Below are 70,190 nucleotides of genomic sequence, written 5' to 3'. Positions count from 1 at the left end.
AAGTCCAGATGGGTCAAGGTTGACCGGACATCTGGTGGAAGTCAAGTAGGTCAATGGAGTGACCGGATACTTGGCACGACGAGTAAAAGTCCAAGTGGGTCAAAGGGATTGACCGGACACTTGGTGGGGAGTCCTGGCAGGTCAAGGGAGTGACCAGATGCGAGGCATGATGTACCAACAGGTCAAGGTTGACCGGATGTTGGTTAGGGAGGTTTGGGACTTGGTTTTGGGCAAAAACCAAGTGCTGGATCGATCCGTGGATCGATCCGTGGATCGATCCAGGATGTGGATCGATCAGTGGATCGGAAAGCTTCTGGATCGATCCGTGGATCGATCCAGAGGTCCCGATCGATCAGCCGATCGATCAGGACGATGCTGCTTCGCGCGATAAGCGCTGGATCGATCCGTGGATCGATCCAAAGCCTCCCCGATCGATTCAGAACATTCGAATCGATCGGGATCCGACCGTTGCGTCGGGTTTAAAGCCGCAGGCGAGCGTGGTCTTCGGAAATCTCTTCACGAGCTCTTCTCAGATTCATTCCAGCTCCTCCACAGCTCTCTACAAGCACGTGATCGCCAGTTCTTGAAGGTTCTTGGAGGCTTTCCAAGTCAAGAGGCGGATCTATTGCAAGAGGAAGAAGTTAGGGTTAGGGTTTTTACGGCACATCTTGTAAGCTTTTGCTTAACTTGTATTTCCCTTTCTTCTTCTTGTATTGAGAGTGTTGTAGGGCTTCTCCGCCTTTGGTAGTTACCATAAAGGAGTGTTATTCATAGTGGAGGGTGTGTGCGTTGGTGTGGATCCTTGGATTAGTCACCTCTTGTGAGGTGGATACCAAGTAAAATCCTAGTGTTAGCGTGTTTGTGTTTGTTTCTGTATTTTCCGCTGCACATCCAAGAAGAAACAAGCAACGAAGAGCACCGAGCGAACGCGACGAGCTATTCACCCCCCCCCCCCTCTAGCTACTTTTGGTCCTAACAAGTGGTATCAGAGCCAGGCCGCTCTTCACCGGAATCATCGCCGGAAGGGTCAAGCATAACAAAAAAAGCTAGAGGGTGAAGAAGTTGGAGCAAATTCTTCAAGTTCAAGATTTTATCAAGCTCAACTTCAAGATGCAATTCCAAGATGGACTTGGATTTGACACAAGGGTGGCTCCACCATACACATCGGCAAGCTTCGATTCTTGGAGATCAAGAATTGAAAATTTCTTGATGATGGAGATAGAGCAATGGTTTGCTCTAATGGAAGGTTTCAAGGCTCCAAGAAATTCAAAGGGCAAAGTTCTAAAGAAAAGCAAATGGAGCCCGGAGCAAGTCCAAAGGTGCGAGGCAAATGACAATGTGACCAAGCTTTTGGTCAATTTATTGCCAAGCACCATTCTTTGCAAAATTGGAGAATTTGAAGATGCAAAGGAACTTTGGAGCAAATTGGCTAAGCTTCATGAAGAGATCCCCTCCACTGTACAAGATAATGAAGAATCCAGAGAGGGTGACTCTTTGGAGCAAGACCAAGAGGAGGACTCCGAGGTTGAGAGATACTCAACCTCCGAAGAAGAGGAAATCCAAGAAGCTTCATCCTCAAGGGAATGCACCGAAGGGAACAAGGAGGGAGCATACTCCTTGTTTCACATTCAAGATGATGAAGCCTCCACCTCTAGGATTGAGGGGGAGCAATCCTTGGTGACACCGGAGCAAGAAGAAGAAGAAGCTTCTACATCCGGGTCAAGAGAAGAAGAGGAGGAAGAAGCTTCTACCTCCAAAAGTCAAGAAAAATCAAATGGAGGAGAATCAAGGTCCGATCAAGAGGAAGCTTCTACCTACGAATCCAAAGAAAAAGATGCCACCCCTGCAAGCAGAGGTATAAACATTTCAATTAATAATAAAAATCATATAATATGTTTTGAGTGTAGGGAACATGGGCACTATAAGAGCAAGTGTCCTAAATTGGCCAAGAAGAAGGGCCAAGTGGCACAAAGGGCAAGGCGAAGCCCAAGGAGATCATTCCCAACACAAAGAAGAGCAAGGAGCATATTATATGCTTCTCTTGCAATCAAAAGGGGCATTACCGAAGTCAATGCCCCAAGGGGAAGAAGGTGGTCAAGGCTCAAGGAGACACTAGGCAAGGGGGAGCCTCCAAGGTAAAGAAGAAGGTAACATTTATTGAGCCTACCCCTTTACATTATGGTAAAAAGCATGATGGTTCTAACTTTTATCATTTTAATGCGATTTACCATAAGAATAGGAAGCATGAGGGCTTTAAGGAAAAGCATGTGACCTTACATGCCAAAACTACTATCCTTAAGGCTAGGAATGTAGGTAAAAACCTAGGCAATAAATCTAAGAATGTAAGATACAAAACTAGAAACAAAAATGCTCGTGAACTTAATGAAAAACCAAAAACTAAGGACTTAGTGATGGAAAATCAAGTCTTGAGGTCAAGACTTGATAAAATGGAAAAGACCCTAAAAAGGATGGAAAATATCCTATTAGGGCAAAATGAGCATAACCTAGGTTTAGGGGTACAAAAGTCATCCAATGGCCATAGAGGTTTGGGATACAAACCAAAGGCTAAGAAGGATGTGCCCTCTTACCATAGAGTTCCATATAGTTATGGAACAAACCCTAGGTCTAGTGGTCAAGTCAAGAATACTAGGAAGTCATCCCTAAGAGTATTTTTGCAATAATGTGACTAAGACTTCTAAGAAGTCTAAGAAAGTCACAAACAAGGTCACAAGGAGGTTATCCCTAGAGTTGACCTAGAAAATGTGACCAAGGCTTCTAAGAGGCCCAACAAGGTCACTAGGAAGGTATCTAGGGAAGTTATCCCTAGTGAGTACCTAGAGCATCCAAGGAGCACCAATAGGTGTTGGGTTCCTAGGAGCATCTTCTCTACCCCATAGATGGGTTAGAGAGTGTCAACTCCGATTAGAAGGGTAGTTAACCCAACTTTGAGGAAATTGACACTCAAGGAGCATTTTCAAGGTTTTAGTTAACCTTTGAAAATGAAATGGAATTAATGATTACTCCTTTAAAGAGTGAATGTGCCAAATTGGAGAAGTATTGAGTTTATCTTAAATGGCACATATTGGAAAATTAATAAGAACTATCAAGTTGGGTTTGTGGTATGTTCTTAGGCAATTTAAGGCAATCCGGGCCTTAAATTTAAAAGTGCTACTCTTGAGGAAAAATGGAATATGCCAACATTTGAGGACATGTTTATTTTAATTGGCATAAATTAATCAAGGGAATAAGAAATGCAAACTTAGGCTTTGGCATTTTCTTGAAGCACTTTAGGGCAATCTAGGGTTTAAGTTTTAGGATTAGCTAAGATTAATGATACTTAGATAGGTAATCTAGGTATATTTTATTTATGCTAAATCATGCCATGATTGTTTGCTCATAATATACCATGACATCATATTTTATCTTATTTGGATTTTGCATTCATGACTTATCATGAAAAATATAAAAATACCATGTCATGTCATACATACATCATGTAGTTATAGAAATCTTTCTTTTGAAAGCTATTTTATTTTGATGTATGCCATAACATAATCATGCATTAAGTTTAATTCCTTGTAATTAAGGACGAATGGCATTTAACGACACTTATTGACAAGTGACATCCTAGGTGGATGTCTAACATTTCTAAAATGCCTAGATAGATATGCATGATCCCTAGAATAGGGCAAAACCAAAATCTACATCTCACAAAGACTATAAGGTGACTTATATGTGTTTTAGTGCACATTAGATACAAGTGAGATGTTAGGATGATGAACAAAACTCAAGATGTTGATTTAGTGCATTCTTTTGAGTTTTAGGTTCATCAAAACACATAGTTATGTGTTTTCCCATCATTGGGAAAGCTAATGTACAAGTCATGTGCATTATGCCCAAGGAACATGATGGGATATTAGTTTTGAAAATGTTTTTAAAATATTTTTGGAAAACCTTGGTGAAGGCTATCTTTTGATAGTAATCACCATTGAATAGTTAGACACAAACTTGAAGAAAAACACTAAAGTTTTTGCAAGTTTACAAGTTTGTGTCAATCTTTGAAAATATGATGTATTTTCATAGAAAGCTATTTTTTCCATGATTAAGTATGCCCTAAATAATGTCTACACGAAATTTCATAATTTTTGGATTTTTGTAGAATTTTCTAGGGGTTTCTGAAGTTGAATGAAAAAGAATTTCAGAAACTATCGAGTCTCGATCGATCCATGGATCGATTGAGTTCATGAATCGATCCATGGATCGATTCAAGCAGTATTCCGAGCCGAAGCTCGCTGGATCGATCAGCCGATCGATCCGGAGTCTGAATCGATCCGTGGATCGATTCAGAAAGGTTCAATCGATTGGAACCCAACTCCAATCGATCCAAGTTGGTGATTTTGGCTGGGAAGGCCTGATTTCAGCATCTTTGAACCTCTTTGAGTCTAGGTAACCATTCCAAACCCCTTAAATACATTTGCATACATACAAAGGGTGTTTTCATGTTGAAAACAAGGATGGATTGGTTAACGAAGACTAAGTAGAAGTTTAGGTTGAGGTTGTTTCAAATTTTGAATATTTGAACCTCAAAACTTCCACATTTGGGTTTCCTAATGGTTTAGGGATTCCAAGTCATTGTTGGTGCAATGACAGAAGTTACCACCATGTCTTTAGGGGGAGGGACTCTTTAAAGACATGAAAATTATTTTTCATGAACCTTGGAAGGTGGTTAACCTTCTGTTGTGAATTTGCTCAAGGTTGAGCATTTAAACTTGAAATGGGGAGAAATGGGGAGTGGATATTCTCATTATTTCAAGTGGACACTCATGTGGTAGATAATGCTCAAGGTTGGGTAGTTGTCTACATTGAGGGAGAAGTTAAGGATAAATGAAGGGTATGGGACCTTCATTATCGTGTTGATCACAACGAGTGATGTTGTGAACAACGATGAGCAACTCTTCAGGGGGAGAGTCTTCAACAAATGGATTTGTTGGAGTGTGCCCAGAATTGGAGCATCGGTTGATGTGTGTCCAACGATGGGTTGATGTGTGCCAATAGGGGGAGAATGTATGGTTAAGCTTAGTCCTTCATTACCTATGGGAAGGTCATAGGGGGAGAATGAAAGGACTCATGAAAAGGAGTAAGTTAGGCTTTCATTACCTAGAGGGAGTTTGCCCTCTAAGGGGGAGAATGAAGAGCTTAATTTATGCTTTCATTACCTAGTGGCATGAAGAAGGAGGCTATGGGATTAGCCTAACTTACATATGGGATTGTAAGTGTTATTGTCAAACATCAATAAGGGGGAGATTGTTGGTGCAATATCCCTCAGGTCAAGGTTGACCTGGGTAACCAAGCTGAGTCTTGGTTTGGGTTTAGATGTTTGACAATAAGATATTGATTGAAGAAGAGTCAAGTAGGTCAAGGTTGACTGGATACTTGACTGGGAAGTCCTAACTGGAATGTTAGGCAGATGGAAAAGTCCTGGTGAGTGAAGCCAGGCAGAAGAAAAGTCCTGGTGAGTGAAGCCAGGCAGAAGAAAGTCCTAGTGAGTGAAGCTAGGCAGATGGAAAACCCTAGTGAGTGAAGCTAGGTGAAAGTCCTAGTGAGTGAAGCTAGGCAGATGGAAAACCCTAGTGAGTGAAGCTAGGTGAAAGTCCTGGTGAGTGAAGCCAGGCAAGGAAGGAAATCCAGATGGATCAAGAATGATCGGACATCTGGTGTTGGGAAGTCCAAGTAGGTCAAAGGATTGACTGGATACTTGGCAAGGAAGGAAGTCCAGATGGGTCAAGGTTGACGGAACATCTGGTGGGAAGTCCAAGTAGGTCAATGGTGACCGGATACTTGGCACGTGACGAGAAAAGTCCAAGTGGGTCAAAGGATTGACCGGACACTTGGTGAGTCTGGCCGGTCAAGGGAGTGACCAGATGCGAGGCATGATGTACCAACAGGTCAAGGTTGACCGGATGTTGGTTAGGGAGGTTTGGGACTTGGTTTTGGGCAAAACCAAGTCTGGATCGATCCGTGGATCGATCCGGTGGGATCGATCTAGATTCTTCCCAGTGAGCAGAAGTCGGATCGATCCGTGGATCGATCCGAGGTCGATCGATCGGCCGATCGATCGGGACGATCTTCGCGCGATAGCGCCGGATCGATCCGTGGATCGATCAAGCCTCTCGATTGTGAACATTCGAATCGATCGGGATCCGACCGATGGCGTAAAGCCACAGGCGAGCGTGGTCTTGGAAATCTCTTCACGAGCTCTTCTCAGATTCATTCCAGCTCCTCCAGCTCTCTACAAGCACGTGATCGCCAGTTCTTGAAGGTTCTTGGAGGCTTTCCAAGTCAAGAGGCGGATCTATTGCAAGAGGAAGAAGTTAGGGTTAGGGTTTTTACGGCACATCTTGTAAGCTTTTGCTTAACTTGTATTTCCCTTTCTTCTTCTTGTATTGAGAGTGTTGTAGGGCTTCTCCGCCTTTGGTAGTTACCATAAAGGAGTGTTATTCATAGTGGAGGGTGTGTGCGTTGGTGTGGATCCTTGGATTAGTCACCTCTTGTGAGGTGGATACCAAGTAAAATCCTAGTGTTAGCGTGTTTGTGTTTGTTTCTGTATTTTCCGCTGCACATCCAAGAAGAAACAAGCAACGAAGAGCACCGAGCGAACGCGACGAGCTATTCACCCCCCCCTCTAGCTACTTTTGGTCCTAACACGGCGATCTACTAAGACAAAACCACCCTTCTTCTCTTCTTTGTTTCCAAAATCGCCGGCCACAAAAGGAGCTCTAGGATGGGGCACCTTCTCTTCTTCTTCATCTTCTTCTTTACTCTTCTTCCTCTTCTCCAATCCGCCAGCCACCAAGGAGGAGGGGCCGCCGACCCTTAGCAAGGGAGAGGGGGCGCCGACTCTTAGCAAGAGAGAGGGGCGTCGGCCCTTTGCAAGGGAGAGGGTGTTGGGTGCTACTCGGAATTCCGTTCTGTTTCCCTTGTAAAAAAATGTATACAAGCACAAAACTTTTCCTAGCAACCCATGTGCTTTTTAGAAGTTGAACTTGGATTACAAACGAAACTTAACATTATTAATCCAAGTTTAACTCATGTGTTCTTCAAAAGTTAAACCATATTACATAAGTTGATTAACTATCTATTTCAAGGATTGGCTTCCAGGTCGTTGGCGAGGCACTCAGCCTTCTTGGTTACCGGCAGAACTTCATTGCCCGTAAACTCGTAGAGGGGGGTTGTCATGGGCAGCAACTCAGCTCAATCAATTTGCAGTTGGTCGAAAGCCTTTTTAAATATAATGTTGACCGAACTGCCTGTATCGATGAAAATGTGGTGAATAGTATAGTTAGCTATTACCGCTTTGATGAGGAGGGTGTCGTCATGTGGCACTTCGACTCCCTCAAGGTCCCTGGGCCCGAAACTGATTTCGGGTCCGCTCGCCCGTTCTTGACTGCAGTCGACCGCACGGATCTGGAGCTGCCTGACACTCGCCTTCCTTGCTCTGTTGGAGTCACCTCCGGTCGGTCCGCCAGCGATGATGTTGATTTCGCCTCGGGACGTGTTGCTTCTATTTTCTTCCTTCCTTGCGGACGGCCTAGGCAGCTCCTTGGATACCCGGGGATTGTCCTCGTGCCCCTGAGGATGATACCGCTCGGGAGACTTTCTGGATATCCACCGATCGGTTTCATGGTGTCGCTGTCACCTGTCGGATGATGGCGATCGACGACGACCACTTCGGGGAGCGGGGTGGACGATCAGGGGAAGACTTCAGCAATCTCGCGTGTTATGCGTATCGGTCCGGTGGAACGAGCAAAACATGGGGGTCCATACCTTCTTTTTTTGTTTGGGCCGCTCGGCAGCTACCTCTTGGACGGCGTGGGGCCTTGCGTGGTGAGGGCGAACTGCTTCGGTGTGCGGTCCTCTGGGCGGCTGGTGGCCAGTGAGCGGCTTCCGCTCGGCATGGGCTAGCTGCTCGGTTGGAGCTTCTTTTCTTCGGGCCGGCTGTGCTTCCTCCACATTAATGTACTCATTGGCTCGGTGTAACATATGATCATAGTCTCGGGGCAGCTTTCGAATAAGTGAACGGAAGAAGTCACCGTCCACGAGGCCTTGCATGAACGCATTCATCATTGTTTCTGAGGTAGCCATTGGAATATCCATGGCCACCCGGTTGAACCGTTGGATATAAGCTCTGAGCGGCTCTCTAGGCTCTTGCTTGATGGCAAATAAACTAACACTGATCTTCTAGTAACGTCGACTGCTCGCAAAATGATGGAGAAAAGCGATGCGGAACTCTTTAAAGCTGGTGATGGATCCGTCCGGCAGCCTCCGGAACCACCGTTGCGCCGATCCCGAGAGTGTGGTAAGGAACACCCGACATTTCACTCTATCTGTGTATTGATGTAGTGTAGCGGTGTTGTCGAACTTTCCTAGATGGTCGTCCGAGTCGGTGGTTCCGTTGTATTCCCCGATCGCCGGGGGCACATAATGCTTGGGCAGAGGGTCCCGCAGGATGGTCTATGAAAACTGCCGGTTGATCCGCTCGGGGGAGGCGTCCGTTCGGGGAACCTTGCCTTTTCTGTAGTCTCGCCTGGGCGCCTCGTCGGATGAAGATCCTCGATCAAGGTTAGCTGGTGCGGCTTCAGGAGGCGTACGGAATAGGGCCCGATGAAATGGAACCGGGGCATGCGGTGCTTCCGCTCGGCCTCTTTACGCTGACGTCGCTTATTGCTCCATTCGCTCTGCTTGCGCCTTCTGTTTCTGTTGCTCTACGAGCTTAGCTGCTCTTGCCTCGATTAGAGCGTCGAGCTCCTCCTAGGAGAGCATCACGGTGTGCGGTCGTCCAGCTTCGTCCATCTCTTCCGCTCGGATGCAGGTGCGTTCCCACAGACGGCGCCAATTTGATCCTGTCCGAACGGTGAGTCGATGGATGCTGGGGACGTGGCGCTCTCCGCTGTCTTCGACTGGCTGCACGAATCTCTTGCGAACCTGCAAGGAAGTCGGGCCGGGAAGGGGTTCCCGACGACGACCCTCCGACGCTCAAGTCAGGCAAGAGGAAAACGATGAAGTGCCTCCAAAGATGAAGGATTTTGTACCTCTGGCGAAGTCTAAGGGCTCTTATATAGAGCTATGGGGAGGCTTGTGCACACCTACCGAGGTGTACACGTGTCCTGTACCATACCTTAGCATGGGCTTGCCAGAGGAGCATGCCTGACACCATACTGCTACAGTCTGAGCACCTCTCTGATGGGACAACAGAACCTTCCGTCGTACGATTCTGCGTATGGCCTGGTCGTCGAATATGCCTGCTGTCAGAAGATGATGTTCCCTAATGTCCCCTTGTCCTTGCCTTCTTTTTCCCCGAGCCGAGCGTCCATCCGCTCGGCAGGCCTCGGTTCGACCCGAGCGTAGGTATCGGTCCGACCGGGTGCTTGGCTGAGAATGTTCCTTCAGCATTGATGCTTTACGCCTCAGCCGAGCGGGCTACCCGCTCGGCCCGGCAACCCTGATCACCATGAGCGTCGGAAACCCGACTCCCCGTCGAGTTGTCTTTGACTCCGCCTGGACCCATTCGGCCGATCGACCCAAACCTTATCCGATCGGCCGGATCTCATGCTGACCCTTTTGACTTTTGACCTCCACATGATGTTGACTTCCCTTCAGAGGGGGTCCCCCGTCCTTACTACTGGATCATCTACCATCCAAATGATTTTTAATTGAATAAAGAAAAACCTCTTTGACAAATCGGTGTTTGATCTCTCCCCATTTAGTGCCTAAACTTTGACCTTTTTTATTTTACATCAAGGTCAATGTTTCTACAGAATCTCCTAGTGCACAGCGGTTGAAATTACAATTTTAATTGATTGAATGTGACTTGCCCTTATCTCAATGAAATTTCGAACTATCATACTATACGAATATTAGACTGTGCCCGGGGTGCTTCTGCTCCTTTTGTTAATATATATAAAGGCTCACAGGAGTTTGTACGAGAAAGATCATTCAGAGCATGCTTTTCAGCAATTTTAATTCAGCGTAAGTTTCCTTATTCACATAAAGGTTATTGTTTAGAGTTTCACAATTTTTTTAAAAAAATAATAACACTCACAAAAAGGACATTATAATGTGCTATATTTGACTCATTTGAACACAAAAAGGGTAGTCTGATGCATGAAGCTCCCGCTATGTGGAATTCCAGAGAAAGATCCATTGTACGCAATCTTATCCTACTTTTTGCAAGAGGTTGTTTTCAGGATTCGCACCCGTGACATTTTGATTACAAAATAATAATTTTACCGTGGAAAAAAATCATTGACCAATTTACCTTGACTTTCTTCACAAAGTGGAGAGATTCTTCAAATGTGATAGGTTTCCATCTTGACAATAATGAGTTGAAATACAAAACAAAACTGGATTCCCTTTAAACCCAAGTGATGCGGTGAATAAGGTGTTGGGTGCTACTTAGAATTCCGTTCTGCTTTTCTTATACAAAAATTTGTACAAACACAGAACTTTCCTAACAGCCTATGTGTTCCTCATGAGTTAAACTTGAATTGGAAATGGAATTTAACATTTTTACTTCAAGTTCAACTCATGTGTTCTTCAGTAGTTAAAACTTAGATTGCAAACGATACTTAACATTATTAATTCAAGTTCATCCCATGTTACAGAAGTTGATTAAATATCTATTTCAAGGATTGGCTTCCAGGTTAAACATGGCGAGACACTCGACCTTCTTGGATATGAGATCATCCACCACTTTCTAAACAAAACCTTTCAAAAAAATTGGATATTTAAACTTCTTACAATAACCCTAGATTTAACTACAGAGACCTCAATAAAAGTACAAGATTAAAACACTAAATCGAAACACAAAAAATGAAACACGAAATCGCTATCCTCTTATGTTGGTATTTTAGGATTCATACAAAGAAAAACTACTTTCGCTGTGAAATTAAGAACTAATTATACCTTTCTTTGTAAATAAAGACCTCTTGATCTTCTGCTGTATTCCTCTCCTCCTCTTGGACGTCGTGTAGGCGACGATCTACCAAGATGAAATCCACTCGAACCACTTCTTCTCCTCCAAGAAATTTCGGCCACCAAGGAATGCCAAAATAGGAAACTTTCTTCTCTTCTTCTTCCTCTCAAGCAATCGGTCACCAAGTGCTCCTTCTTTTCTTTTAAGTTTTGGCCACCAAGAAGAGATGAGTGCCGACCTTAGTGTAGGTGCAGCGGAGGCCGGCAAGAGGGGGGGGGGTGAATTGCTGAAAAACAAAAAATAAACTATACCTTCCTCGTGCTTTCAACTCAATTAGTGCAATAGTAAATAAAGTAGTAATGTAATAAAGCAGTAAACAGAAAAGAAATAGGAATTTAACCTGGTTACAACCAAGGAGGTTGTTAATCCAGGGCAATGAGAAGCGCACTAAAAAGAATCTCTTTTACTGAAGGCGGAGAAGCCTTTTACACTTTGGAAGCTTAGAACTATTGCTAGGAATGGCTACACAATTGATTGCTTGAGTTGTTGTTTAATTCCTAGCTCCAGGGGCCTTTAAATAGCCTTTGAAAATTCTATCCCGAGGGTCCAAGGCGCTTCCAACAAGGTCCAAGGCGCCTCCAGCTCGGTGAGTGGATAGAATTCTATCCGGTGCTCGAACGGTCATTCTGACCTGGCTCAAGGCGCCTTCAACAAGCAATGAAGGTGCCTTCAATGTTGAAGGCACCTTCAATGCATGTTTAAGGCGCCTTCAAGTTCCTGCTACAGTAATTTCCAGCCTCTTTTGACTCCTTTTCTTCTTCACTTTGGCTTCCGAAGCTTCGTTCTTTTGGGTGATTGCGGCCAACCGAAATAGGGCTCACCCAAACCCAATTCCCGGCCTTCTCCTCGAGCAGTCTTCCTCCCCGGCTTAACGTCCCTCGAACACCGTGCACGTTCTTCTCGCCCACCGGTGTACTCTTCCGCAACTCTCTCGTCCTTCAGACGCACCGAGCTCGTCAGCTCCCTTCCCGTGCCGTCCTTCTCGCTAGCTGCGTCTTCCGCTCGACTTCCTGCGCTCCTAAGCTCCTGCACACTCAGACACAGGGATCAAACACAAAGCAGGACCTAACCAACTTGGTTGATCACATCAAAATACCACGGGGTCCAACAATCTCCCCCTTTTTGATGTGCATCAACCCAAGTTCAAGTTAGGGAAAGAATAGACATAAAAAGTAATTTTAAAGAAAAATTACTAAACTAACCAGTTAAGCATAACTTTTGCAATAAATAAAATTGCAACACATTTAAAAAAGGTTAAAATTTAATTTTCCTAACTCCCCTTTCCTAACTCCCCCTAAACTTGTACCTTTCTCTCCCCCTTTGATCACAGCAAAAATGGGATAACACAAATGATTTTTAGTATTTTTCAGAGAAAGAAAAAAAAATTTCTAAGGATACAAAGAATTTCTAAGTAAACTGAATTTTTGGAATTTTCCAAAGAAAAATTTGCAAGTCAAAAAGCAAATTAAGTTTTTAGAATTTTTCAGGAAAAAATTTCTAAGTTGGAATTTTCAAAAAAAAAGTTTCTAAGTAAAAGTAATTTTTTTTATTTATTTTATAATTTAAAAAAAATGTTTGATAACCTTTTAAAGTATTATTTAATTATAGTTTAAATGTTTTTTTAGAAAGTTTAATTAAACCTTTCATTTCTATATTTGGCTTCCAGTTGGTGGCGAGACATTAGGCCTTCTTGGTTATTGGAGCAACAATCACCTTCTAGTAAAAGCAGCATAAGGAAAATCAATGTTTAATTTTCTCTCTTGAAGCTTTTAATTTTAAAAGATTAATTTAGCACAGATTTTGGAACCCAATAAAGGTTCCTTCCTACAGGGTTATTCAAAAATCTAGGGGGTACATAGTTTCTTGGTACTTTTCTAAGTTGACCCTGATGATTTTTAATGTACCAATTTAATTTTCCATAAATTCTAATTTTTGAATTCGGAAATTTCTTTAAGAATGCATCATTTTTCAATTTTTAAATTTCATTTTTTTAATTTTATATTTTCTAATTTCAAATTTTCATTTTCCTTTTCAAATTTATCTAACTCTTTAGAAAGTGCTTTAATAAATTTAAAAGACTGAGTTGAGGTTAGATTGCGTACCTTACTTACCTAACTCGATGATGCTCCCCCTTCAAGGTTGCTTTCTTCTTCTGATGTTCCTCCCCCTTCATCGATGCTCATCTCTGAGCTAGACGTTTCTTCTAGCTGATGGTTGGCCATCAGAGCTAGTCCCGAGAATTCTTCGACTTTTGATTTGAAGGACGATGAATCATCCCACGTGGCCTTTAGGTTGTGTTTGGGTCGAGCTGGCTTCTTGCTCCTTTCCTTATCCTTCTGTTTGCTCTTCAATTTTGGGCAGTCCTCCTTGATATGCCCTTCTTCGTTGCAATTATAGCAACGGACTATTCTTCTCTTTTGATGACGTTTACTTGACTGCAATCTAAATTTGTTAGATTTAAAAAACTTATTAAAACGTCTTACCATTAATGCAGCTTCGTTTTCGTCGATCGTCGCTTCGGAGTCAGGATCGTCCTTTTCAGCTCGTAGGGCAATGTTAAGGTTCGACTTCTCTACTAGAGTTTCTACAAGTCGAGATTCGTGAAGTTCCAAGGTTGAAAACAATTGTTCTAATGTACTTACCTCGAAGTCCTTAGAGATGTAGTAAGCATCTACTAAGGAGGCCCACTCGAGAGTTCTCGGGAAGGCGTTGAGTGCGTATCGGATTGAGTCCCTGTTCATTACTGTTGATGCAACCTTAGGTCAAGGTTAACCTGGTTGACCCGACTCGAGTTGACCTGACTCGAGGTGTATTTTGATGTTTGACGAGAATAGAAAAGTTGTATCTTGATGTTTGACAAGAATACAAACTTGGGAGATTGTGGGTGCAACATTTGGTCAAGGTTGACCTGGTTGACCCGACTTGAGTTGACCTGATTCGGGTAAAGTCCAAGTATGGAGACTTGGCACGGAAAAGTCCAAGCAGGGAGCTTGGCACGGGAAAAGTCCAAAGTATGGAAGCTTGGCATGGGAAGTCGGAGAGGGCTCGGCAGCTCGTTCTCCGGACCAGGTCAGAGAGGGCTCGGGAGCTCGTTCTCTGGACTAGACGAAGTCGGAGAGGGCTCGGCAGCTCGTTCTCCGAACTAGGTCAGAGAGGGCTCGGGAGCTCGTTCTCTGGACCAGATGAGGAAGTCGGAGAGGGCTCGGTAGCTCGTTCTCCGGACTAGGTCAGAGAGGGCTCGGTAGCTCGTTCTCTGGACCGGACGAAGTCGGAGAGGGCTCGGTAGCTCGTTCTCTAGATTAGGTCAGAGAGGGCTCGGGAGCTCGTTCTCTGGACCGGACGAAGTCGGAGAGGGCTCGGTAGCTCGTTCTCTGGACTAGGTCAGAGAGGGCTCGGGAGCTCGTTCTCTGGACCAGATGAGGAAGTCGGAGAGGGCTCGGTAGCTCGTTCTCCGGACTAGGTCAGAGAGGGCTCGGTAGCTCGTTCTCTGGACCGGACGAAGTCGGAGAGGGCTCGGTAGCTCGTTCTCCGGACTAGGTCAGAGAGGGCTCGGGAGCTCGTTCTCTGGACCGGACGAAGTCGGAGAGGGCTCGGTAGCTCGTTCTCTAGACTGGGAAGGCTTTAGGGTTTAGGGCTAGGAAGCTCTAAGGCATTGGATCGGTATGGTGACCGATCCAGTGATACTCTGATTGTCTGGATCGGTCTGGTGACCGATCAGTAACCAAACAGAATGTTTCTGTGGGTTAACTGATCGGTCTGTAGACCGATCAGGAAGCGATGGACTTCAGAGAGCGATAGGAGGGGATCGGTCTGTGGACCGATCCACCTATAGTCTGATCGGTCCACAGACCGATCAGACTTCGAAGCCAACTCTCTGTGAGAGTTGGTTGATCGGTCTGGGGACCGATCAGCCTAGGGCCTGATCGGTCCACAGACCGATCAGGTTGGAGCCTGATCGGTCCAGGCCTAGCCGTTGCAACACAACGGCTAGATTTCTGTGTTGCTCTTTGTCTTCTTCACAGGTGCAGCAGGTGCAGGATATATATCGAGGTCGAGAGCCTCTACAGTAACTGCTTCTTCTTGTTCCTCACTCTTGCGATCTGAGCTTTGCTGAGCTCTGTGTTTCTGAAGCTTCGTGTGAGCTTCCCTCGGCTAGGTTGCTGATCAGTTGCTGCTGGCATCGTGAAATTGTTGCTTCATCGAACTCCAGTCGACAAGAAGGCAAGCAAAGTGTTGTTACATTCATATTCTTCTTGTTTTCTTGCTCTATCTTGTACTCCTTTATTGCTGTTGCAAAAGAGTTTGTGGCGAGGTTTCTCCACCCAGAAGGAGTTGTTGTTAGCTAGTTTTCCGAGGTCTCATCCACCGACGGATTAATAGGCTTCGTCCACCTTACAGACACGCCGAGAAGTAGGAGTATCATCTCCGAACCTCGTTACATCATCGTGTTTGAGGTTTGATCTTCTCCACTTTCATTTCTACATTGTATTTCCACTGCGCTAACCTAAATTGTAGGAAGAAACGATAATTTGAGGTCGACTATTCACACCCCCCCTCTCTAGCCGCATCCGAAGGTCCTAACAAGTACTTCTTCTCCAAGATTGTTGAGTTGAGTGATCAGCTCTTTGATCCTCGCTTGGAGTTGCGCTACCTTCTCACCTTGGTTCATTTGGAGGTTCGTCAACTGGGTCCGGAGGATGTCGCGCCTTGCTAGCTTTGCTTCGGAGGTACCTTCGTGAAGCTCCAGGAATTTTTCCCAGAGATCTTTCGCGGAGTCGTAACTTCCGATCCGATTTACCTCCTGAGGCGGTAGAACGCTGAGCAGATGGAACTCAGCCTTTCCGTTGGCGACGAAATCTGCTTGCTCCTTTTTTGTCCAGATGTTTTCCTCCTTATCTTTTGGAACTGCATAACCATATTTCATTATTAAAAGAATGTCAAATTCAGTTTTAAAAAATACCTCCATTTTACGCTTCCATGTGACGAAGTCTCCATCGAACTTCGGGGGATGGATGTTCGCTCCGGCCATCGTCTTGATCGTAGTGCTTCAGTTAGCGGTTAGTTCTTCTGAGGCGATCAGACTTTGATACCAATTGTAGGTGCAGCAGAGGCCGACAAGAGGGGGGGGGTGAATTGCTGAAAAATAAAAAATAAACTATACCCTCCTCGTGCTTTCAACTCAATTAGTGCAATAGTAAATAAAGCAGTAGAGTAATAAAGGAGTAAACAGAAAAGAAACAGGAATTTAACCTGGTTATAACCAAGGAGGTTGTTAATCCAAGGCAATGAGAAGCGCACTAAAAAGAATCTCCTTTACTGAAAGCAAAGAAGTCTTTTACACTTTAGAAGCTTAGAACTATTGCTAGGAATGACTACACAATTGATTGCTTGAGTTGTTGTTTAATTCCTAGCTCCAGGGGCCTTTAAATAGCCTCTGAAAATTTGATCCCGAGGGTCCAAGTTGCCTCCAACAAGGTCCAAGGCGCCTCCAGCTCGGTGAGTGGATAGAATTCTATCTGGTGCTCGAACGGTCATTCTGACCTGGCTCAAGGCGCCTTCAACAAGCAATGAAGGCGCCTTCAATGTTAAAGGCGCCTTCAATACATGTTTAAGGCGCCTTCAAGTTCCTGCTACAGTAACTTCCTGCTACAGTAATTTCCAGCCTTTTTTTGACTCTTTTTCTTCTTCGCTTTGGCTTCCGAAGCTTCGTTCTTTTGGATGATTGCGGCCAACCGAAATAGGGCTCACCCGAACCCAATTCTCGGCCTTCTCCTCGAGTAGTCTTCCTCCCCGGCTTAACGTCCCTCGAACACTGCGCACGTTCTTCTCGCCCACTGGTGTACTCTTCCGCAGCTCTCTCGTCCTTCGGACACACCGAGCCCGTCGGCTCCCTTCACGTGTCGTCCTTCTCGCTAGCTGCGTCTTCCGCTCAACTTCCTGCTCTCCTAAGCTCCTGCACACTTAGACACAGGGATTAAACACAAAGCAGGACCTAACCAACTTGGTTGATCACATCAAAACACCACGGGGTCCAACACTTAGAAAGAAGAAAGGGAGAGAAGAAGATGTGTGTCATCGGCCTTAGGGAAGAAAACAAGGTGAATGGGAGAAGATGAGAGAGCCGGCCACATAAGGAGAAGAAGAGGAATAGGTACCGGCCCTAAGGGAGCCAGGGAATTATGGAGATGTATGTCCCATAAGGCACCTTCTACCTCTTTTTTATAATCCTTGTTCATGACAAAAAAGAAAATTTTAATAATAATTAAAATCTCTCTTTTTTAAATTTCCTATTGTGATGGCTACAAAAGGAAAGTTTTAAAATTAATCTCTCTCTTTTAAACATTGTAGATAGGGGGTAGCCCGGTGCACGAAACTCCCACTATGCGGGGTCCCGGGGAAGGATCCATTGTACGCAGCATTACCCTGCTTTTTGCAAGAGGTTGTTTCCAGGATTTGAACCCGTGACCTTATGGTCACATGGCAACAACTTTACCGTTGCGCCAAGTTTCCCCTTCCTTTTAAACATTGTAGATGACTACAAAAAAGGAAAGATTAAAATTAAAATTTCTCTTTTAAATCATGGTTACAAAAAAAGGAAAGTTTTATCAAAATTAAAATATCTCTTTTAAACATTATAGATAACTACAAAAAAGGAAAGATTTTAATAAAATTAAAATATCTCTTTAATCCTTTGTAGATAACTATAAAAGGAAAGATTTTAAAATTTAAAACTCTCTTTTAAAATCATGTGGATGACTATAAAAGGAAAAATTTTAACAAATGAAATCTCTCTTTTTAACTCCATGTGGTCGGCCCCTTACTTGGACACTAAGCAAGGCTTGGTCGGCCACTACTTGGGCTCCAAGCTAATGCTTGGCCAGCCCCCTTGCACCAAGCAAGGATGTGTCGGCCCATTACTTGGGTAAGAAGTGGACTTGGTGGATATAAGGCTTTATAGAAGCTACAACATGGACCGAGAGGAGGAATTGGTTTTGGTCTCTCGATGAGCTTGAGCTTCCTGTGTTCGACCCGAACACCCAACTCGAGTTCATCAATAATAACTCATACCACTAAAAAGTTATTATTGAACTACCTCACTAATCCCATATTACATTATGGGCTCCTTCTTATCATGAGTGCGTTAGTCTCCCTGTGTTTAAGATATCGAATGTCTATTAATTAAATGAGTTACTAACAACTCACTTAATTAATATCTAGTTCCAAGAGTAGTACCACTCAACTTTATTGTCATGTTGAACTAAGTTCACCTGCAGGGTTTACATGACAATCCTTATAAGCTTCTCAAGGGGACATCATCAACCTAGATTACTAGGACACAGTTTCCTTGTATAATCAACAACACACCATATAAATAATATTATTTCTCAACTTATCAGGCCTATTGATTTAACGAAATAAATCTCATCCATTGATAAATTAAAAAAATAAATACTAAGTATATGTGCTTGTTATTATATCAGGATTAAGAGTACGTACATCCATAATAACAGAGGTTCTGTTCTTTTATGCAGTCAGTATAAAAAAAAACAACCTCAAATGATCCTGTTCAATACACACATAGTGTACTAGTGTAATTTTATAGTCAAGACAAACTAATACCAAATTACACTACAACCATTCTAATGTTTTGTCCCAATCCATCTTGGTCATGAGCTACTATTTATAATTTATAAGGAACTGACAACATGATCTTCTGTGTGACACCACACACAATGTTATCTACAATATAAATTAAATGGACAACTACATTTAACTAAATGCAGACATTTGACCAATGTGATTTTTATTTCAAAATAAATGTTCATACAAAAAGCTAGGCTTTTAGTATAGATCCTAACATAAGGTAGGGTCTCAGAGTGGGGTTAAAGTAAAGAAAGATGTTTGATGTTGTGGTCAAAGTCAAGAAAGAGTTAACACTCAGGCTAGCATGGTTGCATGACTCAGCGGAGTAGTTCAGCCAACCGGACCTTTTAACCGATTGGATCATGAGTCCCTTCGGCTCGATGGAATCTCGAGTCATCTTAGTATAATTCGGAATTGAGTCCTTGAGGAGGCTGAGTCCTCAAAGGCGTCAAGTCCTTAGGATGGTAAACACTCCTTTTCCGACCCAACCTCGTGCGAGAGTGAGGTCCGGCCAAACGTTAGAAGAGACTTGGCTAGCCTACCATCAAAGCGTACTAGTGGTCCATCAACCCAACGGCCTAATTTTTTTTTAAACATTTTATGTAACTATTGTTAGAGCATCAAGGGAATATGTTATGTGCAATCCATACTGATATGGTGATAAAGATGAGCCCTCCAAAAAGTGGGTCAAAGTAGGGAAGACCAACAGACATGGAGGTCAAAGTCAAACAGTAAAAGTCACATAGTCGGACGAACCTGAAACTGCTGACTATGCAAGGTTGGTTGAGCGGTCCTTGCAAACGGCCTCACAACGCCGATCGGATGTGAAGGGCAAAGAATGGACCACCCGAGCGGTCATCCTTCGTAATTCGCAAATGAAGTTTGGAGCTAAGTACTAATTTACCTGGTTCACCACCCTAGCCGATCGAACTTATGGGCCAATCGGACCTGGGAGCCGATCAGACATACTACGCCTCCTTAGTAAAATGAGGGTCAAGTAAAGAACAAGTTCTTGATTGCATTCTGTAAGGCCGAGCAGGCAATATCCCAACTAAGTGGTGGTCGGTCGGCCTACAGCTGGACCTGCATACATGTCATATCGTACTCTTTTGGAAGTTTGTCTAAAAAAAGACAGAGAATATCCCACCATCAAATCGCCCTTTAGAAGTTTCTAGACTATCAAAACATAGAGATTTGCGTGATCGTTTAATGAAAGGTGTTAAGAGTATTTTATAGCACGTCCTTTCTTAGGAAAACTTGAGAAAATGTGTTAATACTTTAAGATACATGTATAATGCAATAAGGATACTATAAAAGGGGTATTCCTTCTACAGGCGAAAGTATGCAATGCTACATTTTGACACACGCTCTTTACTACAGTATTCTTTGACTGTTCTCTTATCTTAACCGGATCATTGATTTGAGTGTCGGAGGATCAATGTCGGGGACCCCTTCCCTAGCTTAACACTAACTCTCGCTGTATTGCAAGACAACGTAGAGTTTTCATTTAGTCAACAACAAAGTCGCGTCCCCAGCTCATCAGCTTCACCGATTTCAAACAAGATCACGTACGGTGGAAGGTTCCACCCTGTAAACACAGAGGTGGACATAATTCGAGAAAGACCGCAATGTGCCAGATTGGTTGGTCCTATTCTAGAAATGCATCGATCTTTGTATAGAGAGGAAAGTAGTACTATATAAGGGATCTCCTCCTACAGGTACAGATAAATTTCGCTATCAGAATTTACTGTTCTTCATTCTCTTTTTCAGCTCTCTGTCTAACTTTAGCATCGATATGCTTGTGTCAAGACCCCTTCCTAGTCCGGTGACTAACATTTTCTTCTCTCAATTCTTCTTTTTGACACACAAGATCGATCGTAGCACCAAGTTCCTCCTTCTCGGAGTCTTCACACAGTCAACATCAAAGCCACCTAGTTAATACGCCTTCTTCCTTGATATCAGACAAGATCACCAAACTTCATCTCAAACAGATAGCCGCTGCAATAGAAAAAAAAAAATTGACAACATTGATCATCACCCAACACTAGAAGGATCAAAGAACGAAAGGCCCAATCAAATTGGACCAGAGCAGACGAGAGAACATGCATACTCGATCATCAACAATTTCAACTTCATTAGGGCTCATCAAGAGTTTAATTCTTGGACAAAGAACGAGTAGGCATTATTCACTTTCTCTTGAAAAGAGCTCACATTCAATCCATTAAAATTGTCATTTCAACCGCTGTACACTAGGAGATTCCAATGGTGCTATTTACAAACTCTAGTTTGCTCTTCAAGTTGTCTGCATGAACGTTTGCATCTTCCAACAATTCAGACGTCTGACGGGATAGCGGTGAGTTCTCCTTGTCATCTTCCCTAAAACAATAAGAAGATTTATTCAGAGTAAATATCTTATCATACTGCTTATGACGAAAAACTGCAGCAATGTAACAAAGAGGGATATGTCAAATGATAAATGAAAGCACCAAGGCTAGTGGCTTGAACCTTGATTGCTGCAGTGTCGACGAACCGAGTGTCTCGAGAACAGGTATTGGATCTGTTAGTCTAGTTTTGATTGAACGGCATTGGATTCTTTCAACCTCAATTTCACCAACAGAATTGTTAGTTTTATCGTTGCAATGGTGATCCAACAACACTTGAAACTGAACCTATGCAGCCATATGCAATGTTTCAATGAAGATATGTCAAGTATGGTATACCAAGAATATGAAACTATTCAGTAGTGGATTTACCTGAGACTTTGTCCATAGAGGAAACGGTGCCTCATGTACATGCAACTCAAATTCAGATATGTACGAGTGATGAGCTTCCTTCGCGATCGGAATGTGATTAAAATCTGTCCCAACAGAAGAAGGATACACACTGGTTCCTCTCTTCATCCCTTTTCGCGAAAATTTACCATACTCTATATCACCATGATCACCAAATATATCAGAGCCGTCACATCCATCTCTCATGTTTTTCTTATGACGAATGTCCCATTTCTGAAGTGCATCGACAACTAAATCAGCATCAGATTCTGGTGATAGTTTGGTGTAAAAATCCTCCTTGCTTTTGGGACGTAATCCATATTGTATAATGGATCCGGAAGAGTATACGAGCAGGTAGTGCTTTGTCCGCAGTGAGCTGATATTATTATGAAGTCGAGTTGCTTTGCAATGGTGGAAAACAGAAGCAATGGCCCCAAGTGTTGGATTAACCTTTCCTGTAGCAGATGCTGCAACACAGCTAACAGCATTCTTTAATCCATGATTTCCATTCTTTATTCTGCTTACAGCTGATAATGTGACAGGGCTTCCACATAAAGAGGGGTTCTGTTCACAAAACTTTGAAGATAAAGAAACAGACTGTTTTGTTCTCGTTGCCAGAGATATTCCACTGCAGGAATTTGCAAAATCCCTCCTAGTGAACCTAATATTTGCAGCTCCTGAAGAACCAGTCGCAAATAGGTGACTGGTTCCCCTCGATGAGCTGATCATGATCCAGTTGCTATCATCACTAAAACTGATGTCTTGTATAACCTAATGTAAAAAGGTTAATGAACTCAAGAAATCAAATTCAGCATATGCAATGAAGAGAAGAACAATGTTTAACTACCGCATTAGTAATGCCTCGCCGTAACTTGTAGAGATGGATGCAAACTCCATTAGCATATGACTCCCCTGAGCTTGCATGCAGAGAAGGTATCACACGGAACACATTGATATTATGTCCATGAATGGAAGCAGTCGCTAGCAAAGTTCCACTGGGATCAAAGGATAATGCAGAAATAGGACTCCTATGTGCCATGAACTGCACTATCACTGATTTAGAAACAATATCACGAACTATAACCTGTTTGGTTCAAATGAAAGAAAACACAAATTACACTATTTCAGTGTGTCTTTCGATATGAACAATCATAAAGAAACTATTAGATTCAAACTGAAAGAACATTCAAACAGAACCATACCATCCCACCCTGTTCCACCTCTGCAGGATCCCTATGCAGGTCGTCATCCCTTTCTAAGTAGGAGTTTCCATTCACTGTTGGAATGTAATTCACACCCATTAATTCTAAGTAATACTTGGAAACTGTTCTGTATCCAATATCTCCGAGAGTGACCAAACCAGCAGCTAGCATCTTACTAGATTCTCTTGCAAAATTTGTAACCGGACTATCATCTGAATAAGCTACTGTGGCAGGATTAATATCTTGATGGCTAATATGGCAATCACTTGAATTCACAATTGGAGTTCCACTATGAGCTAACCATCTGGTTCCAACTGCAATTGGTCCATATCCTACAGTTCCAACACCAAAACGATCTGAAACCACATGATGAGTAAGGATACTATATTCTGTCTCCAGAGTGAGAGCATTTAAACAATGGATCTGCATGTAAAATTGATGCTTAATAAACCTCTTGATTGAAAATAACAAAAGTTGAGGTGATCATCCCTACCTGTGAAGCTTGAGAAACAACAATAATTCGAGGACTGCACCTGACAGAGAAAATAGTTGATCTGAACTTCAAGGTATGGACGTACTCATGGGTCCTCAGGGAATAGAAGTGAACAAAAGTCAGCAAGAAACTGTCATTGCTCGGTTCCTGACCAAAACCACCAGCATAACCATTGAAAGGTGGATCATACCCATCATAATTGTTAGAATTTGCAGAAATATTTGCATTTCCGACTACAATCAGCAATGGCCGGTTATCTGCAAACCTATCGATTATCCCCTTAGATTCAATTGGATTATTTTGCATTTGCAGAAAGGTTGCAGAAACATCATATCTTGATACTAACTGCCTTATGTCATCTGAATGCTCAACATCCCAAACCTGGAAACCCGACCTGTAACCCAACAAGAGAATTTGCCGGATATCACCTTCATACTCCAGTTTGTCAAAACTAGCCCAAAGCACCTATGTTATGAGCAATAAAATCTTAGTGCAGACATATTCAGTCAAATAAATATGCAGCATAGGTCAGATGGGAAATTGACTCATTATTTTGGGCATCAATTAATGGCACTCCAATTCCAATGTGGAACTAGTCAGGCCTTACAATGTAGGCTATGATATCTCTTCCTCAGAAACCAATTTTGAGCAGAGTATATTCACTTTTGTCTTTTTTTTTCCCCAAAAAATGAAGATTAACAGGTTAAAAAGTCTGTTGTGTTTACCTGATCATGAGCAGAGTGATCTTGAGAGTTGGCTATCGAAGAGACGATGGATGCCCCAGTCTTGCAGACACTAGATGCAAGATTGGACGCACCAGAAGACACAATTTTCGACAAAGACCGAACTGAAAATGGCCCATTGCTTCTACCATTTTGGTGATCCCTTAGCATACTTTCAGGCGATCAAGAACCCTCCGGTCTTGCAATAGCTTCCTATCACAACCAAAGCTGATCCTTTCTTCCCTTTTTTAGTCAACAAGAAACAACACGCTAACCGCAACTAGTGCACAAGACCTTCATGTTTTCCTCAAAAGAGAATCATATAATCAATTGAAAGGAATCATCAAGACCGTGTCTTTAATTTATACACAAACATGATTCCCGTGCGGAAAAGGGGAAGCCTGCTAAAAAACGCAGCTTTCTCTGAATCACCGGAAGCGATCGCCAGAAGCACTGCAGGCGAATGGAAGGGAAATGGAAATCTTATCTTTCTTCTTAAGGCGAGACGAGGAAGACGAGGAAGACGAAGAGGCGGAGAAAGAATCGCTTCGTAAACACATAACCAAACAAAATGAGCTGCACGCTCACGTCTCCCTCCTTGACTACGCTCCTGTTTTAATTTCAATTAAATTAATTACTATGATAGAAACTTATTAAGAATAATATTCCTCATACGTCTAAAACGGGCGATGCTAATGAAAATACTACTTTACAACAAATGGGAATAAATTAAAAGTAAAATGAGTTATTGGTGCACCTTGTTCTTTTGATCTCGAGAAACAAAACAGCGTCTTTTTCTGTGCGTTGAATTGTTGGTTTTTTAGTGCCGTAGTGAATTGCTGACCTTAGGAAGATAAATAGGCAGGAATCGGAAGGTTGACTCAGGGATGTCGTCACCGTGTCGAGAACGTGGCAAAAGGTGAAACCCTCGTCCTCAGGGCCCCCGCCGCAGCAAATACGCAGTGGGCCGAGACTTTTTGCACAGGGATAGAGAATAAATCCCCGTTGCCCTGCGGACTCGAACCCATGTTCTCAGTGGCAAACTTCCACGTCGCACCGTGTCGAGAACGTGAAGATTAAGGAGGTGGATTTTGGGAATCTACTCCGAGATTCGTTCGCACTTCGCTAGGATTGGCATTGTGGCAACCACCGACAATGCATCCGCCGTTCAGGGCCTGGTGCCCGTCATCGCCGATCATCACGGCAGGCATATCAGGAAATATTTCTTTATGCGACACAGAAATAGAAGGAAAAAAAAATAATCTTATCAAAAAAATTATTTATATGGAACATTTTTATACCTTTCTTTCCTTCGTTCATTGAAAAATAAACAATCTTATCAAGAATTAAATGAAAAATCATTATAATTCCTGTATATTATATTTGTAAGTGTTGATAAGGAAAAACGCTGTCGTGGAGGTGATGCTGCCAGGGCTTCTGAAATCATCCTGTCTTGCATTTAACTGCTGCAAGCTAACTGCCGACGAAATGCTCAAAAGAGAGCAAAAGGTTGATGTTTGTGCCATAGGAGTGAGAAAAGTTTGATTAAAATATATTAAAATAAATAAGAGTGAGTAAAAGTTGAATTAAATCGAATAAATGGATCAAATCAATTCAATTTAAAAATTTAGTTCGGTTTACTCATAAATTTAATTTTTTTTTTCAAAAAATTGATTAATTCGATTCGGATTTGATTTTGAATTTTTTTATTCGGTTAAATTGGATTGACTGAATAGATCGAATTTTTGAATCAAATCAATTTTTTATACCATAAATTTTAGATCGAATCAAATTTTTAGAAAAAATAGATTTATTCGGTTTGTTCGATTTTATTAAAAATTCGGTTCGATTTTTATTAAAAATCACGATTTGTTTGAAAAAAAAATTGATTCGGTTCGATTCGATTTAATTTTAACTGAATAGTCCCAAATCTATGACTTTCAAATAGTTGTTGGGTTGATATGGACGGCTCAGAAACAAAGACTTAATAATTTATCAGTCGCTCAAAGGTCCTTAAATCTTTTACCAACAGAAGTTGTATCACTGACCTAAAATGGTAGATTTGCTTGATAGAAATCTTTGGAGTTCAATCCATAATTGACACTCAAAGCAAGTCGAGTCTCAAAATTGTACAGTAATCAGATGAAAAAAAATATTAGAAGTCCTGTTTATTGTTTTCCCAAATAAGAAAAAAATCAGATACTCTAGTTTCCCTGCTTTTTCTATTTTGAAGCTGGAAGATAAAACTGTCTGTGAAACTTTGCTTTGCTTTACGATCATTTCCATGGTTTCAGAATTGAGAGCGCAATTAGAGCAGCAACTAATATAAAGATGATTATAACTATTATCATGCACTTTCTTGATTTCTTTGAAAGGCTTTTCGCAATCCGCAGAGCATCTGTACCAGATTGCACGTGGTTCATCGCGTTGGATACCTGTAGAGTTGGCATTGTGATTATATAAACAGTGTGCCAAGATCAGGATGATATAAAAACTAATTCTATCCATGGCTTGAATAAATGAAGACAAACCTGAGACTCAATGTTATCTAGGATCTCTCCCTGTGCCTCCACCAATACAGCCATGTCCATAAACACCTATGTGCCAAAAGAAAACGAAAAGAAAAAAAAGAAGAAATCTTATGGGCAGCTTATTTGAATTTTCTGCAATTTATTCGTTTATTCTGAAACAATTACCTGATGCAAATCTAGTAGTTTTTTCTCTATCTCCTTCACAGCATCATGCCTCTCTTGGATTTCCTCTATTGTGCCAATTACCTGGAGAACAAATTCATAATATTCTGAACAACTAAAAAACTTACCTGTAAGTTAATGTTCTTGTTCATAATTAGTACTCAATAGAGAACTCAACATACTTGCCCTCTTCCCATTTCTTGAATTGCCTTATGAAATATTTGCTCACTATTTCCGGTTTCAATTAGGTGATCAATCACCTACACAGGCATGAGAAGCTCAGTGTAAGTCTATATATCCAGCATGATTATTTTCCAATAGCATATAGCGATGATGCTTACCTCGTCAGTTGGTCGAGTTCCAGTTACTGCCAAATTTAGAAAAAATCAGAAATATTAAATCTATGTACTTTTGTCAGAAAAGAAGAAAGAATGAAACCTGTGAACACCCCTCTTTCAACAGCCTCTCTATAGTCATTCTGGATAGTTTGCCTCAAAATCTGCTAGAAATTACTTTGATCAAATATACTGCACACTAGTAGCCAACCTCAAATTGTATGTTAATACAAGTACCTGGAAGTCATTCATTATATCCTTCAATTTCTTCTTAAGTGCACTGGAGTTGGACAGCAATGAGTACAATGAGAGAAGACATTAGTTATGGATTTTTATTTTCATATCTAAAACACATCAATTTAAGTTGAGTGTGTATAAATATCATCATATGCATCTTGTTAAGACATACTTAGTCAATGCCATCCTCGATCGATCTACACCGGTTCCCTTTTCACATCCGGGCTTATTTCTGTTGGTTAAGTTCTAGAGAATGGAACCAATAAGATTGCTATCATAATCTTTTCAAATGATGCTTGTAAGACAGATGACACAGAGCTATCTGCATCAATAGTTTTTTAAAGAATAATACATCTCTGTCGATATCTTGTAATTTGTGTTTTATTTTGTGGGCAATCTTTCCAACTTCATTGACATCCTTCTCCATTTGCTGTTTAATCTCTGAAAGAGTAAGTTTAATTCATAACTGATCTGTAGTTGATAACAAACAATTAGATATATAAATAAACTTGCTCGCTACCTTTCATCGCAAATGCTCTAGTGGCACCCTTGGACTTTTCATTTGATTCCTAGTTCATTTGATTGATTAATATTAGTTAACAAGTCTTTCTTTTACTGATGAATACATTATACAGCAATTTTAATTACTGAAACCATAAAGACCTGATGGTTTTACCTGAAGCTTGTGAAGATGATTGGAGATCTTGTCAATCATCTTCTCAATTTCTGATACCTAAAAATAAAAAAGAACAAGCAAGATGACAAAAAAGTTGGAAATAAATACATAGAAACTCAATTGTAGTATTTATAGATATCGAAATACCTCTTTTTTGAAAAAGGAAGAAAAATCTCAAACCCCAAGTTTAGTGTTTTAAATAATTTTTACCTGATCAAAAAAATCATCCATTCCATAATCTGGTGCACTTTTGAGTTTACCAGACTGGTTTCCTAGCTCAATATCGCTCTCCATGAGAGAGTCCTTTCTGAAGGAGTCCTGCTTCAGTTTCAATGAAAGATTATGAAGCACCAAAAACTAATGCAAACATTTTTTTAGCTAGCTCTAAAAGGGGAAAACGAAGGTCTTCTTCTCTATAAGAAAGAGATGAGTACCTTGAGAAGGTCATTCATTTTATGTTTTTTCAGCTGAAACGATCAAAAAAGAAGGAAAACAATTGAAGGATGTCCTTTATAAAGAGGATGATATAATGCTGGCCTAAGAATGAGCATGAATGGAAGAAGACAAAGGATCAAGCTTGCCATGGCGTTGAAATACATTGCTTAGACTTTGTGATCTTCGCCAACTGAGAAGTGACAAGTTTCTTAGGATCAAGAGTTTTTTATTTGTAGATATTTGAATGCTTCTGAAAATATTACTCTGAGCTGGCACAACACAAAAGCATGATAGCAATCATAGCATTGTGAACAGAGAAAGCAAAAGACTACTCCTGCAAATGGATTAGGTGCAATACGACATTATCGTTGGTAGAAAAAGGCTATACACTGCAGGAAACATCCAAGAATCCTTATGCCAGCTACTGGAATTTTCACATCCGCTACTATACAGTCTGGCCTATGAATGACCTTGATCTTATCGTTGGAGAAGAATGTAAAGAGTTTTGTTTTTGGCAGTTCAGTTTATTCTCACATGACTTATTTTAATGTAAAATTTAGTTTTAAATTTAGATGAGTATGCTATTAATTTACAGAGTTCATTCTATCATAAAACGATTAGACATTTAAAAGAAAAAAAAAAAGTCATCTTCTTAATATTTAGATAAATCATTATATTTATCTGAGAGATATTGATAGCATTCTAATTTCAATAAGTATTTTCCATGGCTCAGCAAATGATACTTCGATTTAAACACACTTGCTCAATTGAGGACTGATGACATAAGTTCATAACGGTGAGTTATTATCAATTTGGCCATAAGCGTTTTACAACAACAACAACCAAGCCTTTTCCTAGGGGTGGGCAAAAAAAATCCGATCCGTTGATCCGATCTGTTGATCCGGCCAATCCGATCCGAAAAAATCCGAATCCGACGGATCGGATTCGGATATCGATCCGATCCGATATTTTTACCGGATAATCGGATCGGATACGGATCGAGGAAAAAAAAATCGGGTATCCGGTGATCCGATAAAAAAATATTTATTATTTTATATACTTTTAATTATGATATTATTCTTTTAATAATTATTATATTATTATATATTATATATTATATACTTTTAATTATGATAATATTATATACCTAATACATTTAGGCTGTGGCACGTGGGCCTGGGCCATGTGGGCCTGTGGCTAATCTATTTGCTATTATAATAATATTATATTATTATTAAAATATTGGTTATTGGAAGAGTTTGAACATTAGGGGTTTTAAGAAAAGGTGGCTGTGGACGGTCGGTGGTTACTGGTTAGGGTTTCTGAACATTGAACATACGGAAGAAAGAAGAAAATCTATCTCCAGTTCAAGGTTATTTCTTGACAATTGTTGTCAGGTGAGTTTTATTTCTATTAATCTTCGTGTTTATTTGTATTGTGTTAAATTTAGATTAGTTCGTTAGGATTTGTGATTCTCCTATTTATCAGTGCTATAAACTTATAGTCTACATCAATCTATAGGTATGAGTGAAAAATCTATGTCTGAGAAAAAAGAATCTCTTAATTCTACAAGTCAAAAACCTCCGAAGCATCCTTCTAGTGATGTTTCTTCTTCTAGTTCTAGCAATGGCAACAAGAGAAAGGGTTCTATTTGGTGGTCTCATTTTGATAGAATGGTGGATGATATAAACTATGCAAAGTGCAAATATTGTGATACAAAAATTGGTTGTGCTGCAAAAAATGGAACAACTCCTTTAGCTAATCATATCAAGAGATGTAAGCAACTTCCTGCTAATATGGATAAAAAGCAAAAACTTATGAGAGTTGAAACAAAAACTATTGTACGTGATGATGGTGTCTTTGAAACAATCTCTCTTCCATCTTGTTGGCAATTTGATCAAACAACTTGTAGAAAAGCCCTTGCTAGGATGATTATTGTGGATGAGTTACCTTTTGCTTTTGTAGAACATGAGGGATTTATATACTTTTGCAAGTGTTTGAATCCTGCATTTTCAATTCCATCACGTAAGACCATTGCTAGAGATTGTTATAGATTTTTCATTGAAGAAAAGAGAAAGTTGAAAACTATTTTTGAGACGCTCTCTTCTCGAATTAGTTTGACAACTGATGCATGGACTTCCGGTCAAAACTTGAGCTATATGTGTCTTACCGCTCATTTCATTGATGAGAATTGGGTTTTGCATAAAAGGATCATTAATTTTTGTCCTCTTGCTGGCCATTCTGGGCATTTGATAGGTCGAGGGGTTGAAAAGTGTTTGATTGATTGGGGACTTAAGAAAATTATGACTGTAACGGTAGACAATGCTAGTTCTAATGATTTGGCAGTTGATTATTTAAGAAGAAGACTTAATCATTGGGAATCTAGTATTTTGGATGGAAAATTTCTACACATTCGTTGTGTTGCTCATATCTTTAATTTGGTTGTAAAGGATGGTTTAAAGGATATGGATTCATCTATTGTGAAAGTTCGTACTATAGTGAAATATGTTAGATCTTCTCCTGCAAGACTTCAAAAATTTAAATCTTGTGTAGAAGAAGAGAAGATAGAAAGTAAAAGTCTTGTTTGTTTGGATGTTGAAACAAGATGGAATTCAACATATTTGATGCTTGAGTCTGCTGTGAAGTTTAAGAAAGCATTTGATAACTTGATAATTAGGGACTCTTCTTGCTATAAGGAGATGATGAAGGTGAGTGGAGGTCCTAATGATGAGGATTGGAGAAGGGTTAGTCATTTCTTGCCAATTTTGAAGATTTTTTATGATGCTACTTTGATGTTATCCGGTTCTCGTTATGTCACTTGCAATAGTTGTGCACAAAGTGTGTTTGCCATTGGTTTAGAGATCTCTAATTTGTGCAAAAGTGATGATGAAGGATGTAGGAAAATGGCAGAACAAATGAAACTAAAGTATGATAAGTATTGGGGTGACATTCTTAACATCAACTATTTGATATTTATCTCCATGTTACTTGATCCAAGGCATAAGATGCATCTAGTTGATTGGGTTGTGCGTAATTGCTTTGATGATACCAAAAGTACACTCTTGAATTTGAATGTGAAGATTCTTATTGATGAATTGTTCAAGCTCTATACTTCTTCAATGCCTCAAGAAGACAAGCAAAAAAGTTCCGCTTCAAATAGTGCATTGAATAATAGGAATGAAAATCGTCAAGGGGAAGTTATGGATTTTGCAAAGTTGTTGACTTCAAGGTTTCAAATGGAGGTTGGTTTTGATCATCCTCAGAGGAACAAATCTGAGTTGGATAAATATCTAGAAGAACCGCTTGAGAATGATTGTGAAAATTTTAATATATTGTCGTGGTGGAAGGATAATCAAAGGAGATTTCCTATTCTTGCAAAGATGGCCCGTGATGTACTTGCTATACCTGTGACAACTGTTGCTTCTGAGTCGGCTTTCAGTACTGGGGGTCGCGTCCTTGACTCATTTCGTACTTCTTTAACCCCAAGAATAGTTGAGGCCCTTATTTGCACTCAAGATTGGGAACGTACAACAAAGGCTGTAGTAATTGAGGAAAGTTTGGCATCATTGGAGCAACTCGAAGAAGGTTTAATATTCTAATTATTTTATTTAATTTTTAATTGATTAATATCGTTTAAAATATACTAATATTGATATTTATAAGTTGTTCATTGTTGATTTTTGTAGGAATGAAGGAGTTAACTACGGAGCAACCAAGCTTTATAATTGATGATGAGAGTTATATGACTTAAGTTTATCGTATTAGAACTAGAAAAATGTCGAGGTACATCATCTTGTAATATTTGATTGAATAAATTGTTGAGATAAAATATGTGAAGTTGTTGTGATACTGTGTTGTTTTGTTTATTGTAGAATACTAGAATATAAGCTCAACTTGAGATGAAGCCACTAGAAACCAGAGTAGACCAGAGTAGACGGAACTTCAAGCCATTGAGATCAAGCTTTAAAGATTATAAACTATTGGGTCATTTGGGTGAACCAATGTCTTTTTGTTTTAAAAGAAATATGCATGTAATTTTGTTTTAAAAGAAATATGCATGTAATTTTGGCATTTGAAGTTATGAGTTAAATTCATTTTCAAGCCTATGAAAAAATTAAAATATAGAAAAAAATCGGATCAGCGGATATCCGGCTGTCCGATCCGATCCGATCCGGTGTTTTCGGATCGGATAGTGGTCGGATACCGGATCGGATACGGATCGCAGATTTTTTTAAAAAAAGAAGCGGATATCCGATCCGAAATACCGGATCGGATCCGATCCGTAGGTTTGCCCACCCCTACCTTTTCCCATTAGGTGGGGTCGGCTGTATGAATCCTTTTACGCCATTGAGTTCTATCTCCTATTATATCATCATCTATATTTAAATAAATTTTATCTTGTTTTATTGTTGCTAACCAAGTCTTTTTTGGTCTTCCTCTTCCTCGTTTTATATGCATGTTTATCATAGTTTCACATCGCCTAACTGGAGCATTTATTGGTCGTCTAAGTACATGTCCATACCATCTTAAACGTGTCTCTCTGAGTTTTTCCTCAATAGATGCAACTCCTACTTTCTCTCTAATGCTCTCATTTCTTATTTTGTCCATCCTCGTATGTCCACACATCCACCTTAACATCCTCATCTCTGCAACTCTCATCTTCTGCTCATGTGCTCGAGTCATAGCCCAACATTCAGCTCCATATAACATAGCAGGTCTAACTGCGGTTTTATAGAACTTACCTTTAAGTTTAAGAGATACTTTACGGTCACATAAAACACTCGACGCTCCCCTCCATTTCACCCATCCTACTTGTATTCTATGTAAGACATCTCTTTCAATCTCTCCATCATTTTGTAAAAATGATCCTAAATATTTAAATCTCTCGGTTCCGGGCAACTCGTCCTCTCCTATCTTAACAATTGTTTCATTACTTCTAATATTGCTAAACTTAAATTCCATATATTCCGTCTTTAATCTACTAAGCTTAAAACTTTTCCCTTCTAGTGTTTCCCTCTAAGATTCTAGCTTAGCATTTACTCATTCACGTGTCTCATCTACCAAAATAATATCATCTGCAAACAACATGCACCACGGTACTGTGCCTTGAATGTGTGCAGTGAGTTCATCCATAATTAATGTAAAAAGATAGGGACTTAGAGCTGATCCTTGATGTAACCCTATCTTTATTGGAAATGCTTCAGTTACTCCACCTGAAGTCTTTACTCTGGTCGTTACATCCTCATACATATCCTTAATTAGTTCAATATATGTTACGCTAACACATCTCTTTTCTAAAATTCTCCATATAATTTCTCTTGGGACTCTATCATATGCCTTTTCTAAGTCAATGAATACCATGTGTAGATCTTGTTTTTGCTCCCGATATTTTTCAATTAATTGTCTAAGAAGATGTATAGCTTCTATTGTCGATCTTCCAGGCATGAACCCCAAATTGATTTTCTGTCACTATGGTCTCCTTCCTTAATCTTTTTTCTATTACTTTTTCTCAAAGTTTCATAGTATGACTCATTAGTTTAATACCCCTATAGTTTGCACAATTTTGTACGTCTCCCTTATTCTTATATAAGGGAACTAGAGTACTTATCCTCCATTGATCAGACATTTTTTTCGTTTTCAATATCATGTTAAATAATTTTGTAAGTCATTCAATACCTTGTTTCTCTAAGCACTTCCATATCTCTATCGGAATATCATCTGGTCCAACAGCTTTTCCATTGTGCATCTCATTTAAAGCTTGTTTTACTTCTGAAGTTTGAATTCTACGATAAAAATTAAAATTTCGATGCTCATTTGATCTAATTAAATTACCTAAGTTAAGTTGGTCACCTAAACCTTCATTAAAAAGTTGATGAAAATACCTCTTCCACCGCTCTTTTATTTCTCCATCGCTTACTAATACCCTATTACATTCATCTTTAATACATTTTATTTGGCTAAGATCTCTTGTTTTTCTTTCTCTCCCTTTAGCTATTCTATAGATGTCTTTTTCCCCTTCTTTTGTATCCAATTTTTGATATAACCGTTCAAAAGTTTCATTTTTTGCTTCACTCACTACTTTCTTAGCTTCTTTCTTGGCTATTGTATATTTTTTTAAATTTTCCTCATTCTTACAAATATATAATTCCTTATAAGCTATTCGTTTTTCCTTCACTTTCTCTTGTACTTTCTCATTCCACCACCAAGATTCTTTACTTAGCGGTGCATGCCCTTTTGACTCACCAAAGACACTCTTAGCTACTATTTTCAACTTTGATACCATCTTATCCCATGTTGTATTAGAGTCATCGTATATTCACCTAATGCTTGTACTTCTACCTTCTCTTTAAATATATGTTGTTTCTCATCCTTTAACTTCCACCACTTAATTCTAGGAATTATATATATTTTCTTTCTATTGATACTATGTTTAAGGTCATAAGCATTTTAATTATGATAAATTCTATAAACTAATAAATCAAATCTCTTTATTTGGATCACTCGTGAAAGTTTTAATAATAGTTACTTTCCAATAATTACTAAGGCTTCTATTTTCTGAAAATTAAAATAAATTATTACATAAAAATAATCAAATAATTTTTTATCTTTCTTCTCTTCTAATTTGAAATTACAATTGGAAAAGGGAAATTACGAAACTACTTGTGCAAAGTATTGTTTAATACTAACTTTTTTTTTAAGTATTAAATCATATGGGTAGATTACATATCTTATTATTTTATTAATAATATGTCCTCTTTACTAATTAATTTGGGTGGAGCTAAAAATGAAATTATATTAATATTTTTTTTTCTTTTAAGATAATTTCAAGGTTTATTCATAATTTCTACAAACACATAAATGAATCTAGAGTTCAAGACTCTTGTGTATTATTTGAAAATTTTTTCATTAATCAATCAATGATCTAAAATTCGAAACTCAACTGCGATGTATTATTGAGAATTTTTCTCATTAATCACTTAGAAATCTAAGGGGGCGTTTGGTACGCACGTTTTCCATCTTCATTTTCTGGAAAACGTGCATTTTCTGGAAAATGGTGTTTGGTTTGCGTTTTCCACGCGCGTTTTCTAAAAAATTGGCTATCGTTTTCTAGAAAAACAGAGAAGAGAATGACAAAAAGTCGTTTTCTGTTTTCTAGAAAACGCGCATTTTCTAGAAAATGAAAATGAAAACGGTGCAAACCAAACGCACCCTAAAGTTCTCTATAAGCCCACTTCTTAGAATTGATAACACTAGAGCAAAGAAGTTTCTATAAATACTTTGGGATGGCGATGTTACAAAGTATACTTCCATTGCTTTTTGGCTAAAATTAAGTATGCTACTTCTCTGGGATTCTCGAGCGTCATCCTAGCATTGCACTATTGTATGAGTCTGACACACCCTTACTCAATTTAATATATGATATAAATAATTAAATTAAGTTTTTAAGAAAGGGAGTTCGTTATTAGCACACGTTCATTCATGTATTATATTATACACGCAACCAAGGGTGAAACCGCATATAACTTTGTTACTAAGGGCGGAGCCATGTATAACTTTGATGAGACAGTTGTCCCTGTATTAACCCGCAACTCGTATGCACGATCAATAATATATATGCAATTGGTTGACTAAAAAGAAAAAAGGAAACCGTGTTGTCTCATTTTTAAAAATAAAATAAAAATTGTTTGAGCAAGAAGACGTGTACAACTCGTAATGACGTTAAAATAACAGTTTGCTTCTCGTCCTTGTGCCAATTTTGAAGCCATGTTGTTGCTGCAGTTATCCACCCACCTTCCTCTCTCTGCCCCCCAAAAGTTCTTTCCAAATCAGTGTAGAATTCTGTATAAAGATCTTTGAATATAAACTCTTCGCATTGCTCGCACAAGAAATACAATAGACCATCCCTGCAGAAGCACAATGGCAACCAGGGTGAAAGGGCTATTCAGAGGGTTCAAGCATATATCAAAGATCTTTGGTAAATACCTTCACTTATCTGTTCTTTTTTTTAAAAAAGGAAAAACTTTCATGTTTTATTTTTTCTTCTTCTTCTTGTCCGGTAGTTGTTAAGGAAGATGAAATGGAGATCGGGCATCCAACAGATGTCAAACATGTCGCACATATAGGCTGGGATAGAGACTCTGTCCATTCTCCAAGTTGGGTATGAAAAATAGATATTCCAATCTGAGTTCTGAATGTGATCATGATCTTTGCCGTGATGAAATGCAGATGAAAAGGTTCGATTCCCCATCGGATTTCTCTTCTCCCAGCAATGTTGGGCAATCTAGGAGATCATCTTTGGCTTCTCGAGGTACATTCTTCAATCATTCATCGTCAGCAGCTAGCAGAAGATTGCAATATGACTGAAAGTGCCGTACGTGTTTTACGTTGTGCCAGGATTGGATCGACCGAGAAGCATTCAAACATCGTTTCGATCAACTTGTAGCTCTGAAACCGACGACAATTCTACGACTCCAAAGAAGATGAAGAGGAGAAGACACAGAGCTGCATCCTCCTCTTCTTCATTAACACATGCACATTCGAAAAGGTCTTCAAGACTGAGAGCTCCATACGTAGCTTCATTGGGAGATGATCATGAAGCACAAGACCAGCTTCGTGGAGTTTAAATGGTCATTGGATTGTGAATGCAAATATATTTGCGTGAAAGCTCATATCATACGTACAATTTCGACAGCAATTTCTTCAATAATTCCTTTTTCTGACAACAATTTAGACGGTTGATTTGTGCTAACACTTGTGTATCTATATTTGCTTTGGAGCCAGCATTAGAGATCATTAATGTAAATGTAACGGATCTATATTTTTTAGGATTTTATTATAAATAATTATAAACTTTAATTGATTGAATAATTTGATAGATAATAAATGAGTCTCCTAATTTTATAATAAAATGAAAAATAGCCTTTATTATAAAAGTGTGGTAGTTGATTAATTTTTGCCCTGTTATTAAAATATAGACATATAAATCATAAATCATAGTAATAGTTGACATTCAAATGGGATAAATTTGATTCTATTAGTAAGGGTAGTATCTGAATCCCACTCATTACTTGCCATGTGTATACCAATTAATAATTGATATGATTTATTCAAATTTTAATATTTTTAAAAATAGAAAATTATACCCAAAACTATTATATCAAAAATATGATGTGATATTCATAAAAAAAATCCTTTAAGTCATTTATATATCAAATTATATTCATCTGTAGGAAACAAGGTTAGCACATAATGATTAAAGGAGTAATATACATCAAATATCCATAGAAAAGATTAATATGCATGCATCAAATATCCATAAATTCATAGGCACAATTAGAGAGTCCATAGGCTTGTTAACCATCCAAAGTGAAGGCTTATCCTACAGGTAGTCTACTAACATGGACAAAGGAATTAAACAAAGCCCTCTATTCTTCAGCAATGAATATTTTTCATTTGTCTCCTCAGTCAAATTGAACTCTTCTTCAACTTCTTTCAGCCTTTCGTCATTCATGACCTAAAACACCAACTCATTTAAATCAAACTAGAAAAGACATCTAATATAAATTAACTATTTAATTAGAAAATTGGAGGAGAAAAAAACCTGAGGTATGCCTTTGTGAAGAAGGCTCTGATAATCCTTCTTGGTTGGATTAGTAGTCAAGTAACTCTCAGTAATCTGTTTGAAGATTAAAGGAATATATATTTCTTACATAAAAATGATTATAATCCTAGTAAATAAATAGTCAAATTTAGGTTCTATAACCTTGGGGCTATTAACAGGTGAGCTAGCAGTGTCTTCCAAAGAATCATCATCCATTATTAATCTTTTCCTCCTCTTAGGAATCAGTTTTGTGTAGTCCTCTGGCACATCAACTTTAGCAGACGGTTGTTGCTGCCGTGCAAGAAAAGTGGATGGAGCAGCATCATAAATGGTGGAGAGGGTGGCAACACTGGAGGAGTTGCACCCAGAAGCTCCTGCTGCAACTTGTGATTTCTCCTCTGATGCCATGAAGTCCTCCAAGTACATGGTCCAGCCGCTCTCCTCTGAGCCATCCATGGAGCAGGAGAAGGAGTTGCTCATAGATGAGTTGATTGATTCCTCCATATCTCGTATGGTGGAAATTGAATGGCCTAGTGGAATTGATTTATATGTATCAAAAAGGAAGACAAGACAGATATTGAAGGAGTAAAAGCTGGGTAGCTTGAAAACAAAAAGTTGGATTGTGACGGGAAGAAGAGAAATCATGGATGGCTGGGCATCACCGCACTGTCAGAATCATTCTTTTTTCCTTATATTTAACACACAATCTATCATTATTGATTACTGCTGATTGATTCTCAACAGTTTTTACAGTTATTTCCAGGGCTTAGTTGGCTGCACGTCTTCTAAAATCTAGATAAAGTTGTATAGAAAAAACCATCAACATCACACTTATAATTGGAATTCATTTATAAGATTTTCTCCATGATTTCCTTCTAGATCTGCTTTTTTTTCCCAAAAATAAAGAGAAGGTTCTTCTAAATCATCAATAATGCACCTGCAGGCCTGCCCACAAACTACAAAACTTTTCCTAAAATAAAATTCTCTGTTCCACTTCTTTTCCGATTGACTTGATACCATAGAAATAAAGAATGCAGATAGATAAAATTTGATTGTGAAACATCAACTGTTCTTGTTTTTTAGTTTCAGTTTCAGACCCTCATAATCTTAGCCTTGAATGATCAATGATCCTCCATGATACTGAAAGGTGCTGTGGACATGGAGGTGGGTCTGCCCACATGGGGTCTGCAATTAGATTGCAACCAACAAATGCTCGTGAACCGGTTGACACAACTTGATGCCCTATGTACGCCCCTACAACGATGGATTCTGAGCCTACTACACAATTTATTCTGAAAAGGACCTCTATGCTTTTGGTGAGCGCGAACCCCACACTCCCATGTTCCTCTACCCATCAGCATTCATGCACTCAAGAAATTTTGCGCCGGTGTCTTACAAAATTCTTGTCTGATTCATGAAAAAGTTTTATGATTTTTCATTGTGGGTGTTGAAGATTGAGGTGGCCCTAGCTAATAAAAGGGAAAGTGTGCATGAGTGTAGTAACTATCGTTGATTATTGGAGAACAAAAAACCAGAGGATGCATTTATGGCGACCTAGAATCCGATAGCTTGTCACCATGATGGAACTTGTCGACAGCGTCGTTTCTTTTTTTTCCTTATCTGCGGAAGATTGGATCAGACCTCCTTACACAGTGAATTATCATAAACAATAGTATTTCCCATCTTGACATGGATAGTGAGGTGAGGTATCAGGAGGATGTGGTCTGCTTCACTTTCTAATGAAAAAAAAGGAATCAATTGAATTTTGATTTTTAAATTTATCGTTGATTTAGATTTTTTTTATTGGAATCTCAGTATCTTTTAACTTGATAGGCGCTTAATAGGTTCATTGTTTTCCCTAATTTATGAAGTATCTTTCGGATCTTCAGTTTCTTTGTTACTTCATTAATTTTATCTTAGTTCTGGATCATACATGCCCAATGACTGGAATTTGATGATGTTATATACTCGAATTGCTTCTGCTTAGGTAAGCATGTTTGTCACGCTGAATAATAATTATCAGATTATTAGGATAAAAAAATATAGCACATCAAAACTTTGGTGTTATCCTTTATCATGCATGACTAATTTCCCTTTAATTTTATAGCAGTGGTGCGGATGTATGTGGACCTACATATTCTATAATTCTTAAAATACTATTCAATTCCAGTTTAGATTAGTTCTTACCTAACATTTACAATATTTATCATGGGTTGTATCATGTATGCCATGAAGCCAATGTGTGTGCGGATAAACTAGCAAAATACAATTTAATCCAATTGTTATAATTGTTTTTTGGATGAAACTCCTCCAGAGCATAAGCCTTTTCTTTGCTCCATGATTCAAGTTCTAAGACTCAAAAGCCTAGCAATGCACTTGATATATGTAGCAAATCAATCAAAATGCAGAAAACAATTGTAGATGCAAAACATCCCGTCCCATCCCACTATTCCACATCATTCAGCTCATCTTCCCTGCTCGAGAAGGAATAGCTTTCTTGGTGAATATGATCATCTAATTCTGACTCTTTCTCTTCAAGATGTCTAGTATCTTCCACTATCACAGAGCTGGCAATTGGTTCAGCTTCAGGTGTTGTTGGTTCTTCAGGGCCATTGGTCCTTGGATTAGCCAGGTACTCGAGAGCAATGACCACATCACTGATGAGAGGCCTTATGCTTGCCTCCTCTTGCAGGCACATTGCAGCCACAGCAAGAGCTTGATACAGGCCCTTTATGGGGTACTTCCCCTCCAGCCGTGGATCAGCCACTGCCACGAATTTCCTCTTGTCCTTGAACAATGGCTCTGCCTGTGCACATGCCAATACAAAGGCCTGATCATCAAGTACTGAGATCAAGTTGAAACAACAGGACTAGTAGACGTACCCAATGGACCAAGTTCTGCTCACGCGTCGGTTTGGTCGTGTCGATAGCTCTCCTTCCAGTAATCAGCTCCAAGAATACAACTCCGAAACTGTAAACATCCGACATCGTTGTTAACTGGCCTGTCAATGCATACTCCGGAGCACAATACCCATAGGTCCCCATCACTCTGGTGGATACATGAGTCTTGTCTCCAGTCGGACCGAGCTTAGCAAGGCCGAAGTCCGACAACTTTGGGTTGTAGTCGTCGTCGAGAAGGATGTTTGATGCCTTAAAATCTCTGTAAATCACTGGTGGGTTTGCAATCTCGTGCAAGTATTGCAGTCCTTTGGCTGCACCAGCTGCAATTTTCATCCTTGTTAGCCAGTCCAATGGCTTAGTATCTGGTGCCAAATCTGGAAGTTTCATAAACCAAGAGAAAGATATGAAATAGGAGATTTCAAGGCATGGAATCTGAATTTGAAATGGGATATAATACAGTACTAACCTAGTAGATGATCCTCCAATGAACCTAACGGCATGCACTCATACACTAAGATCCTTTGTTCTCCATCAGCACAGTAGCCAAGCAACTTAACAAGGTTTGGATGGTGTAACAAGCTCAGCATGAAGACCTCAACCAGGAATTCCCTGTTGCCTTGGAATCCATTTCTGTCAAGTTGCTTCACTGCTACAATCTGAGATAGCAATTGTGAATTTGAGTCACTCAAAAGCTATGAATCTTGTGCAAAATTATGAAGAGGTATTGAAGTTGGCGTTACTTCGTTGCTGCCTTTGAGTTGCCCTTTGTACACCCTCCCAAATCCACCTTCACCCAGTAGGTTTTCCGAGTCGAAGTTCTTCGTGGCAGCTGCCATTTCGCGAAATGTGAAGACACGGGCGGCGATCTTCTCACTGCCTATGCGTAGCATCTCAGCTGCAAGTTTTTGCCTCCCGTCATCTGTGATGATCAGAGAATATCTTCGCATAAATATTTGTACATACTTGAAAATTAATGGAAATTAGGACTTGCCTGATTTGAATGACATCTTGTTAACAAGAGAAACCAGATTGTGCCCTTTTCTCAGCGCCTTCTTCTTCCTCCAAAATATCTTTTTCCTCAACGTAGTCCTCTCCTCCATCGTTGGCTTCTTCATCTCATCCTTTGACAAGCACAAACAATCCCCCATTCTTTTGTTTCCTTCCTTTCCTCGACTAACTTAGCGACCTCACCAACCTTAAAGCTCTCGAGAAGCTGATCGATATCGCCACTCAGGAAAAAGAAAGAATAGGAGAAATGACCAAAAAATAAATACGATATCTTCGATATGACGGAGACATGGTTTTTGGAATGATGGTTGGGAGAAGGATTGAGCTACGTTTTGCACCAAGAGATGAATTGAAAGGGAGAAATATAATTAAGTTGATGCAAATTTGAACTCTGATGGCATTATGCCAAACAATCTCAGCACTCCGTCCATTAAAAGAATCAGAGTTTTTGTGTGTGTATTTTATATTTATATCTGAGAGTGGTGCCCAACACATGCGATGCAAAGGCCAGAGCAGGAACTTCATGAGCAGCACTTCTAGATCATGCAAGGGTGTAAGATATTACATGAGATCGCCTTTGAATTGAAAAAAGTTCAACTAACTGAAATCCAAACAAGTTTAAGTAACTGATCGGTATTATAAAATGAGAGGTAATTGTCTCTTACTGGGGAAAACACTTGAATTAAAGTGGGGCTTCTTTATAGAAAAGGAAAAACAACTATGGTACGAGGGACAATGGGGGTTATGGATGAGTCAGTGTACAGATTCCGCGTTTGATGGATGAAGCGAGGACAATTGTGACTACTTGAGTCGCTTAACTTCTCGTTCCTTCTGTTTCACTTCTTGGATGAATCGTCTTCTTGCTTGCGTCTTTGAACCAATTTGTCACATTGTTTTCAGCTACACTAGGATGAGAAGTCAAGCGTCTTTGCACCGTGATCGTGCCCGAGGCCCCGAAAGCAAGGCCGAGAAGACGGCCCGCTGGTAAGGATGACTCTTACATTAACCAAAAGACACTTTATTGTTTATTGTCGTACGTGTCATAAGAAGCATCAACAACCGATCCAGTGAAAGGACAGTCCGGATTCTCTGAATCATAATTTACAGTGCAAAAAATAGATCATTATATCCATTAGTTCATTATCACATCTCATGATCGGGATTGATCAGGAGTTGACATCGGTGTTACTTTCAACTCAAAGTTTGAAAACAACAATCCTCAGTAGTATAGTAATTATCACATAAAGTCAGTGATCCAGTGGTAAGAGCCCGGGACCCCCTAATGAGGGGTCAACGTCACGTGGAGGTCAAGGGATCAGGTGGTCCGTCGAAGAAGGGTGAGCCGACCGGACTCATGCGAAAAGGGCAGGTCGATCGGTCTGCCAGTAAACATCTGATAGTAATAGGCGCCCTGACAGGGATCGGGGTTCCGACGCTCAATGAAACAGTAAATAATGACCGAGCAGAAGGCCTAAGAGAAGGCAGGACATAATGGGCTCGGCCGGCGCAAGGAATTAGGGCCGTCCGGACGGCGCTCTTCGTCTAGGCGGCCGGACGGACGTCCTGACCGGCGGTGGGTAAATAGGGACAGGAACATCTGCTGACAGCCGTCAAGTCGTATGGCTAGGCCATACTCCTAGTCCGACAACGGGGTGTCCTGTTGTCCCATCGAAGGCGCGATGAGACTGTTGTAGTATGGCGTCAGGTAAGCTTTCTGACAAACACATACCGAGGTATGGGCTGCGGACACGTACACGTCTCGGTGGGCGTGTAGAAGCTCTTTCACCGCTCTATATAAAGAGCCGCAGACTTCGCCGGAGGTACGCGTTCTATAAGCTTTGGAGCTACTTTTTCGACCACTTGCTTGCCTGACTTGAGCGTCGGAGGGTCGCCGCCGGGAACCCCTTCCCGGCCCAACTTCTGTGCAGGGTCGCCGGAGCTTCGTACGACCAGTCGAAGACCCACATCAGCAACCGGAGAGCGCCACGTGCCCAGCGTCCGTTGAGTCAGCGTTCGGACAGGATCAAATTGGCGCCGTCTGTAGGAACGCTCCTGCATCCGATCGGAAGCAATGGACGAAGCTGGACGACAACACATTGTGACGCTTTCGAACGAGGAACTCGACGCTCTGATCGAGATAAGAGCCGCCAAGCTCGTGGAGCAAAAACAGAAAGCCACAGCCGAGCGGCCGGAGCAGCAAGCAACATCAGCGTCTGATGGTCGAGCGGAAGCACCACCGGCCACCGTTGCATTTCATCGAGCCCTATTCCGCACCCCTGAAGCCGTACCAGCTCATAGAGATAGGGGATCTTCTTCGAATGAGATGCCTAGACGAGATGACAGAAAGGGGAAAGCCCCCCGAGCGGACGCATCACCCGAGAGGATTAATCGCCAATTTTCAGAGGCTATTCTGAGAGATCCTCTACCGAAGCACTATGTGCCTCCGACGATCGGCGAGTATAATGGGACAACTGACCCAGATGATCATCTGGGTAAGTTCGATAACACAGCTACTCTCCATCAATACACAGATGGAGTAAAGTGCCGAGTTTTTCTTACTACTCTCTCGGGATCGGCTCAACGGTGGTTTCGGAGGTTGCCGGACGGATTCATCACAAGCTTCAAGGACTTCCGAACGGCCTTCCTCCACCATTTTGTAAGCATCCGACGCTACCAGAAAACGAGCGTGAGCCTGTTCGCCATCAAGCAAGAAGCCCGTGAATCACTCCGAGCTTACATCCAGCGATTCAACAAAGTGGCGATGGATATTCCAACGGCCACTTCGGAAACCATGATGAATGTCTTCACACAAGGCCTAGTGGATGAGGATTTTTTCCGATCACTCATCCGAAAGCCGCCCCGAGATTACGATCACATGCTACACTAGGCTAACGAATACATCAATGTGGAAGAAGCGCAAGCGGACAGGAAAAAGGAAACTCCGGTCGAGCGGGCTCCTCCGGCCGAGCGGAAACAGCACGCCGCTCATCAGCCGCCTAGAGGACCAAGGGCCGAAGCAATCCGATCCCCCCACGCCAGGTCCCATGTGTAAGAGATAGCTGCCGCCCGGCCCAAGCCAAAGAAGAGATGGACCCTGATGTTCTGCTCCTTCCACCGGACGGATACGCACAACACAAGTGATTGTCGAAGTCTTCCCTTCGTGGCTCATCCTGTGCCCCGGAATGCCGGACGACGGTCCCCCTCAGTCGACAGGCAACAGAGAACTCATGAAGCCGATCGGACGCGAGCCGATAGGCCACGGCAACAGACTCCCGATCGGCATCGTTCTCTAAGGAAGGAAAATTGCCGAGCGTCCAGAGAACGGTCTCGACCGTCCACTCGGGAAGAGGAAAATAGAAGCAATACTTCCCGAGGCGAGATCAACGTTATTGCTGGCGGGCCGACCGGAGGAGACTCCAACCGAGCTAGAAAGGCGAGCGTCCGGCAGCTCCAGATTCATGCGGTCGGTGGCAAGCAAGCGAAGGACCCGAAATTAGTTTCGGGCCGGGGACTGGAAGGAGTTGAAGTACCCCAACGATGCTCCGCTCATCAAAGCGGTAATAGCCAATTACACTATTCACCGTATTTGTTGACACAGGGAGCTCGATCAACATCATATTCAAGAAGGCGTTCGATCACTTGCAAATTGATCGAGCTGTTGCCCATGACAACTCCGCTCTACGGGTTTACGGGTAATGAAGTTCAGCCGGTCGGACAGAATGGGAGAAGAGCCGCTCAGGAGGACAAGGACAACAAACGTCGTGGTGGTCGCCTCTCCCTCGCCCTACAACGTCATTTTGGGACGACCGGCACTCAGCGAATTGCGGTCGTCTCAACCTTCCATCAAGATCAAGTTCCCGTGGAGGACAAAGTGGGAGAAGTGCGGGAGATCAGCTAGCGGCTCGGCGATGCTACATCGAGATGGTCCGAGCAGAATCCACTCCCCGGATCGAGGTAAACGCCATCACCGAAAAGCCACCCTCTTTAATTTATGAAGAAAAGAGAAGTGCAGATTCACCCAACCCGATCGGAGGCCACAACCTTTATTGCGTCCGATCTGGAGGAAAAAAGAAGAACGATCCAATGCCTCCGAAGGAATCATGATGTCTTCGTCGGTCTACACATGAGCTGCCGAATTTCGAGCATAGCGCGACCTGAGTTACATGTCCGACCTTTCGGTAAAAGCGAGAAAAAGAGATTTGTCGGCGAGAATGCCATCATCCGAGCGGAGGTGGAGAAGCTCTGGAGGCCGGCCATATCCGGTTCCCGAGCTGGCTGGCGAACGTAGTATTAGTCTCCAAGCCGGGCAACAAATGGAGAGTATGCATAGATTTCAGGGATCTCAACAAAGCTTGCCCCAAAGATTTCTATCCCCTGCCCCGGATAGATCAGCTGGTGGACTTTATGGCCGGCTGCTAATTAATCTGTATGCTCGACGCCTACCAGGGCTATCACCAAGTGCCGCTCGCCCGTGAAGATCAAGAAAAAGTCAGCTTCGTGACGGCCGACGGCACTTATTGCTATAATGTGATTCCGTTCGGATTGAACAATGCGGGGGCCACATATCAGCGCTTGATGAATAAAGTATTCAGAGAGCAGATCGGGCGGAATTTAGAAGTTTATGTGGACGACATTCTCATTAAGTCCGTCCGAGCGACCGATCTCTTCAAAGACATGGAGGAAACCTTCCGAACGCTGCACAAATATGGAGTCAAGCTAAATCCCCAGAAGTGCCTGTTTGGAGCAAAAGGAGGGCGCTTTCTGGGGTACATAGTGACCGAGCGGGGAATCGAAGCAAATCCCAGCAAGGTGAAAGCTCTACAAGATATGCCGCCTCCAAGAAATACAAGGGAAGTGCAACGTTTGACCGGTCGGATAACCGCTCTGTCCAGATTCATCTCCAAAACCGCCGACCGGAGCCTTCCTTTTTTCAAGATCTTACGCAAAGCTACAAAATTTCACTGGGACGAAGAATGCGACTAGGCGTTCGAAGATTTGAAGGCATATCTGAACTCTCTCCCGGTATTAGCCAAACCGACTGCGGGTGAGCCACTTCATATGTACTTGTCTTCAACCGAGCATGCAATCGGCTCAGCTTTAGTGAGGTCGAGCGGAGAAGAGTCTGTGTATTTTCTTAGTCACATTTTAAAAGATGCTAAATCTCGCTACACTGGGCTCGAGAAGCTGGCTTTTGCTCTGGTCCTTGCCGCTCGGCGCCTTCGTCCATACTTCCTGTCGCATACGATCATTGTCAAAACCAATAGCCCGCTCGGACGTGTTGTACTAAATCCAGAGGCATCCGGACGGCTCATCAAATGGACGACGGAGTTAAGTGAATTTGATATCCAATACCAGCCCCGCTCGGCGATCAAAGTGCAATCCTTGGCCGATTTTGTGACTGAGGTGCAAAAGCCGGAGACGGAAGCTATGTGGAGAATATATGTGGATGGGTCGTCCACTCGGCTTGGAAGCGGGATTGGAATATTGCTGCTCTCCCCTCAAGAAGAAAAGATGCACCTATCCGTCCGGCTGGATTATAAAGCTACCAACAATGAGGCGGAGTATGAGGCCCTTATAGCCGGCTTGCAGGCAGCACGACATGTAGGAGCCGGTCGGGTAACGCTTCACTCGGATTCGCAGTTGGCCGCTCAGCAGCTCTCTGGTACCTTCGAAATCAATAGTGTTCGGCTCAAGCTCTACGCTGAAGCCTTCGAGAAGCTCAAAGCCAATTTTAGAGAAGTTATTGTTCAGAAAATACCCAGAGCAGAAAATCAAGCGGCCGATGAGTTAGCCAAGCTCGCGAGCTCAATAACGTCGATCGCCATTCAGCAGCCAATTGAAAAAGTATTGTTGGTGGCGCACGTTGACCGGATGGCAGGCATCGCGTTCCCGAGCGACTGGAGAACACCCCTCACGGAGTTTTTGCGCTCGGGAGCCACACCGTCCGACCGGAACGAAGCCCAGCTGTTAAGAAGGAGGGCCGGTCGGTTCACACTCATCGGCGATCAGCTTTATAAGAAGGCTTTTTCTCGCCCGCTGTTGAAATGCGTGAGCTCGGAAGACTCGGCTTACATCCTCCAAGAGGTACATCAAGGATCGTGCGGAGGACATCCGGGCGGACGATCACTAGCTAAGAAGATCCTGCTAGCCGGACACTTTTGGCCGACCTTACAAGCAGACGCCGCTCGGACAGTATCTACGTGCCTTTCGTGCCAGAAGTACCATAACTTCTCCCACCGACCGGCCGAGGAAATGAAGGCATCAACCGTTTCATGTCCGTTCGATCAATGGGGAATGGATATTGTCGGTCAATTTCCGATGGCGACCGGGCAGAGGAAATTTTTGCTAGTGGCGGTCGATTATTTTTCCAAGTGGGTGGAGGCCGAGCCGCTGGCAAAGATCACCGAACAGATAGTCAAAAAATTCATCTGGCAACACATCATCTATCGGTTCGGCATCCCTCGCCGATTGGTTTCCGACAATGGGCGGGAATTCACAGGGAAGGTGCTAGAGGATTGGTGCAAAAGCTACGGCATCGAGCAACACTTCACGTCCGTGGCTTATCCCCAAAGCAACGGTCAAGCCGAAGTGTTCTGCGCGCTCGGCTCGACCATTTGGGAGGAAATTGGCCAGATGAAGTGCCGGGCGTCTTATGGGCCATCCAAACGACTCCGAAGGAAGGGACGGGCGTCACACTGTTCCATTTGGTGTATGGCGGCGAGCCGGTTATTCCGGTGGAAGTCGGCGTCGAGTCCATCCGAATCCAGAGCTATGATGATGGCAGCGCCAAACGGAGGAACATGGAGCTGGATTTGGTCGACGAGGAGCGAGCCAAGGCGTCCGTTCGGCTGATGATGTACCGGCAGCGGGTGAAGCAAAATTACAACCGCCGTGTAATCCCCAGATCATTCCAGGTCGGCGATCTTGTCTGGAAGAAAGTCAAGCCGGTCGGCGACGTCGGCAAACTGGAGGCACCATGAGCAGGCCCCTTCAAGGTTATTGAAAAGCTCCGCTCGGGAGCCTATTATTTGGAGGATGAAGACGGGCGGCAGCTGGATCGACCGTGGAGTGCGAATCATCTCCAGCCTTATCGAGCGGGGTGAAAGGTGCACGAATATAAATAATTTTTGTATATGTTAGTCGCCCATGTCCTTGTAATGCAGGAAGCAAAATTAATTCAAAGGACGGCCAATGGATCCGCCGATCGACAGCGTCAAAATTAGCCTTGAAGGCCGTCGAGCTCCGACGTTAAATATCGAGAGACGAGCCGGCGTCTATAAACGTCCGAGCGGAAGACCGTCTAGCTCCGACGTTAAATATCGAGAGACGAGCCGGCGTCTATAAACGTCCGAGCGGAAGACCGTCGAACTCCGACGTTAAATATCGAGAGACGAGCCGGTGTCTATAAACGTCCGAGCGGAAGATCGTCGAGCTCCGACGTTAAATATCAAGAGACGAGCCGGCGTCTATAAACGTCCGAGCGGAAGACCGTCGAGCTCCGACGTTAAATATCGAGAGACAAGTCGGCGTCTATAAACGTCCGAGCGGAAGACCGTCGAGCTCCGACGTTAAATATCGAGAGACAAGTCGGCGTCTATAAACGTCCGAGCGGAAGACCGTCGAACTCCGACGTTAAATATCGAGAGATGAGTCGGCGTCTATAAACGTCCTAGCGGAAGACCGTCGAGCTCCGACGTTAAATATCGAGAGACGAGTCGGCTATAAACGTCCGGCGGAAGACCGTCGAGCTCCGGCGTTAAATATCGAGAGCGAGCCGGCGTCTATAAGCGTCCGGCGGAAGACCGTCGAGCTCCGGCGTTAAATATCGAGAGACGAGCCGGCGTCTATAAGCGTCGGCGGAAGACCGTCGAGCTCCGACGTTAAATATCGAGACGAGCCGGCGTCTATAAGCGTCCGGCGGAAGACCGTCGAGCTCCGGCGTTAAATATCGAGAGAGGAGCCGGCGAAACCGTCAGCGGAAGACCGTCGAGCTCCGACGTTAAATATCGAGAGACGAGCTGGCGTTTATAAACGTCCGAGCGGAAGACCGTCGAGCTCCGACGTTAAATATCGAGAGACGAGCCAGCGTCTATAAACGTCCGAGCGGAAGGCCGTCGAGCTCCGACGTTAAATATCGAGAGACGAGCCGACGTCTATAAACGTCCGAGCGGAAGACCGTCGAGCTCCGACGTTAAATATCGAGAGACGAACCGGCGTCTATAAACGTCCGAGCGGCTCGCATTACGAAAATCTAACGAAAACCCCTTTGAGGTAAGGCGCGAAGCAAAAGATGGTTAATCGGAATTAAAAATGCGAGCAAGTAAACGACTGACGTTCGCGCGGCGAGTGGCTTCTTAATTGCGTGGCGAAAGACGTTATTGAAGGCAGGCGGCTTGGGTTCATGTTAGAGCGTAAAGCCGAACGGAGGAGTTTTAAAGAACACTTCACATATGACGAGAGAAAAATTTCTTGCCAAAACAAAAGTTGAAGGAAAGGAAAAGATTATCTATTAAGCACAGGGCTAACCAAAAAAGTTACAGCAGAAATAAGTTTAGCCGAACGGCAAGGATACAAAAAAGTTCATAAGAAACACTCCTCATGCGTCGAAATCAAAAAGAGCATCAGGGATGGCGCCCATCACGGTCGCGAGGTCCTCGGGAGGGATGGTCAGCTCGGCGGGCAGGTGGCCTTTGGCCTTTAAGTGATCCACAGCCGCTTTGATCGCCTCTTCAAAGGTGAGGGAGATCTTGTCAGTAAATTTCTCCCCAAAGGCATCCGAGCGGACGAATGCCTTCCTCACCTCGTCGGAGCGAGCCAACTCCCCCTCTTGATACTCTTTGAGCTCGGCGTGAGCAGCGTCGCTGGCAGCTTGTAGATCCTTCAAATGTCCATCAAATCTTTGAAGATCGGCCGAGCGGCTCTCCTTCTCGGTGGCCAGAAGAGCATCCAGATCCTTGATGCGTTGCTCCAGCCCTCTGATCTCCACCTTCATTCGGTCCATGTCATCGATGGCCTGTCGCTTCCAAGTGGTCGCCGTCTTGATCTCCTTATCTCGTTGTTTGACCATCGCTTCGAGCCGAACGACCTTGCTCGCTAGATCGGAAACTCGTTTCCGTTCGGCTTCGAGTATTTTTTTGGCCTTCTCCAGAGCGGCCGTCGACTGTTGGTTGTCTCCCGCAGCCCCGAGTTTTTTCAATTCATCCTCCAGCTCGGCCAACCGATTGCTAACGACAATCTGCTCCACCCAGTTCTGTGAGCAAAAGGGAACAGGTTAAAAACTTAATTCAAATACACGAACAAAGAAAAAGAGCATACCCCGGTGGCCTGTTGAAGGTTGCTGTCGCCGAGCTGCGGCGCCGAGCGTCCTCCCAAGCTTTTGCAAGAGGGTCCGTCAAGGTGATCTGTTGCTCGGGGACCACTGGCCGATCAGCAGCAGCCATGTATTCCTCTGAGGGGAGGCGCAGGACGGTTTTAATTAAATTTGAGCCGGTCAGCTCGCCCTGAGAAGCATCGGCCTTACCGGATGGCCCACCGGTGGACGAGGAAGGAAGCTCGCCCAAACGCCTGATACGGCGCAGAGTTCTTGAAGGGCTGGACGGTGGCACCTCAGAGCTTGCCCTCAGAGAGCCATGTGGGGTCAGGGTACTCTCTAGGGAAACCGTCCCGGACAACACTGGAGCATCCGCGCCCCGCTCGGGATGTGGCTCGTCAAGTGGAGTTGAGGCAGATGCAGATTCCGATCGTCGGTGCTTCCGAGTAAGCAGGGGAACATCATCAGCCGAACGGCCCTCCACCTCGGCTTGGGTAGAAGGTTCTGTGCCGCCCGCTGCCTCGTCGTGAGAGGTAGTAGCTGCTAAGGCTTCAGGGGCATCCTGAGTCCCCTCGCCTAATTCGCCGGTCGGATAGGCTGGATCAAGGCCCCGCTCGTCGACCTCCTTGTTCTTCACCGCCTCAATCTGAGCGGCTTTCAATTTGAGCTTCTCTGTCGCCTTAGTGCGCCACATAACTTCAGCTGCAGAAACAAAGAGTAAATCAATTAGAACAAAAGAAAAAGGAGAGATGAGAATCACTTACTCATGCTGTAGGGCAGATCGGCTAGGGTGGAAGACAGGCCGAATATATACATTACTCCTGGGAGGAGCATCTTGTCAATGTGATAGCGCTGACCCACCAACCGCTCGGCCGCATGAAGGTAGGCCGCATCACCTCTAAATTTGCCGAGCTCCGATTGCGCCGGCATCGCCGTCTGCCACTTGGTGTGAAAAGTTGGCCGCTTGGCAAAACGCACATAGAAAAAGTGCTCCTTCCAATGTTGTTGGAGCTCGGCATATTATCAAAAAGGACGAAGCCTATCCTAGACTAGAAAATAAAGGTACCCCACTCAGCTTGCTTGGGATAAAAAAAGTAGTGAAAAATCTTAGGGTCGAGGGGGATGTTGTTCAGTTTAAAAAGGACTATCACTTCGCTCAACAGCCTAATGGAGTTAGGGACTACCTGGCCGAGCGGAATGCGAAAATAATTACAAATTTGTAAGAAGAACTTGTGGGGTGGAAAACGTAGCCCGGCCAAAAATTGGTCTCGGAAGAAAAGAACGGTGCCGGGTGGCGGTTCATGAGGCCGATCGGCCGGTGTGGCTAACACTATTTGGTGGTCGGTCGGTAGATCATAGGTTCGAGTAAGGCGCAAGGCGTCCTCCTCGTCGAATCGACTTTCCATGGTCGAATACCAAAGACCCGGAGCACCGCCGGTCGGCTGTGAGGTATTGGTCATGGTATAAGGCCAGGGATGGACGCGCGATGGGAGGAAGGAGAAATAAAACTAGGAAAGAATGCGGGATGATGAAAGAAATAGCTAACAGAGAGAAAAAAAGGAGAGGCAGCAAGGAAAAGGAATCTTACGGGCAAAGAAGATGATCGAAGGAAGTTGTAAAGTCATCGGAGAGCTGAAACGCAAGGTCGCCGGAGAAAAAAAGGAACAGAAGGATGGATGGAGACGAGGAGGTCGAAATGCGGCGAGGAGCAGGGGTCGGGAGCTTTATAAGGGCGGCCGCGATCAATTTCCACCGTCCGATCCAGGTCGGCGATAACGAGGTCATCATCCAGCCGTTCATTTCAAACGGCGGCTGTCCCATCGGAAGTGACGCCACCGCCATACGCTGACAAACGCACGATCGCCACGTGTCAGCAGGATACTGGCCGCATTTGATGAGCTCCCCTTATCGTGCGCAGCGCACGTGATAGGTAGTAAGGGAGAGCATCGGACATGGATTCCAAGAGAACACAAGGCACGGACAAGATACCGCCGAACGGATGAGCATACCTATGCCTGGCCGAGCGGCCTAATGCAGTGATCATTGCTTAGTCAGATCGGCAGTCCAGTCAGTCGGACTTCGCCTCCTTCAACTAGACTCGAGGGGAAGACAAGTGATCCGGTGGTAAGAGCCCGGGACCCCCTAATGAGGGGTCAACACCACGTGCAGGTCAAGGGGCCAGGTGGTCCGTCGAAGAAGGGTGAGCCAACCGGACTCATGCGAAAAGGGTAGGCCGATCGGTCTGCCAGTAAACATCTGATAGTAATAGGCGCCCTGACAGGGATCGGGGTTCCGACGCTCAATGAAACAGTAAATAATGACCGAGCGGAAGGCCTAAGAGAAGGCAGGACATAATGGGCGCGCCGCTCGGCCGGCGCAGGGAATTAGGGCCGTCCGGACGGCGCTCTTCGTCTAGGCGGCCGGACGGACGTCCTGGCCGGCGGTGGGTAAATAGGGACAGGAACATCTGCTGACAGCCGTCAAGTCGTATGGCTAGGCCATACTCCTAGTCCGACAACGGGGTGTCCTGTTGTCCCATCGAAGGCGCGATGAGACTGTTGCAGTATGGCGTCACAAACACATACCGAGGTATGGGCTGCGGACACGTACACGCCTCGGTGAGCGTGTAGAAGCTCTTTCACCGCTCTATATAAAGAGCCGCAGACTTCGCCGGAGGTACGCGTTCTACAAGCTTTGGAGCTATTTTTTCGACCACTTGCTTGCCTGACTTGAGCGTCGGAGGGTCGCCGCCGGGAACCCCTTCCCGGCCCGACTTCTGTGCAGGGTCGCCGGAGCTTCGTACGACCAGTCGAAGACTCACATCAGCAACCGGAGAGCGCCACGTGCCCAGCGTCCGTTGAGTCAGCGTTCGGACAGGATCAGTCAGTCTTTATATACTTAACACAAAAGTACGTCATTTTCACTGCTCAACAAATTAAATTACATCCCCCTAACTAAATTAAGAAATTATTAGCTACAGCAGATTTCTAATCCTCCTGTCCGAAATTTGAGTTGGTTCATCATCTCTAGGACTTGACTTATTCTCTATCCTAGTTCTCATTCTCAGCGCCCCTTTCATCTTGATCTGTAATGGGTTGTAAGGGGTGAGCGATTTGGGAATTACTCAGCAAGTGGGGGACACCGCACAAATATTGAAATTCTTGAGAAGCAGTAGTAAAATAACATAATTTAGACACAGATTTTCACGTGTACACTTAAATTGGATCATGTTCCGCATGGCTTAATTGATATTAGCCCTCTAGAATTATCCCTCCTAGAAGAGAGGTCAGAGATCAGAAATATCACAAAAGTCAGAAATCAGATGTCCAACATGTTCGGAATACGTATTCCTACCATTTAGTTCATAATCAGCCTAGTGCTCAAAATTACGGAAATAACGGAAATCAATAATCAGAAATGTTCAGAAGTGAAACAAATTAATTACAAGGAATAAAAGACCATTACTTTTAAAAAAAAAATACAGAATTTACGTAATAGGTCCACTTACCTTTTCCTTGAAAGTTGCTACAGCGGTGACCTCTTCTTCCTTGCACAACACGAATTTACCGAGGTTCTTGTCTTATCTTACGATCCAACCTTCCCTCCGATAGGTGTGAGGTTATTTATAGTGGTAGGGTGAAGGTTTAGTCCCCCACTAACCCCACGACTTCCACCTTTCATTATCCCATCACTTCATTATAGTGGTAGGGGTGAGGGATTTGATTAGGGCTGGAAAAAAATATCGAAATATCGAAATACCGAAATATCATACCGAAAAAATACCGTATATACCGAAATTTTCGGTATACCGAAAAATTTGGTACGGTATCATACCGTACCGAATTTGTCGGTAACGGTAACGGTAACAAATTAAAATATTTCGGTATACCGAAATACCGAGTAACTATAGATTAAATGATTAATTTAGATTTCCCTAAAGCATAAACCAAACCTTAAACGACTAAATTCTTCCCCAAACCACGTTCTCTCCTTGCGCAGCCGACGCACACGTCGCGACTCGCGATTCTCTTCTTGCGCAGCCGACGCACACGTCGTGACTCACGATTCTCTCCTTGCGCAGTCAACCCTCACGTAGCGATTCTTCTCCTTGGCTCCTTGCGCAGCCGACGCTCACGTCACGTTGTGATTCTCTCCTTGCTCAGCCGACACTCATGCTGCGATTCTTCGATATTTTAGTACGATTTTTCAGTATTTCGATATTTTTTCCAGTCCTAACGATGCGCTCTCGACTCAAAAACTTGAGTTTTCATAATTTTTTTTATTTCTATTCACGGTTAGTGTTTATTGTTATGAGGAATTTATTTTATTGTATATATCTTTCTTGGTCTCTTTGAGTTTCTTGAAAGATTTATTTTGTATTGGTGAATAATGATCACTGCCCTTCATTACAAGAAAATTATTTTTTTATATATTATATGTAATATATATATATAACTTCGGCATGACGGTATTTTACCGATACCGTATCGATATTCCGGTATACCGAAATGTCGGTATGGTATCGGTATCATTTATAAGAATACCGATTTTTTCGGTACGGTATACGGTATTCGATTTTGGGTACGGTATACCGTACCGACCCAGGCCTAGATTTGATCCCCCACTAATCCCATTACTTTCACATTTCATTATCCAACCGATCTTAACATTGATGGGGATGGATCTCACCTATTTAATAGGTGAAATTCATCCCCATCAATCAATCAACTTGTATGATCCATATGATCAAGAGGATATGTGCTCGTAAAAGGATCCCGTCAAAGATCCATTTTGATAGATTTAGTATTTGTTTATCATATTTCCACAAAACAGGGACAGGACATAAAGATGCTAATAATATCAAATAATGTATTGGATGGTAGCTTTGTCAATTTACTAAGGGTTTACAGGGTGAAATCCTTTTGATTAAAAATATCTGTATGATTTTGATATAATGGGATGCCTTTTTTAATTTTTACATTATTTATTAATATCTAAATATTTAACTAGTTATTTAGCGTTAATCAATATGAATCATGAAATATTTAAGAAGTAATAAAGATTTTAATTAAAAGAGTAAAATCAGTTACAATATGATCGGATTGTATTCAGTTATAAATTTTGACTCGTTTGTTAAATGAGTTGGCTTCCAATTCAAATAACATGGATCGTGAGTTAACAAGACATATAAGATCGATTTATAACCCATCAATTTAAATTGTTCTATTAATGAATGGTTGACTAAGAATGTTAAAAAAAAATTACTATGTCAGCTAAAAAAATGTCTTATGCTTTAAGAAAAGAATAGTAATGCAAAGGAAGGAATCCAAAGGTAAAATGACAATTATTAATATATTATAATCAAGGAAAAAGTATAAACTGAAACTTTTAGGAAGAAGCAAGGGAAAAAACCAGTTTGACGTTTATGAGAAGCTTCACACGTCTAAAAAGCATCTATATAAAGCTATCAATTTAGATTATCGTACTAAAAGCAAACTGTTTGATGTGTGTAGATAGCCATACCGATATTTATCTCATGTGGCACAGGATAAGTTCAACTTTATGAAATTCAATTCTAATTTCATTTTTTGGGTGGATTAAAAGATGGTAGCGTAGAATTGGAGATGCATTCATAGCTTTTGTAAATTACAGCTTAGAGCTACATATCCAAAACAGAGCAAAACTCCGAATAAAGAAATGAGATAAGTATAAGACGTACGGGATATATGCTACTTAAAATGCTCAATTGTACAACAAATCTTCCCAGTTCGATATCAATACCTGAAGTGGTATATGCATACTTTTGTTCAACAGGGCCTTTCGAGAATATATTCTTCATAATTATAGTTGCTTTTTTCAGAGACCTTTACCAAACGTATTAATCAGCATGAATTGGCTAAACGTACCAACAATTAAAGTTGCAAGGCACGCATTAATCAAGAATGAAGAAATCTACAATGAAAAGAAAACTATGAGCAATAAATTACTGGTAAAAATGTTCATATATATTGTGATGGATTGTGCATCCAATTGTGTTTCAGATGGTTTTGAGTTCCACTGCATAGTTTTTATGTGTTCAACTTAGTGATCAGTATTCCACTAAATAAAAAAAAAAAAAATCTAAACACTAAAAAGTTTATATGCATCTGTGCACTATATTTCTTCCTGATTTATACATATTCACAAAACACTTAGCTAAAATGGAGAAAACGATGAGCCATATATAATCACACAACAGATCTCATTCTACTCCGCTACTTCCGGTATGCTCTGTAGCTTCGGCCTCCAATGCCTCTCGACCTCGCCTAAGCCGGCGAGAACTTGCAGCAGCGGCAAGCCCTCCGCCTCCACCTGCTTCAGCAGCTCCTCCAGTTGCTTCTTGCTGATCTTGATCCTGATCTCCGTCGACTTCGCCGCGGCCTTCACCTGCTCCTCAATGTCAACTGTCGCCGCTCCCTCCTGATGCTTTCTTGAGAGCTTGCGCGTCGCGAATCCCCAGTCGTCGTCGCCGTCGCCGTCGCCGTCGTCTACCCACGTCACCGGCTTCTGCAAACCGATGCAGTTGCCCATCTCTCAATTATTTTTCGTTTCGTGTTCTCCGGGGCTCGAATTGAATGGACAGCGTCTGAAGGGATAAGAACGACGGAAAGGCGGTGAATTTATAGGCGAAATAGCAGTGGGCGGAGAAGGTAAGAGAAGGTGGGGGGCGCCATCGGAAATGGTCAAACTGATCGGGAAATGGAAAGACCAAACAGAGGACTCGGTCGTCGAGCGCCGAGTCAGCGTCGACGGACGAATCGGCAGTCGGGGGCCCGCGGCGCGTAAACCGACCGACAAGGTGTGAACGGGCCGCGGGAAGGAATCTAGTGGTTGGATCGTTAAATGGCCCATGTGAACGGGAAATTTGAGCGGTATCTAAATTATTATTGCTACTAATAATGATCGATGAAGACTTCCTTCCTAATCACGCGCTCCGTATGTTGCGTCGTCGCTTTCCTGTTTGCTTTCGAAACGGAGTTGGATTTTTGTTGGTTCGATTAAGATCCAACGGGGCTGAGTTGGATGTCATCATGTTTTTATTTAATTTTCTATTTTTATTAGGTTGAAAAAAAATCAACGAATTAAATTTGCCGAATAACATTTTTGCCATTGAACCGATTCTACCAGGATATTTAAATTGCGCTTTTCATATTTAAAACAAAAGAGGCATACTTTTTAATAATTTTAAAAAGTAATTGCTCTCTTTTAAATTTAATAAATAATTTCCTTTTCTCCCCCACGCCATCTTTAATTTATCTGCCAAAATCAAGTTGACAGTAAGTCAATACGTTGAACACCACTCTACGGAAGAAAGTATTTTTTATTATTATTAATTTTATCCGAAAGTCGAGGAGATCGATATTAGAGATATGATGTTTCTATTGATTTCTTATGATGTGAATTTTGCTCCCGTCTAAAATATAAGTAGTGTCAGTGTCGAATCAGGAAAGGGATCTCCGGTGATGATCTTCCGACACTTAAGTCAGTCTCCGGTGAAGCAAGAAGCAACGAGACCTATAGTGCAACAGTAGAAATCGCATATAAAGCATACGAGCACGAATCCTCTGGTTCGTAAATTATGGACCAGGGGATGATCCACTTTTTTAGACCTTTGATTTGGATGGACCCCACCTACTTAAAAGTGGGATTCATCCAAATCAAGAGTCCTCATGCAGTGGACCATCTCCTGGTCCACAATTTGCGGACCAGAGGATCCCTACTGGAAGCATACATCCGCCGATGCTTAGACCCCTTTTATATAGAGGCCCGAAAGCGCGCGTGTACGCTTCTCCAGGCGAGCACGCATCACAAAGCTTCTCCTGAAAAGATGCGTCAGTAAAATGTCTCTGACACAGTACCTTAACTGACCGCGAGCATATCTCTGAAGTGACAATGGAAGCTTTCGTCGTATAATCTTCTGTCTGACCATGCTGCCTGTTAGCGACACTAGCTCCCAAAATGATATCAAAAGATATTCTGCTGTGTTTGTTGCTTGGGCAAGCGGAGTGATTGCTCAGCCGGAATTCTGCTATTCTTGCGCTGTCTACTGTCACGCTGAGCGGGATAGTCGTTTAGCAGAAAGTTCACTATCGCGTTGAGCGTGCTAGTCGCTCGGCTGAAAGTTCACTGTCCAAGTGTCGTCTGTTGCCGGGCCGAACGGGATAGCCGCTCGACAGGAAGCCCACTATCCATATGCTTTATTGCTAAGCCGAGTGTGATAGTCGCTCGGCACGCAGTTCACTGTTGACGTGCACGTCTGATGTCGAATCTGCTGCTAGACAAAGCGAAGGAGCCGCTCGGCTCGGCTTCTGCACGTCCCTTGAGCGTCGGTTTGATTATTTCATGTGTCGAAGATGATCAGTCGGTGCTTGAGCCCCAGTCGGAGTATGCCTTGTCCGACCGACCAACACCATCCACCCATTGATCATCTTGACTTTGACCTCCACCATGATAGCAGGATGAGACCCTCACCATCACCGCATCACAGATATATCTGGTCTTACCCTCAATTAATCCCGAAGACGGACAATCACTTTTGTATGTTCATTGAGAAAATTTGGAAGTCTCATGGGTCATGGTGTCATGATAAGATATTTAAATTGTCACTCAAGTACACATGATTCAAACTCTAGCTAGACCTATTTATATATAAGAATTTTTTTCTCTGGTGAAAGGCGTAATCAAAAAATACTACTAGACTTCTGCACTGGGAAAAATTTAGAAAGAAACATGAACGATAGGTTTTTTATGTCCGTAAAAGTAAAATATAATAAAATTGGAATAATTTAGCACTGTAGCTGGCATTTTATTAATTATTGAATAATTAATTTCAGAGACGGATAGCCTTCCTCCTTATATCCATCCTTCTAAATTTAGAAGAGCAATAGATTTTTCGTCCCACTGTAAGAAAATGCAATATAGTACATTTGTAATTGGGATTTAAAATGCTTAGGTAAATTATTGAATAATTTGTCATTGTAGCTAGGAATTTTATAATGCAGTTATACAGGTACATCTGCGCACTGAGATTTGAAATGTTCGAGTAAATTACCGAATAATTTGCCACTACCAGAGAGGTCAATGGAAGAAAGTATTGGCTCCTTGTAGAGGATGATAAAACCGACTATATAGTTCTTTCGGGATGGTACGGTAGTTAAAATATAAAATATTATTATATGAAATTTTAATGTTGAAATTTGACACATTCAAATATTTTTTCATATCTTGACCACTTACCTTAATGATTAATAGTTATCTATTATTTATCTCTTTTATATTAATTTAGGGATACATTGAGATGAATATAGGATAAATAAATCATCTTTTTATCAGATAAAGCTGACCATATAGAATCATTGGGATTGAGAGGGTAGATTCTATCTTATAGTACCGTATGAAAGAAAGTATTGGATGTCTGTCAAATAGCTTAATAGGGGGCCGCACTGAATCTGTCGTGATAAGTAAGTTGTCGGGTCTAGGTCAAGTTCAGAAATGAAAAATGTTTTTCTTATATCATGCTAAATAAGAGGAAAATTATAAGTTTTGATATTTATTCTAAAGAACGCCATGATTTTATCAATTGTCGACAGGTTTTTATATAATGTTTTACCTTGAACAAATATCACGCTGTGATGATGTTTAATGGTGAAGGTGTCAAGATGGTGATACGGAGAATATGGGAGGGTCTTTTAGTGGGGTCCAAGAGGTGGCTTGGATCGATGACTCCTTTTCTATCGATCGTGTCGATCGGATGATTTTCTATGAGTTCTATTTTGGACTTGGACTAGACTCACTCCGACTCTACTCTCCCTCTTTTAATAACTCTATCGATCGGATAATTCTCTATAAGTTTTATTTTTGGTTTGGACAGGACTCGCTTAGGGCTTTGCTCCCCTCTCTCAGTCGGCCCTACCAATCAAACGGTTTTCTATGAGTCTCATTCCTGGTTCGAATTAGGCTCGCTTGGGGCTATGCTCCCCCTCTCTCAATCGGCTCTGCCGATTAGACAGCTCTCTATGAGTCTCATTCATGATTTGAGACTCGCTTAGGGCTCTACTCCCCCTCTCCCGATCGACCCTACCGATTGGACAACTCTCTGTGAGCCTCATTCATTTTCGGTTCGAATTAGACTCGATTGGGGCTTTACTCCTCCTCTCCCGATCGGCCCTATCAATCTAACGGCTCTCTATGAGCAACATTCCTGACTCAAACCCAACTCGCTTGGGGCTCTGCTCCTCCTCTCCTGATCGGCCCTGCCAATCGATGACTCTATGAGCCTCATTCCCGGCTTGGACGGAACTCACTTGAGACTCTACTCCCCCTCTCCCGATCGACCCTACCATTCGGATGACTCTCTATGAGCCTCATTCCCGGCTCAGATCGGACTTGCTCGGGGCTCTGCTATCTCTCTCCTGATCGGCTTTGCCGGTTGGACAGCTCTCTATGAGCCTCATTCTCGGCTAGGACCGGGCTCGCTCGGGGCTCTGCTCCCCCTCTCCAAATCGCTCTGCCGATCAGACAACTCTCTATGAGCTCCATTTCTGGTTCGGGCTGGACTCGCTCGAGGCTCCGCTCCCCCTCTCCAAGTCAGTCATGCCGATCAAATGGTGTTGGTTCCGGTAAATTCCGGAGTATGCAAACTGATCGTCGAGGCTAGTGTTCGACACTATCTCCGTAAACGATATTGCTCCGCTACGGTGCTTAACGGATTGTTGCAATTCGTTCCCAAGATACAACGACGACAATCGTCTCGGAATCGTAGCACTCCGACTTCCGAGACCAGCGAACCTTCTCGTAGGCTTCTTGGACTCTTGAATGCACAAGATGAGTGAGTGAATACTTGAGGAAGAGAAGATTAAGTTGAGTGATTTGATTCCAATCTGGAGGGTTCTATTTATAGAGAAGGAAGAGGCTTTAGGGAGGGGTGTGACCTTTGGGTGGATTAATCTGGGCCGTCCGGATTAATCTGGGCCGTCCGGACCTTTGGGTGGATTAATCTGGGCCGTCCGGACTGCAAAGTGCGCCTACAGTGCGCCTACAGTGCGCCTACAAAGCGCCCAAAGCGCCCATTGCGCACGTGCGCACGTGGCGGGTGGCGGGCTCACAGGTGCGAGCACCTGCTCGCCCCTGAGCAGAGAGTACCTGGTACTTTTTTGAGTTAACTCCAATAACTCAACATCATTAATAAGTAAGGAATGCACATCGGAAATTTCCGATGTGGGACTATTCTCCCTTGCATTTCCTTAATGAATAACCAACGTTATTTTGGGCCGACTTTGAACATTAATTTCTCATTCACCCTTAATCGGTTTTGAGCAAATTAATAGTCTAAATCTATCTACGCGAAACGTAGATTTCAATTTTGAAGTCAATTACGACTTTCAACAATTGATGGCTTCTGATTTTTCCTCCTCAAAATCGTATTGGTCTATTTAGGCCCCAATATCCAACAATCCCCCACATGAATGGAAATTAATGTAATGCGTGTATGCATGCTGACACTTTACAAGAGTCCAATCGATAAGTCACTGCATCGGGAGAGGTAGCTTGTGGCTTTGAACCTTCCGTAGTGGAATGCTATCGAGTATACTAGGCTGCGCAGTGAACGTGATGTCTTGAACTGCTCAGCTGTTTGTGTATACTAAGACAATAACACCCACACAGAGACCTATCTCACCTACTTTAGGTTCTCATGGTTGGTTCCGTTTTGGCCATGGACACCATCTTGGATTCATGAGTGTTTCATTGAAGCGGTCTGTCTTCACACTCACATAGGTGACACTTCTATCAAGAGTATCCTACCATACTCCACCTTATAAGGTATAGAAGTCACTAAAAGCATAAGCTTAACCTCACTACATGAGGTAGGATAGCACAAATTCATCCTAGGATTGGGATAGAGATAAACTATCTCCTGTGCTGAACCACAACTTCTGAAACTTTGTTGTCCCATTGAACCAAGATCTTGGGATCTCCAGTCAACAAGGTTGGGTTTTCCACTTCAGTCGTTTTCAGTTGTAGATTTTTTTAATCCCATTCCTCTTGATGAGCAGTATACTTGATCTCGACTCAACCCTTTCGTAAGAGGATCTGCCAAATTATCTTTGGACTTAACATAGTCGATTGCAATCACTCCATTCGAGATCAACTGCCTAATGGTATTATGTCTACGACGTATATGTCTTGACTTCCCATTATACATACTACTCTGTGCCCTTCCAATCGCCGATTGACTATCACAGTGGATCAGTACGGCAGGTACAGGTTTTTCCCAGCTCGGAATATCTTCCAAGAAGTTCCGCAGCCATTCAGCTTCCTCAGCTGCTTTGTCTAGTGCTATAAACTCGGATTCCATAGTTGACCGAGCAATGCACGTCTGCTTAGTGGATTTCCAAGATACTGCTCCCCCACCGATCGTGAATACATATCCACTAGTGGATTTGGAGTCTTTTGTATCTGATATCCAATTAGCATCACAATATCCCTCCAACACAGTGGGATATTTTTCATAATGTAATCCATAGTTCATAGTATATTTCAAATATCTAAGAACTCGCATCAATGCCTTCCAATGGGCGTCGTTTGGATTACTGGTGAAACGACTCAGCTTGTTGACCGTACAGGCAATATCCGGACGTGTGCAGTTTGTAAGATACATCAAACTGCCTATTATCCGAGAGTATTCCAACTGCGATATGGTCTCACCATGGTTTTTCGCTAAGTGTTGACTTAGATCCATAGGTGTTTTTACAATAGAAAGATCGTACGCATTGAATCTTTTCAATACTGATTCTACATAATGGGATTGTGTTAGAACTAGCCCCTCTGATGTCCTGAGAATTTTAATTCCCAATATAACATCTGCTTGACCCATATCTTTCATATCGAAATTTTTGGTCAACATTTTCTTTGTAGTCATGATTACATCATGATTACTGCCCATTATTAGCATGTCGTCTACGTACAGACAGACGATTATATAGCCTTTGGGTGTGTCTTTGACATAAATGCATTTGTCACATTCATTTATTCTGAATTCGTTTGACAGCATTACTTTGTCAAATTTTTCGTGCCATTGTTTAGGCGCTTGCTTAAGTCCGTACAACGACTTAACAAGTCGACACACCTTTTTCTCATTTCCAGGAGTCATGAACCCTTCGGGTTGCTCCATATAAATTTCTTCTTCCAACTCACCATTTAAGAACGCAGTCTTAACATCCATTTGATGTATTTCAAGGTCATACAGTGCTGCAATGGCTATTAGCACTTTTATGGACGTAATCCTTGTCACTGGTGAGTAGGTGTCGAAGTAATTAAGGCCTTCCTCTTGCTTGTACCCTTTGGCTACAAGTCTGGCCTTATACTTGTCAATTGATCCATCAGCTTTATACTTACGTTTTAGTATCCACTTACAACCTAATGGTTTATTACCAGAAGGAAGGTCTACTAATTCCCAAGTATGATTATTCATGATAGACTCAATTTCACTATTGACAGCTTCTTTCCACATTGGAGCATCGGGACTAGAGAGAGCCTCACTTAATGTTCTTGGTTCCATTTCTGACATGAAAGTCATGTAATCTGGCCCGAACGATTTCTCAACTCTAGCCCGTTTGCTACGACGTGGCTCTTTGTTTTGATCGTCAATAGTTCTTTTATAACAGCTAAGTTCGGTAACGACATTCTCGTTTGAACTTCCGTTGTTATCATTTTCAACATTTCCCTTCTTATTTGGGAATACGTTTTCAAAGAATATTGCATTCCGAGATTCTATGGTTGTTCCCACATGAATATCAGGAATGTCTGATTTGTGAACTAGGAAACGATATGCACTACTATTATGGGCATATCCGACAAATACCGCATCGAACGTTTTAGGTCCGATCTTTACTTGCTTTGGTTTAGGTACTTCGACCTTTGCCAAGCACCCCCACACTTTCAGGTATTTGTACGATGGCTCGCGGCCTTTCCATAGTTCATAAGGAGTTTTATCACTTTTCTTATGAGGGATTTTGTTGAGAATGTGATTTGCCGATAATATTGCTTCCCCCCACAAGTTTTGAGGTAAGCCTGAATTTATCAACAAGGCATTCATCATCTCTTTTAGTGTCCGATTTTTACGTTCGGCAACACCGTTCGATTGAGGTGAGTAAGGTGCCGTTGTTTGATGAATAATGCCAGATTCTGAACAAAATTCATTAAACGGTGCACCATATTCTCCACCTCTATCGCTACGAATTATTTTAATTCGTTTGTCAAGTTGATTTTCAACTTCTGTTTTATAAGTTCTAAATGCCTCTAGGGCTTCGTCTTTACTTCTTAAAAGAAAGACATAACAGAACTTTGTGCAATCATCGATAAAAGTAATAAAATACTTTTTACCTCCTCTAGTTTGCACAAATTTCAAGTCGCCTAGATCACTATGTATTAACTCTGGAGGAGTCGTTGACCTTTCCACCGAATGAAAAGGTAGTTTCGTCATTTTGCTTCCACGCACACTTCACATTTGTGTGTTCCGTCAACATTGATGTTTGGTAATAATTTTAATTTGACGAGACGTTTGAGAGTATTATTATGCACATGTCCGAGTCGATCATGCCATAAATTAAAACACTCAACAACATAGCTGGAAGCATTTATTTTATTACCATCAAAATTTCGGAGTACAGGCATTACAACCATTTTGAATAGACCCTTTTCTAGGTACCCCTTTCCTACGAAGATATTATTCTTCGTAAGTACAAAGTTGTCTGACTGGAACACTAGCCTAAATCCGGCCTTAACTAGTGCCGCTCCAGAAACTAGGTTCTTACTGATGTCGGGAACATGGAGTACATCAATGAGTGTTAGCTCCTTTCCGGACGTCATCTTCAGAACAACCTTTCCGAGTCCAACAATTGGCGACGTCGTGGAATTACCCATATAGAGCTTCCTGCCATTTATCGGAGTATACTTGGAGAACATCGCCTTATCGGAACAGATATGACGAGTTGCTCCAGTATCAATGAACCACTGCTTCGGGTTGGTATCCACCAAGTTGGCTTCAAATACAACCGCAGTGAGATCCAAGTCCTCAAGAGAGGTTGCGACGTGGTTCGCAGCATCCTTTGGCCCCTTGGTTGGCTTCTTCGGGCGTCTGCAGTCCTTGGACAGGTGTCCTGCCTTTCCACAGTTGTAGCAGGATCCCTTGAACTTCTTCGCTTGTGCCTTCTTCTTGAACTGTTTCGGCTTTTTAGCGTTCGGCTCGACCAGGTTGGACATATCGTCTATAGTCCGCTTGGTTCCTCTGCAGTCGGATAACTTTCGATTATCCTCCTCTATTCGTAGCCTCAGGATCAGGTCTTGCAGCCCTATCTCCTTTTGCTTGTGCTTTAGGTAATTCTTGAAATCCTTCCACGACGGAGGGAGCTTCTCAATTACCGCAGCAACTGCGAATGACTCGTTCAGCTTCATTCCTTCGGCGTCCAGATCATGCAGTATTAATTGCATATCTTGGACTTGAGATGAGACGCTCTTTGAGTCCACCATCTTGAAATCCAGAAACCGGCCGACGATGAATTTCTTCATCCGGCATTTTCGTATTTCTTCTCAAGCGATTCCCACAAAGATTTCGCTGTCTCCAATGAACAATACACGTTATACAACGTGTTGTCCAAGGCGTTGAGAATGTAGTTGCGACACAGAAAATCTCCGTACGTATCGCAAGCAGCCTTGCTACCGTCCGTAGCGACTGGCGGGTCTTCACGCAAAAACCGTACAAGGTTTAGTAAAACAGCATCTTCTGCTGCCATCTTTTGAAGTCGGCTCCGGTGAATTTCTCCGGCTTTTCTCCGTGCGGAATGGATGTCGGAACGACGGTCGGAACGGCCGTCGGAACAGCGGTCGGAATGGCGGTTGGAACGTCGTTGGTAGCCATATCAGTTTGTATGGAATATCGTTTACGACTGTTGGTTCCGGTAAATTCCGGAGTATGCAAACTGATCGTCGAGGCTAGTGTTCGACACTATCTCCGTAAACGATATTGCTCCGCTACGATGCTTAACGGATTGTTGCAATTCGTTCCCAAGATACAACGACGACAATCGTCTCGGAATCGTAGCACTCCGACTTCCGAGACCAGCGAACCTTCTCGTAGGCTTCTTGGACTCTTGAATGCACAAGATGAGTGAGTGAATACTTGAGGAAGAGAAGATTAAGTTGAGTGATTTGATTCCAATCTGGAGGGTTCTATTTATACAGAAGGAAGAGGCTTTAGGGAGGGGTGTGACCTTTGGGTGGATTAATCTGGGCCGTCCGGACTGAAGAGTTATAACCCTTCACATAGCCCCTTTAATCTCATCCATCAGATCTAAGAGTTGTGACCCTCAGATCTATCAGCCATCGGATCTGGATCCATTGATCCGATGCTTCAGATCATGTCTCATCCCAAGCCGTCAGATCGTGACTCATTGTGATCCAACGCTCTAGATCGCATCACAAGCGATCCACCATACTTCTTTGATCAACGTTGATCAACGGCTGCCATCCGTTCGCCCAACCAACTGTCCAGTCATCTCCCTTTGCCCACGAGGATGCCACATAGGCACTGCCATGTCAGGTACTAGCCTGACACGTCACCCGAGTGCCATGTAGGCACTGCAATGTCACATGGAGCATAAATTTAAGCTCCTCGCGAAGTGCAAAGTGCAAAGTGCGCCTACAAAGCGCCCATTGCGCACGTGCGCACGTGGCGGGTGGCGGGCTCACAGGTGCGAGCACCTGCTCGCCCCTGAGCAGAGAGTACCTGGTACTTTTCTGAGTTAACTCCAATAACTCAACATCATTAATAAGTAAGGAATGCACATCGGAAATTTCCGATGTGGGACTATTCTCCATTGCATTTCCTTAATGAATAACCAACGTTATTTTGGGCCGACTTTGAACATTAATTTCTCATTCACCCTTAATCGGTTTTGAGCAAATTAATAGTCTAAATCTATCTACGCGAAACGTAGATTTCAATTTTGAAGTCAATTACGACTTTCAACAATTGATGGCTTCCGATTTTTCCTCCTCAAAATCGTATTGGTCCATTTAGGCCCCAATATCCAACAAATGGCTCTCTATAAGCCTCATTCCCAATTCAGATCGGACTCGCTCGGACTGTGCTCCCCCTCTCTCATCAGCCCTGTCGATCGGACGACTTTCTATGAGCCCCATTCCCGATTCGAACGGACTTGCTCGGGGCTATGCTCCCACTCACCCGATCGATGGACGACTTTCTATGAGCCTCATTACCGGCTCGGATCGGACTTGATTGGGGTTCTGCTCCCCCTCTCCCGATCGACCTTATCGATCAGACGACTCTCTATGAGCCTCATTCCCTACTCGGACTGAACTCATTCAGGGCTTTACTCCCCCTCTCCCGATCGACTTTACCGATCGGACGACTCTCTGTGTGCCTCATTCCCTGTTCGGACGGGACTCGCACGGGGCTCTACTCCCCCTCTCCCGATCGGCCCTACCGATTAGATGGCTCTCTATGAGCCTCATTCCCGGCTCAAGCCGAACTCGCTCGGGGCTCTGCTCTCTCTCTCCCGATTGACTTTGCCAATTGGACAACTCTCTATGAGCCTCATTCTCAGTTAGGACTTGACTCGCATGGGGCTCTACTCCCCCTCTCCCAATCAGCCTTGGTGATCGGACGACTCTCTATGAGCCCTATTCCTAACTCGAACCGAACTTACTCGGGGCTCTGCTCACTCTCTCATGATTGGCCATGCTGATCGAATGACTCTCTATGAGCCTCATTCTCAAGTCGGACAGGACTCACTTGAAGCTCTGCTCCCCCTCTCTCGATCAGCCCAACCCGATCGGACAGGTTATAAAGGGATCAACATGGGCTTGTTAGACCACCCATGAAATTCTATCCCCTTTGGGGGTTGTTGCTACAACCCATTTAGGTTATATATATAAATAGACTCTATGAGAAGCACATCTTTTAGCTAACGCCCCAACAACTCAAATGACCCTTAGCCCTAAAACTTATTTTTCGCCATTAATATAATACGTGAGTTTGTTAGAGTGAGAAAAATCATATCAATATACATATACGCAATATATGACACATACTCTCCCCACGCCTATGATGTGACTGCTACATACCGTAAAACATGGTGATAGGACAAAATGACTTATAGCAAGATAATGGCTTATTAAATGCGGAGGTTTTGAGAGACATTATAAAAGGGGTCCTTAGCTGATGTAGGTACGTGCAAATATCTACGTACTTGTCTTCATTTGTTTGTTTTTGCCTCAATACTGTTTCTGACTTGATCGTCGGAGTAGTTGTGTCAATGACCCTTCCCTGATTTGCTTACTAATGATTTCTTTCTCTCTTTTATTGATTGTCTGTAGATCATGGAGGATCCATATCCAAATGTTTCATAGAGTTCTTAGAACAAGTCAACTTTCACGCCAGATCACTAATGGTCCATCATTCGCCGCTTCTAGATAGGATCAGGTGGCATGATTAATGCTAATTAATGATGAATCGAGCACTATAAAATAAGCAAAGGGCTCTATGATTTTTGAGAATCTGTCAAATTACAAAAAGCTTAATAAAAAATCTTGAATTAAATTTTTTCTCACGGAGTCCCTAATTAATGATTAAACTTTTTATTTCTTTTATATAAATATAATTTTTTTAATAATATGGTTAGTAAATTATTATTTTAAAAATTAAATGCATTCATAAATTAAAAAATATACAAATAATTATAATTAAATTAATTAAATATTAAATAAAATTTTAAAAATTAATTAAACTAAAAATCTAAGTTAATTAATATATTAATTATAAATTATAAATTAAATTAAAGATCATAATTAATTAAAATATTAAATAAAAATTATATATAAATAATAAATAATAAATAATAAATAATAAATAATAAATATGTAATTTCTAACGTAGGTAAAAAAAAAATTGTATAGAGATTTTTAAATTGTGGAGGGAATAGTAAAATTTTATATTTTTTAGATAACATTGATGTGGCAGGAACTAAAAAAAATCTCAGAGCTCAGATGCCCTAAGAAACTTCCTTCTACTTG

General features: G+C 42.4%; 6 protein-coding genes across 7 annotated transcripts; 1 reads left to right on the top strand and 5 right to left on the bottom strand.

Annotated features, from left to right (window-relative positions):
• Positions 1-20,783: 20,783 nt before the first annotated feature.
• On the bottom strand, positions 20,784-24,679 carry LOC122030433 (autophagy-related protein 18f-like). Of its 2 annotated transcripts, XM_042589632.1 has the most exons (8): positions 24,622-24,679; positions 23,868-24,474; positions 23,143-23,607; positions 22,650-23,072; positions 22,295-22,531; positions 21,430-22,218; positions 21,182-21,345; positions 20,784-21,052 (listed from the first exon to the last, which is right to left on the bottom strand). In XM_042589632.1, exons 2-8 carry the CDS (start codon positions 24,033-24,035, stop codon positions 20,926-20,928), a joined length of 2,373 nt encoding a protein of 790 aa, XP_042445566.1. In that variant the 5' UTR covers positions 24,036-24,474; positions 24,622-24,679; the 3' UTR covers positions 20,784-20,925. The 2 variants fall into 2 exon arrangements, with proteins under 2 accessions (XP_042445566.1, XP_042445567.1); XM_042589633.1 differs by lacking the exon at positions 24,622-24,679 and having other exon boundaries at positions 20,794-21,052; positions 23,143-23,536; positions 23,868-24,010.
• Positions 24,680-25,899: 1,220 nt separating this feature from the next.
• Positions 25,900-28,450, bottom strand: LOC122029690 (syntaxin-132-like). The gene is made up of 13 exons (XM_042588781.1): positions 28,240-28,450; positions 28,016-28,123; positions 27,806-27,862; positions 27,650-27,698; positions 27,482-27,570; positions 27,302-27,375; positions 27,130-27,172; positions 26,996-27,056; positions 26,899-26,924; positions 26,740-26,817; positions 26,561-26,641; positions 26,396-26,461; positions 25,900-26,299 (listed from the first exon to the last, which is right to left on the bottom strand). The coding sequence occupies exons 1-13, from the start codon at positions 28,255-28,257 to the stop codon at positions 26,141-26,143; spliced, it is 909 nt and encodes a 302-aa protein (XP_042444715.1). The 5' UTR covers positions 28,258-28,450; the 3' UTR covers positions 25,900-26,140.
• A 7,707-nt stretch (positions 28,451-36,157) lies between these two features.
• Positions 36,158-36,864, top strand: LOC122030367 (CRIB domain-containing protein RIC10-like). Its single transcript, XM_042589576.1, has 4 exons — positions 36,158-36,215; positions 36,301-36,398; positions 36,467-36,548; positions 36,635-36,864. Exons 1-4 carry the CDS (start codon positions 36,158-36,160, stop codon positions 36,862-36,864), a joined length of 468 nt encoding a protein of 155 aa, XP_042445510.1.
• Positions 36,865-37,495: 631 nt separating this feature from the next.
• On the bottom strand, positions 37,496-38,396 carry LOC122028615 (vascular-related unknown protein 1-like). The gene is made up of 3 exons (XM_042587458.1): positions 38,004-38,396; positions 37,842-37,916; positions 37,496-37,754 (listed from the first exon to the last, which is right to left on the bottom strand). The coding sequence occupies exons 1-3, from the start codon at positions 38,343-38,345 to the stop codon at positions 37,620-37,622; spliced, it is 552 nt and encodes a 183-aa protein (XP_042443392.1). The 5' UTR covers positions 38,346-38,396; the 3' UTR covers positions 37,496-37,619.
• A 1,772-nt stretch (positions 38,397-40,168) lies between these two features.
• LOC122030366 (probable serine/threonine-protein kinase PBL23) lies at positions 40,169-41,841 on the bottom strand. The gene is made up of 5 exons (XM_042589575.1): positions 41,733-41,841; positions 41,482-41,660; positions 41,208-41,397; positions 40,724-41,115; positions 40,169-40,647 (listed from the first exon to the last, which is right to left on the bottom strand). The coding sequence occupies exons 1-5, from the start codon at positions 41,839-41,841 to the stop codon at positions 40,288-40,290; spliced, it is 1,230 nt and encodes a 409-aa protein (XP_042445509.1). The 3' UTR covers positions 40,169-40,287.
• A 15,346-nt stretch (positions 41,842-57,187) lies between these two features.
• LOC122029688 lies at positions 57,188-57,789 on the bottom strand. Its single transcript, XM_042588779.1, has one exon. The coding sequence runs from the start codon at positions 57,627-57,629 to the stop codon at positions 57,306-57,308; it is 324 nt and encodes a 107-aa protein (XP_042444713.1). The 5' UTR covers positions 57,630-57,789; the 3' UTR covers positions 57,188-57,305.
• Positions 57,790-70,190: the final 12,401 nt, after the last annotated feature.

The sequence above is a fragment of the Zingiber officinale genome, chromosome 10B (assembly GCF_018446385.1).
Source record: "Zingiber officinale cultivar Zhangliang chromosome 10B, Zo_v1.1, whole genome shotgun sequence".
In the NCBI taxonomy this organism is placed as follows: domain Eukaryota; kingdom Viridiplantae; phylum Streptophyta; class Magnoliopsida; order Zingiberales; family Zingiberaceae; genus Zingiber; species Zingiber officinale.
The sequence above is the reverse complement of the archived record's forward strand: the minus strand, read 5'-3'. Positions and strand labels throughout refer to the sequence as shown.

Bases quoted from the DNA above. Each gene is read 5' to 3' on its own strand.
- LOC122030366 (XM_042589575.1), bottom strand. From the start codon at position 41,841: ATGGAGGAGAGGACTACGTTGAGGAAAAAGATATTTTGGAGGAAGAAG. The intron at 41,398-41,481 runs GTAACGCCAACT...TTGCTATCTCAG, and splicing joins AACTCAAAGGCAGCAACGAA to ATTGTAGCAGTGAAGCAACT. The intron at 41,116-41,207 runs GTTAGTACTGTA...TGAAACTTCCAG, and splicing joins ATTGGAGGATCATCTACTAG to ATTTGGCACCAGATACTAAG.
- LOC122030367 (XM_042589576.1), top strand. From the start codon at position 36,158: ATGGCAACCAGGGTGAAAGGGCTATTCAGAGGGTTCAAGCATATATCA. The intron at 36,216-36,300 runs GTAAATACCTTC...CTTGTCCGGTAG, and splicing joins GCATATATCAAAGATCTTTG to TTGTTAAGGAAGATGAAATG. The intron at 36,399-36,466 runs GTATGAAAAATA...GATGAAATGCAG, and splicing joins CTGTCCATTCTCCAAGTTGG to ATGAAAAGGTTCGATTCCCC.
- LOC122030433 (XM_042589632.1), bottom strand. From the start codon at position 24,035: ATGCTAAGGGATCACCAAAATGGTAGAAGCAATGGGCCATTTTCAGTT. The intron at 22,532-22,649 runs GTATGGTTCTGT...TGAACCAAACAG, and splicing joins AGGTGGAACAGGGTGGGATG to GTTATAGTTCGTGATATTGT. The intron at 21,346-21,429 runs GTAAATCCACTA...ATGGCTGCATAG, and splicing joins CTCTATGGACAAAGTCTCAG to GTTCAGTTTCAAGTGTTGTT.
- LOC122029688 (XM_042588779.1), bottom strand. From the start codon at position 57,629: ATGGGCAACTGCATCGGTTTGCAGAAGCCGGTGACGTGGGTAGACGAC.
- LOC122029690 (XM_042588781.1), bottom strand. The intron at 27,376-27,481 runs GTATTATTCTTT...TCCATTCTCTAG, and splicing joins TACAAGATATCGACAGAGAT to AACTTAACCAACAGAAATAA. The intron at 26,925-26,995 runs GTTTCATTCTTT...TAAATTTGGCAG, and splicing joins TGAAAGAGGGGTGTTCACAG to TAACTGGAACTCGACCAACT.
- LOC122028615 (XM_042587458.1), bottom strand. From the start codon at position 38,345: ATGGAGGAATCAATCAACTCATCTATGAGCAACTCCTTCTCCTGCTCC. The intron at 37,917-38,003 runs GTTATAGAACCT...ATCTTCAAACAG, and splicing joins CACCTGTTAATAGCCCCAAG to ATTACTGAGAGTTACTTGAC. The intron at 37,755-37,841 runs GTTTTTTTCTCC...TTGGTGTTTTAG, and splicing joins TTCACAAAGGCATACCTCAG to GTCATGAATGACGAAAGGCT.